The 72089-nt window shown below is 37.5% G+C and overlaps 4 protein-coding genes and 1 long non-coding RNA gene across 7 annotated transcripts; 2 read left to right on the top strand and 3 right to left on the bottom strand.

The window, feature by feature from the left end:
- Positions 1-2557: 2557 nt before the first annotated feature.
- Positions 2558-4756, bottom strand: LOC141282327 (uncharacterized). Its single transcript, XR_012336922.1, has 2 exons — positions 3233-4756; positions 2558-3175 (listed from the first exon to the last, which is right to left on the bottom strand). It is a non-coding gene; the product is annotated as an uncharacterized lncRNA (long non-coding RNA).
- A 9590-nt stretch (positions 4757-14346) lies between these two features.
- lpar5a (lysophosphatidic acid receptor 5a) lies at positions 14347-16525 on the top strand. The gene has a single exon (XM_065262137.2). The coding sequence runs from the start codon at positions 14413-14415 to the stop codon at positions 15388-15390; it is 978 nt and encodes a 325-aa protein (XP_065118209.1). The 5' UTR covers positions 14347-14412; the 3' UTR covers positions 15391-16525.
- Positions 16526-16855: 330 nt separating this feature from the next.
- On the bottom strand, positions 16856-24604 carry itm2cb (integral membrane protein 2Cb). The gene is made up of 6 exons (XM_065262138.2): positions 24409-24604; positions 20905-21045; positions 20573-20761; positions 18937-19047; positions 18645-18795; positions 16856-17929 (listed from the first exon to the last, which is right to left on the bottom strand). Exons 1-6 carry the CDS (start codon positions 24499-24501, stop codon positions 17832-17834), a joined length of 783 nt encoding a protein of 260 aa, XP_065118210.1. The 5' UTR covers positions 24502-24604; the 3' UTR covers positions 16856-17831.
- Positions 24605-27001: 2397 nt separating this feature from the next.
- hes6 (hes family bHLH transcription factor 6) lies at positions 27002-29543 on the top strand. Its single transcript, XM_065262285.2, has 4 exons — positions 27002-27464; positions 27544-27630; positions 27710-27791; positions 27901-29543. Exons 1-4 carry the CDS (start codon positions 27402-27404, stop codon positions 28326-28328), a joined length of 660 nt encoding a protein of 219 aa, XP_065118357.1. The 5' UTR covers positions 27002-27401; the 3' UTR covers positions 28329-29543.
- A 1247-nt stretch (positions 29544-30790) lies between these two features.
- On the bottom strand, positions 30791-66335 carry per2 (period circadian clock 2). 3 transcript variants are annotated; one of them, XM_065262291.1, is made up of 23 exons: positions 66192-66335; positions 59104-59583; positions 53855-53953; positions 53547-53704; positions 52244-52365; positions 51941-52142; positions 51072-51123; positions 49677-49819; positions 48393-48471; positions 46900-47006; positions 46436-46586; positions 46032-46140; positions 45773-45907; positions 45384-45453; positions 45127-45292; positions 43799-43920; positions 43068-43253; positions 41038-41289; positions 38082-39004; positions 35819-35996; positions 35279-35483; positions 33327-33477; positions 30791-32010 (listed from the first exon to the last, which is right to left on the bottom strand). In XM_065262291.1, exons 2-23 carry the CDS (start codon positions 59493-59495, stop codon positions 31855-31857), a joined length of 4158 nt encoding a protein of 1385 aa, XP_065118363.1. In that variant the 5' UTR covers positions 59496-59583; positions 66192-66335; the 3' UTR covers positions 30791-31854. The 3 variants fall into 3 exon arrangements, with proteins under 3 accessions (XP_065118363.1, XP_073671019.1, XP_065118364.2); XM_073814918.1 differs by lacking the exons at positions 53855-53953; positions 59104-59583; positions 66192-66335 and adding an exon at positions 41485-41538; XM_065262292.2 differs by lacking the exons at positions 53855-53953; positions 59104-59583; positions 66192-66335 and adding an exon at positions 41485-41538 and having other exon boundaries at positions 35360-35483; positions 53547-53680.
- Positions 66336-72089: the final 5754 nt, after the last annotated feature.

Raw genomic sequence — 72089 nt, 5'->3', positions numbered from 1 at the left:
CATTGGGAATGACTTACTACTCGTTTTTAAGGAGAGTATTGAGAATGGTCTTTTACCAGTAAGTTTTAGAAGGGCGGTAATCACCTTACTTCCAAAAAAAGGGGATCTAGAGGACATCAAGTGCTGGAGACCGGTTTCGTTACTTGGAACGGATTACAAAATTTTTTCAAAGACCTTAACGAACAGGATTAAACTTTGCATCTCCTCTGTGATCCATGCAGATCAGTCTTATTGTATTCCCAGTCGTACAATTTTTGATAATCTGTTTCTAGCCCGAGACCTGATTTCATACGCCAAAATGCACACCTTGGACGTCGGCCTTGTTTCCTTAGATCAGGAGAAGGCTTTTGACCGTGTGGACCATGGTTTTCTTCTAAAAAGTCTTAAAGCTTTTGGTTTTGGTACTTCTTTCATTAACTATGTTAAGCTGCTGTATACAGACATTTTTAGTATGCTCAAAATCAATGGTTCCCTTACTAAACCCTTTAAAGTGGGTAGGGGTATAAGGCAAGGGTGTGGTCTCTCCGGCATTTTGTATGCTATCACCATTGAACCATTTTTGGTCCGTCTGAGGAACAATCTGAGTGGCCTATCTATAGTATGTCCTCGCAGTGCAGAATCTGTGTCTGTCAAGCTTACTGCTTATGCGGATGACGTTACGGTTCTTATAAGGTCTTCAAAAGATGTGAAAGAACTGGAAAATTCACTTGAGATCTTTCAGAAAGCTTCTTCCTCCCGCATTAATTGGGAGAAGAGTGCAGCCCTCTCACTGGGAGTTTGGGAAGATGGAGGGCCCCCGGCTCTCCCCCAACGCTGTGTATGGAGTCAGGAGGGCCTTAAGATTCTAGGCGTCTTTCTAGGAACAGAGAGGTACATGGGGAAAAATTGGGACGGCGTTTTTGAAAAAGTGACTGGACGCTTACGCAAATGGGAGTGGATTCTACCCAAACTTTCCTTCAGAGGAAGGGTTTTGGTGGTCAATAATCTGGCAGCTTCAATGATGTGGCACAGAGTGAATGTACTTGACCCACCTAAGGATCTGCTTGTTCGTTTACAGAAGGTGTTTGTTAATTTTTTTTGGCATGGGTTTCATTGGGTCCCTCCGGCGACTCTTTATTTGCCAGTGAATGAGGGCGGTCAAGGGTTGATTAATTTGGTTGCTAAAGTTGAAGCCCTGAGACTAAAGGCTGTTCAGAAGCTACTGTACTCACCAGGGTTTACCCCGTGGGTGTCTCTGGGTCTTGCCCTTCTCAGATCTTTTGGTGGGTTGGGGCTGGACAAGCAATTATTTTTAATGTCTGAGTATGGTAAGGTTTTTCCCTTCAATATTAATTTTTATGGCTCAATTTTGGCTTCTTGGTCAGTGTTTAATATCCACAGACGTGACGATTTGCACTTTGGTGTTAATGAACCTCTGTTTTTTAACCCTCTTTTAAGTGGTTTCACATGCAAGTCTAAAACTGTTGTCAGCATCTTTTTGGAAAAAGGGGTATCTACCATAGCTGATCTAATCTGCCTTCCTTTCAAGTCATGGAGGACAGCTGAGTCTATCTGTAGCCAAACAGGCTTTAAATCTGTAAGGATGGTGGAACAGATCCTGGGTGAGCTGAAAACTGCTTTCCCAGCAACCCTTCTCTCTTTTTTAGAGAGTGTATTGTTTAAAGGCTCATATGATAGTTGTTTCCCAATACTGACTGTGTCTCCAAATGTTTCTCTGGATGGTGAGCGGGATACGAAACTGCTCACTTTTAAGTACTTGGAAGGATTTGCCTTTAATGAGGCTGGGAAGGATATACTCTATCAGACTTGTGTCAAAGTCAGGTTTTCCCAAGGAATCATGAACAGAGAGGACTCCAAATGGAGGGCCTATTTGCAGGCTCCCTCTAATTTTTTGCCTTCTTGGAGACTTTTTTATAAAGGCCCTCTGCCTAAGCGTTCTGGGGACTTACAGTGGAGGATTTTACATTGTATCTTACCTACTAACACTCATGTCTCGAAATTTAATTCAAATGTTTTGCCTAAATGCTTGTTCTGTGGTTTTCCTGAAACTGTTTTTCATGTCTTCTCTGAATGCACCAGATTGCTACCACTGTTTTCTGTTCTGGGAAAAATTCTTAATGAGTTGGGTTTTGTTTTTGACATGATGCACTTCATTTTCGGTTGTAAATACTCAAGGGCGCTTATGAAGCAATGTACTGTGGCAAACTTTTTAACGGGTCAAGGGAAGTTAGCAATTTGGAAGTCTCGTAAGCTAGCAAATGATGGAACAAATGTGAACCTTCTTCAGCTGTTTATGGCTTTGGTGGAGTCCAGGGTTGTTGTGGAGCACAAGTTTTTTCAGTTGACAAAAAATCTTCCAGAATTTGAGTTTAAATGGTGTGTAAATGGGGCTTTAACATCCCTTGGTGAGGATGGAACACTAATTTTTAACTGGTAGACTTTGATTGGGTCAATCAATGTGTCATGTACATTTTATTTGTTTTCCAGCTGTGATTTAGTGTGAATGGATATGTTTTTTCTAATGATTAAATAAAGGGAGTTAAAAGTCTAAAAAGTCTCTCTCTCTCTCTCTCTCTCTCTCTCTCTCTCTCTCTCTCTCTCTCTCTCTCTCTCACTCACTCACTCACTCACTCACTCACTCACTCACTCACTCACTCACTCACTCACTCACTCACTCACTCACTCACTCACTCACTCACTCACTCACTCACTCTTTCTATGCACTAAATGACAGTGCTGTGATTGGATAGTGCAGATTAAGGGGTGGTTTTGATAGTCCACTTTAGACATTCTACTAAGTATAAATAACTTTGCAACTACATGTCAACTAACTTTCATTAATTTGCAACCATACGTCAACTAACTGTCATTAGAGTATTAGTAGACTGTAAGGGTTAGGGGCTGTGTACACCAAAACTTTTAAACGCGGCTGAAAACGCCTTGAGGACGCCGAATGCCAGCTGTTTTTCAGCTGAGTGCCAGCTTTCTTCAGCTGAGCGCTTTGGTAGCTGTGATACTTCAGCTGCGAGCCGGTTGGTTGCTGTGGTAATGTCCCACCCCTGCTCCACTGTGATTGGGCGGCCGTGTGAGAACTGACATTGACGAGCGGAGCTTTTCTCCCAAAGTTGAATCTCTTTCAACTCTAGACTCTCAGCGCCGAGCGCGTGAAAACCGCCTAGCGCCGGTTTTCAGCGCGGAAAAAACCCGCTCGCTGCTGGCTTATTTGAAAAACGCCGAGCTTCCATTGGAAACAATTGAAAACATGCGCTGGCCGCGGGCGTAAAAGTTTTGGTGTACAGAGCCCCTTAGGGTTAGGGAAGAGTTTAGGGTAAGTGGAATAAGTTGACATGCACCTGCAAAGATACTTATAGACAACTGAATGTCTGTTGAGATATCATCACAATAAAGTGTTAGCAGATATTAAGCAGTCAGTCTACTAATACTCTAAAGATTAGTTGATAAGTAGTTGCAAAGTAACTTATAATTAGTCTTAAGTGGACTATCGAAACAAAGTGTTACCATAAGTTCCCCTTCTGACATATCAAGGGAGCCAAATTGTAATTACCTATTTTTTTCACATGCTTGCAGTGAATAGTTTACCAAAACTAAGTCACTGCTGGGTTGTTCTTTTTTTACATTTTATAGGTTGATGCTTTAATTGTAAACACCTAAAGAAATTTAAATCTAAAATGACACTTTATTTTCACTTTAGAAGAAAAATTTAAAGTTGAAACAACTTAGTTTTACTTTTTACAGTATATTGTGTTGTTCATACTGCTGTACTTTGAGGTTTTGCATTATTCATTTTTATTTTCATGTTTATTACTGTGAAGCTGCTTTGATACAATCTTTATTGTATAAAGCGGCATATCAGTGGTTCTCAAACTGAGAGTCACAGTTTTGTGTAATGAAACATCAGAGAAAGTACCAACTAACAGAAATTATGTTTTAGATTTGTATGGAGTAAAGTTTTTGGTTTAATAAAAAACTTGTATGTGACATTGTTGTTTTGTGTCATGTATTACATCTCTGTGTTATTATTGCAACAACACATTTTGTATTATTTTTAACACAACTTGTGTTGTCCCTTTCATTATTTTGCACGAAATAACACATAAATGTGTTAAAGGGCGCCTTGCATGTTAACCACCAATGTCGATTAATGCACAGTTTGACCAGTGGGCTGCGGGAACCGGACGCACATCACGCCGCCAGATGGTGTTGCTAATATAACTCGCAATGTATAACTATTATCATCAGACCGGCCCACCGGGAAAGTCACGAATCTCCCGATTGCCACTCCGCAAAATTCTGTAAGGAAGTGAGTGCTTTTTGATCGCTGTTCAAGGTGCTTACCCCGCGACCGGATGTGACGTGCCTCACTCAGCTTCCAGGATTTGAGTCATGCTGCATGAATCCGTTCTATCTAGTCTATCTATATCTATGTATTTGTCTATAATTTGCATTGATATAATCTGAATATTGTACTTTACTCGTCTCTTTAGTCACTCTCAATGCTCTTAAGGCAAATTCTCTCCCCAATGTGACGTAATGCAGTGCGTTGAGGGGGAAAGGAGAATCATTATCACATATTATTTGATAGACTAAGTGTGAACAAATTGCACAAATTCGTTGAAAAATTTACCCTGCAACATGCCCCCGGTCCTGACCCAGTAACGAAGTTTTCGTAAACCATTCTCTGCAATCATGTAAAAAATTAGGTCATTCAGACTTCCCCTGTTTTGTGATGTAGGTAGCAGAGCCCAACCGATATGTCTTTTTTTTGGGGGGGGGGGGGGGGGGGGCGTGATACAGATATCAGGGAGTAAAAAAAGAAAGATAATGTTATATTGGTAATCTTTATTTGTATATTATAGTACAGTACACATATACTACAGTACTGTACATAGAATACAATATACACGTTAACAGAATATACTTTTATAAATTAATAAATTATTTGCAATTATCACTCAAATGTGGTAATCAAACACTTATTTTGACGTGACAAAGATATGTAATACAGACAGGGAGTTTTATCAATTTATCAATAAACTTTATTTTCCAAAATAAGTCTCACATCAGGGCGCTAAACAGTAAACTTGACTTATTATAAACACTTTAAAACACAAATAGAACAATATATATAAGAACTTGTGTTATATATGTAACTCGTTTTGCAACAAAACTCTTCATATGTGTACATATTTTTGTTGAAATTAAAATGTGTTGAAATTAAAAATGGACAATGGAGCGCGCTCTGCTGGACAATCAAGTATTACACCATTTATAAGCATCTGTATTCTGTAAAAAGTTGCGACAGGCTCATATCGGCCGAGAAAATCGGCAAAACGTTTAATCGGTCGGCCTCTGTTACAATAATACCTCCCCATAATCTGCATTATCCAACCACAGCACTGCCATTTAGTGCAGAGAGAAAGACAGAGAGAGAAAATTGGCCACACAATTGAGTTTCAATTTCAACAATCCACCATTATGGTGATCAGTGTTTGCATTTCATCAGCTCATTTGCATTTTAAAGGACACACAATAATGGTGATTTTAACTATATCTATAGCTATAATAAATTATATGTGGGGTAATTTGAGCTAAAATTTCACATACATACTCTGGGGACACCAAAGTCTTGTTTTACATCTTTAAAAAAATCTCATAACATGACACCTTTAAGTCAAGTTATTTTAATTATACATGACAGATTGCTTCAAAGCATGCTTTACAGAAATAAACAGGAAAATTAAAACTAATCCAGTTTTCAAAGCACAGCAGTACATATGATATAGAAAAGCAGTCCACTTTAAAAACTCGCTGAGAGTTTTGTGATCTCTCGTTTTAAACCTCGTATTCCTACTGGGAATCCCAGCTATCAGGACAGGTGGCCAGTCCATACAAAAGTTGTATTTTTGGTATATGTACTGAACTTTATATTTTGTTTCTATTAACAGCAGATGGCAGTGAATCATTAACAATGCAAAGGAATGGAAGCAAATGGGCTAAACAACTAAACGAGAACATGATTAGCTTGTAGCAATACAACTTACCTAAACCAGTACCGCCTCCTGACTAGCCCTCAGCCTGATGCTGGAGATTACATGAAGATTGATAGATTAATTTAATGCCTTTTCAGAGAAGTGTTTTATCAAACATCTACCTGTCTGCCTTTCAAAGAAGAACTAAAAATCGAGCATGGAAAACAAAAAAACTTTTTCCAACTTAGCAGAATTAGCACAGCCAGTTACGCATATGCACTTGACGCAGAATGATATAAAATTATCCGATGCTACGCTCAGGTAACGTAAAACCGGAAGGTTGCAGCCTGCGGAGGTCGCATAAGCAGGATCCATACGTCATCAAGCCTTGTTTATTTCAGTTAACTGAACATTACATTCGAAAGTCATAAGCATATTACAACAATTTATGATTAACTAAGAATAATAATTAACATTCTAATTGATAAAATTCTGAAATAAACCGTTTTGATGACGTATGAAGGCGCATCATAGATATGCGACCTCAGGAGGCTGAAACGGCCGCAGATTCATATCTGCCCGTATAGGGCTCGCTGCATCTCCATGGCTTATTTTGATTTTCCATACTGTTTTTGAATCTAATAAAGTGAGATGAATGTTTTAAAGCGGACGTCTTGGATATTTTTTGATATATTTGTTAAATAGGACCTTTGTTTTAGAGGTCCACAACTATGGAGTGAATTAAGTTTTTCCTTAAGATCCATGTCTTCACTGTTTCTCTTTAAAAAACTCTTGAAAGAACTTTTGATGTTACAATGACAGTTTTTCTTTCATTATCCCAAAGTACACTAAAGTCTACTTATTCTTATATGCTGTTCTTTATTTTCTTTTTTTTTTCTTTTTTTATGCTTTAACTTTACATTTACTTTCAACTTTATCCTTTTACATCTCTAAGTTTAAGTTAATTATATTAGGTGAATTATGCTTTTGAATTCATGTTCTTTTCTCTCATCATTATTTATCTAATTTGTCTGTGTGTCACCTTGTTCTTTAATTATTTTTTTTATCATTGCATGTAAGTGGAGTGGAACTCTGTATAAACCCAATTGGGTTTCGTTCCCCTCCATGTACTGTATCCTATGTGATATTTGTGCAGAACAATTAAACTAAAACTAAAAAAATAATGTAGACAACTTAATGAGTCAATTTATGTTTCAGTTTAGTTGTAAGTTTTCAAGTGGATTTTGATAGCGCTGACCGGGGCATTGTCCCACCTGTCCATAGACGAGCCGCTGCTTAAAACACGATTTAAAGTTGTAAATTAAGGTATATTATCGTGTTACAATACTTAAAATATTGCTTTGCTTCTGTATATTCATTTATGGCTGTAGAACGAATTGTTGTTCCCTTATATGACCAAGAGATGGCGCCACACGAGTATTTTTTCTATAAATATTTAAAGTTGATTTTAAAAATTATTTATTTATATTTTATGTTTTAATAATAATCAAATGATTACGCCGCTATTTCAAGGTTTATTATAAACAACGCACAGACGGAGTAAATAAAAACTAATGTTATTTGAGTTTTACAGTCAGAGAGTTTACTCAAGAACATGATTATGAATACATTTTTTCCTTAACTCTTAAACAGGCAATGCACTCTTTTCTTGTTTGGGTCATAAATAAACTTTTTCATCAAACCCTTATATCATTTATCATAGCTTGGTCTGTCTTGTATGTGTGGGTCAAGTTTTTTATTTTTATTATTAAGTCATATGCCTGACTTAAATTTAACACGGCCTTGTTGGTGCAGGACAGTCAGATTTTGTGGTAAGTATATTAATCTTACTTTTCTTCTTCTTAAAAAAAAAAAAAAAAATTACTTGTGAACATTGTCTTAAGGTGCTGAAGAAGAACAATATTTATATATTGTTCATAATGTTATTTAGCAAATTTTAAAATAGATGTATTCCCTTAGATACATTGCCAGATTAGGTAAAAAGGGATTAACACAATATTGACTATCTTTATATTTTGAGTTGAAAAATTTAATAAATGATACATTTTGCAGGTTACATTGATAGTAGTATATTTAGGTGACTGCATCTTTGCATTTTAACTGGATATTTTCTTTCACCGCTTCACAACGAACTAATTTTATGACAGAAGGAATGAAAGGGTATGTTATTTATAGAGTTGATACCAATGAATTCTTCAGTTTCTGAGAAAAGTGATGAAGATGAAGATTTTGTGACAGTGCAGCAGTGTAATAGAACCAAGAAATGTAAGTACTTTTCCTCATGCCAGGCATGCATTCTTCTGAATTGCAGCAGATGAGAGGCCTCTGCATGAATCAGATATAGTTTGCATTGAGGGGAAGTCATGGTAATATACAAAATGAATCAATTGTTTAATAATTTAACAAATTTTTATTATCTAAAAAGATTATTTTTTGCAGGTGAAGGAGGAAAAGCACCAATGAAGACATTCAGAACTGCCCATTTTAGTCCTATTCTTATTTAGTTAATTAACATTTATTGTTACTTGTAAACCAGTTGTTTACACTGTTTAAAATGGATAAGAAAATATGTATGGCATGTTTCAGAACAAGAGAGGAATTCAGAATTACATAATGTTTGCTACAAATAAAAAAATAAATATTGATGACTTTGTCATTTTTTATACCTTAATAGGGCAATGTATCCTGGGAGATACAACGGTAACACTTTACTTGAAGAGGTGTTCATAAGACGTTCCTTATTTCAAAATATGTGTTCTGCGCATTGAGTGCGTGTATGTGCATCACATGCCTTGTCAAAACAAGTGCCTGCTGCAGATGCGTCTAAAGGGTTTATGATAAAAGAGATGCTTGCGTAATCTCATGTGTAATCACAGTTTACTGTAAAGGGAGTGTCTTGCGTGTATTTTGTGTCTTTTATCATAAACTGTTTTGATGCGTGTGCACCAGGCACTTATTTTGACAAAACATGTGATGCACATAGGATCACATGATGCAACAAACACATACAGTATTTTGAAAACGCAAGCAACACACATGACACTCTGAACACTTATTTTGAATCTGCGCCCCTTGGATGAGCAGTCACGAGCCGCCACTGCTTTTACATAAGCCCAGATGATACAAAAAATGACATGAAATGATTTTTTTACTCATTGTTTTCCACTCTTGCCTGTTTAAGGGTTAAAGGGATAGTTCACCCAAATTGAAACATTTTGTCATCATTTACTCACTCTCTTGATGTTACAAACCTGTATAAATGTCTTTTTTCTGATGAACACAAAGGAAGATATTTTAAGAAATGTTTGTAACCAAAGCATTCATGAGACCCATATGCAATGGAAGTGAACATTTCTTAAAATATCTGTCTTTGTGTTCATCAGAACAAAGAAATTTATACAGGTTTTTAACATTATGAGAGTGAGTAAATGATGACAGAATTTTCATTTTTGGGTGAACTATCCCTTTAAGTGTGTATGATTAGGCTATTATTTAATCAATAAAATATAAGTCAACAATAACTATAATATTATAAGTGATGATGCTCCTAACTTCATCACTGGATAAGTTTACAGACTTGTAATATGATGGTTTGATATTGATAGACAAAACACTGCACTTTAGATGAAACCACACCAACCCTACACAAGTTTTAATGCTTGATAAATGGTATGGTTGCAACCAAATGTGGTTTGCTGTGTAAAATGTTCATCCTGTTTACTTTCATTGCCCGCCCACACAAAAGTCCTATGTAGCTTTTGCAACTTTCTTTGTTTACTGACCTTTACATATGGAAACTATACCAGAAACATTTGGGGTAAAGAACTTAAATAACCAAGAGTGTAACTTTGCATTGTACACAATCAACTCAAAAACGTGCAGAACACTGCAGGTCTGTTTAAAATAAATTTGATCTGAACATTGATTCGTCGATGTTAATCCCATTGAATCAATTTCACGTATGCACCCTCCATTGATATGAATTTTTTTTAAATTTCAACAAACCGTCGGAGCCGATGGTGTAGTGGGCAAGTGCTCCGACATATGGTGCAGTCGCACTTTCGGCGACCCGAGTTCGAGTCCCGGCTCGAGGTCCTTTGCCGATCCCCTACCCCTCTCTCTCCACCCTGTACTTTCCTGTCCTCTCCTACACTACTATATCTAATAAAGGCATAAAATGGCCCAAAAACATAACTAAAAAAAAAAAAAAAAAAAAATTTCAACAAACCATCACTGTGGTGATCAGCGTTTGCTTTAGTTGGGCCTCTGACTCTTGTGTTTTAATGTTAAATTTTGTTTGGTTGTTGAAGCAGTGTTTTAAAATATATTGCAAAGAAAACTTAGATCTAATGTGATCAAGTAATTTACTTGTACCTAAATAATATTTCTTGTGTGTGCGTGCGGTGTTAATGATGTGTAAAAAATGGGAGATATTACAGTGCTAGTTGGAAGCATTGTCACGTTTGTAATTTTCTGAATAATAAAAACATACTTAGAAGGTAAAACTACTGAATCAATCTCTGACATCATGAATAAGTCTATGAAACTCATCAATGGTGACGATCAACAAAAGAAAGCTTTATGTTGCTGGATATCAACCTAGTAGGTGTGTCCAAGTTCATGCAGCGCTACACAGGCCGATCGGTTAGGTTTGCCGCTTGCAGTCAAGGGAGGAGTTGAAGACGGAGCCGTCAAGTCTTACACCTGCTGCTCGCCGTAGTGATGTGTGTGCTGTGTTTCCTTTTTTTATCAAGAATTAAGTAAATTAGATGGTGAATTTGTTAAAAACAAACCTTTTTACAAAAATTTGCAACCAGAAACCCTTTATATTGAATATTTTAATTGCTTATACTTAATGCCGAAAACATTAGCCTACATTATTAAAATACCAATAGAGTTTGGCCTTTCGCTTCTTTTAATTTTTACATGACACATTTATTCAGGTATATTAACCAGTTCTACCAGTTATAAAACATGAATTTATAAACTTTATTAGTGGAACTGAAGGTTGGATTAAACATGAAACGCACGTGATCGTTATCATCAATGAGCAGATCATGTCATGACCGGCAGATCATCAATGACCACTCCACTCCCAGGCATATTGGTCAAAGAACCAAGCTGAATGGAAAGGTTGTGATGAATCTTAGGGTCAGACGCTATGGCGAGCAGCTCCGTCTTTGCAAGGTTCAGCTGCAGATGGTGATCCTTCATCCAAAGTTAGATGTCCCTCATGCATGCTAAGATGCTAGCAGAAATTGTGGGATGTTTGGGGTGGAACGACAAGGGGAGTTGTGTGTCATCTGCATAGCAGTGGTATGTAAAGCTATGTTTCCGAATGACAGAACCCAGGGATGTCATGTATATCGAAAAGAGCAGTGGTCCAAGGACTGAGCCTTAAGGTACCCCTGTATTAAAATGGGGTTTGAAGATGTCACCTCCCCAGGATACCCTAAATGACCTACCTGAGACTTGAACCACAGTAGCCCTGTACTGGAGACACCCTTAGCCTTGAGGGTCGAAAGGAGGATGTGGTGATTAACAGTGTCAAAAGCGGCGGATAGATCCAGTAGGATCAGTACAGATGATTTGGAGGTTGCCCTTGCCTGCAGCACAGTAGCAGCACAGTCTCGGTGGAGTGATTGCTTTTGAAGTCACATGCCTTCAGCACCAACTCGAGTCGGACAAAATTTCTGAAATACCAAATACCATAGTTTTAAGTGTATCAAAATAAAATACAGCAGCCACAACATGTATCAAAACAAACTACTATATTTTTGAATTTTGAAAATACTAAAAGATTTTTACAAGGGAGCATGACATTTTTGTGCAAACCTTCCATCATCTGGACTATTTGATCTATTGCTTCACCATTACATTGACTCTGAGCCATGCAAAAATCTGACATATAACCGGTTTCAAAGGGCCTACTTTGCATTAGCAACACTAAAAAACAAGTTATTCATAAGAAGACAACTGATGGCACCTGTATTCATAGCAACTAGTTTCTAACTAATTTATCAAGGATTGTTATCATAATATAATAATATATTGTATGTCAGGCAGCCACTCATACAATGGTAGGCAACCCAAAATATTATGATCCTACTAAATAGCTACTTCAACAAATGAGTATGGTTTGAAACAGGCTTTACAATACACACGTGCTACTGTGAGCAGCTCTGCTGTGCTCTTTCATACGCGATCATATTCATATCCGTTTCAAAGAGTGGCTTACAGTAAAAGCTGCTGCTACATGTAACTTTAGACCACTACACCAATATTGTGGCATTAAAATCCCAGTTGTTGTTGCTCAACACTGAAACGCTTTTTTGGTTGTGCACAACCAACATATGCTGAAAGTAGCAAGCTAAACTATTTAGCCTAGGCTACTAAAACAAACACCAAAACTTAACATGAACTGTTAAAAATTATAGCAAATTATGCAAAAAATTGATGAAAAGCTGGCAGCCTGCCCTGCACGTTTGACCGCCACCTTTCATATGGATCAATTTTCTGGTCTGGGGCTCTTTCAAATACAAATAAAAAATACTATTTTGATATATGTATTTGAAATACAGTGCGCAGCTCCGGATTAAGTCGAACACACCTAGTACTAATCTAATCCATGACTCCCAGCATGCATTGCAGTTGATCATTTTATCTGAAATAGTTTAATGATTGTCACTATTGTTGAGATTTGTAGGATGAGTGATGATGTCTGAATGATTCAGTATTATTTCTCTTTACCTTGTCACAGTGCATTTACAAACCAGTACAAACCAAAACAATGGTCATTCATGAGTTTGCATTAACATGTAATCGATAGGGAATTAAATAAAGCATATTTGGCATACTGTCCGAGGAGAGGGCTCCGAGCTCAGAATTTTAGCCCAAACCCAGAGTACTCCCCCATCTTTAACTGCAATAAATGTAACTAGATGAGAGTGAGGTGATGGGGTGGAGGGGGGATGCTGCAAAAATCAGTCACGGGATAGAGGTGGGGGACTGCTATTTATAGGCACCTCTTCGCGTTGATTGGTTGGATCACATGACCATGCTCCTCCCGAATTTAGTTCAAAAAACTTTATTAAAAGACTCAACATCATCATGTAAATCAGCTTTATAAAAAGCAACCAATATCAACGTAACTTTGAAACATCTTTCTTTTCCAATGCACATGTGTTTACACTCTAAGAAAGGATGTGTTCATTTTAACACATTGGTTTGTGTTATCCTATTTAACACATTATGTGTTATTTTATCACATTATGTGTCATTTCGTGTTGATTTTGAGTTCAATTAAAAGGGACAACATAAGATTTGTTTAAACAGAACAAAATGCGTCCTTCCAAAAATAACACAGAGATGGACAAAACATTAGATGTTATTTTAACACATTCATTTTAAGAGTGTACATAAACACATGAAAACACTGAGAAAAGAAATATTTAACTTAGAGAAAGGGTTTAACTAAAGCAAACACTGATCACCATAATGGTGGTTTATTGAAATTTCTATATTTTTTTCAATAATAATGGAGGGTTTAAGCCTGATATTGATTCAATGGGATGACCATTGACATATCAACCATTTTTTAACATTGTTTCAATGGTTGCTTACTATCTGGGTTAGAATATACTGGAAAAATAACAGCATTTTTGTCAAATCAACATAAATTTTAACAAATTAAGTTAAACAATTTCAAAGTGTTTTTATAAGTTATGTTAACTTATCACAGGTCAAAACTTAAAATACTAGGTTGAATTGACTTCCAAAACCAAGTTGTTTTGACTTTTTTATAGTGTAGTATTGTGAAAGGACATTGTATGAAACAAAAATTGCAGCAATACCATGTAATAGCATTTATTACAAAATATTTTCATAATGTCTTTCTCAAATGTTTACTGTAAAGCTGTTTTGCAACAATACATAATTGTAAAATGCATAATAAAAAATATTTTAAAATACTTAGTAAATATATAATAATAATAAACTGCAAGCCTATTACTGTATTTTTTTATGCACAGGGTAACATTGCACTGCATTAATCTTTAATAGTCCATCAATATTTGTGAAAAATACTTTAAGATTTTGTTCTTGTTACACACAAAAAAATTGGTGAATTGTGTAACTGAAAGTCTTGAAAACAACAGCAACATTTATACGGTCTGGTCTGGTGGTAAGACCTCATTTGAACTGGTTGCAGCTGAGTATAATGTCAAAGCATCTTAACCAAAGTTTGCTTGGTAAACTTTTGCATTTACAGTCTAAAAGCTAAGACCTCCCACTGTTTCCTGTTACCAACAAGTGGAACATGTGAAAACACCGCCACCCATACAGAACCACTGCACATTTCACCTCTGCACTTCTCTCATGTCTACATTAGTCTCTTTGAAAAATGCAGCAGAACTATACAGAAAACTGTAGCATGTCACACTTCAGATATCCACTTTTTACTTCCACATACAGCGTTATACTTCTCTTCGGCTTGCCTTTAAATTCGATCTCTCTTTGGATTTTGGTTTGTCGAAATGGCTTGAGACAATCCGTTCCTGTGATCTACATGGCCAACCTGGCATTATCAGACCTTCTTTTCATCCTTTCCCTGCCCTTTCGGATTATCTACTTCGCCACGGGCCGATGGACTCTGGGAAATAAGCTGTGCATGATTTCTGGGACTCTCTTTGCTGTCAACCTGTACTCCAGCTCTTTGTTCATCACCCTCATCAGTGTGGACCGAATGTTGGCTGTGGTGTACCCGCTGAGATCCCGCCCTCTCCGAACAGCACCTGTAGCCTGGGGGCTTTGTGCGACCGTTTGGGTGCTCATCGCTGCATTAGCAGTGCCGACAGCTATAAATCACCCTGAAAATGTGGATAAAACCTGTAACAACGTGACACGTTGTTTCGAGAACTACACAGACAGCGAGTGGAAAAGGGGTTTTTACATCCTCTGCTTTGTCACTGTTTTTGGGATTTTGATACCGTTTAGTATCATTCTAGGTTGCACGATTGCAGTCGTGCGGCAGCTTTGTGGCTACAGCATGCCAACTTCATCCAGTAACGCCGAGATGAGCAAAAACAAGGTAGTGAAGCTCTTTCTGTCCAACCTGCTCATCTACACCGTGTGCTTTATTCCCTTTCACGTAGCTTTCATCCTCTTTGCCCTAAACAAAGTTAACTATCTACAAGGAAATACTGAGAAATACTTTCGTTTGCAAACCGTTACAATGTGTATGGCCAGCACAAACAGCTGTCTGGATCCCTTGATCTACTATTTCAGTTTAAAGAAACTTCAAGATCGAACTAGGTGCAATTCGGCAACAAAAAACGTTGGGCTCTGCCTCGTCCAGAGCACGAGTTGGACCGGCCAGTAAAATGCAGAAGACTGCATGTCCAAACCCAAAGGAATGACAGATTTCTTGTATTGTAAATAAGCTATTTGTGGAAAAGTGGTACTCAGGGCAACATTACTGTATGTTGACCCTGGGACAACATTTTAACCAACCAATCAGATTTCAGAAATAACTTTACAGTTTGTTTCAAGTTTAAGCTTACAGCCAGGATAAGGTGCTTCTTGACCATTGTTTTTCACATCCCTCTGACTTTAGGGGTTAGTTATTGTTAGGGTTGGGTTTAAGTTTTATTTACAAAAAATTTGTCCTTGGGTCAACACATTATGTTGCACTGAGGACATCTCTCACTTGGCAAAAACAAGTTGAGTGCAAAAAGCTAAGCTTTATACACTGCAAAATAAAAAAAAACTTTCTTAGTATTTTTTCTTGTTTTCACTCCAAATATATAAAAATCTTAAATTAAGATGCATTTTCTTAATGAGCAAAATTATCTAAGAAAATAAATCTAGTTTTTGGACAAAAAACATGATATTTAATTAAATGTGTGCTTCTTTGAATCTGCAAATGTGGTAAGAACTTTCTTAAACACTTAATTCAAGAAAAAAATTCTTAGCCCATTGGCATTTTTTTTGCTTGTTTTGTCTAAATGTTAGACTTATTTTGCTCATCAAAAAGTATTTTTAAATATTTCTACTGAAAACAAAACAAAAATTCTAAGAAAGTCATTTTTTGCAGTGTATCTGTTGAATAACATGTGAAAAAGTGGATACCCTAAAATGTAAACTTTGGATATCGTTGATGTCCTGACTGTGATCTTTGAAGAGGGACGTTGAGCTGAACATGTGTTAATATTTATCATCTCCCATCCCATCTTGTACTGAGAAACATGAACTCTCATTACTTGTTGTAAATGTTTGCGTCATCAAATCCGCTCGCTTTTGTTATTCCTCCAGCATTACAATTCACATTAAGCAATGCAACCCTTTATTTTGTAATTGTGTTTCAGTAAGTCTTTAAGATTCATACTTGAACTTTTGTATCTCAGGTCACGTGTCATTTACTTAAAATTGCAAATAGGCTTTGCAGAACGCATAGCTTTATTTATTTTAAGCATTGTATTTTTTTGGTAAAAATAAATTTTGCAAGTAAAATGTTATCCCTGAAAAATTACATGTGGTTACTTTGCCTAGCCTGGAGCAGTTTTAAAAGAAAGTAGGTCACAATGTGTAAAAAACACATTATCTGATAAAACTCTTAACTTCACTTCAAATCACACATGAGGCTGTCAAGAGGAAATGAAACTTCAGTTTTAAGTCAACAGTATTGAAGGACACACCCCTGCTGTTGTTCCACATAAGACAAGATGCTGTATTGTGGTATTAAGGGTTTGTGGGCCATATGCAAAGAAATGTCGCTTACGTAATACTATGTACTGTATACATTTGCGTAAAAACCAATGAGACAATAATGACAAATACTACAAGAGTCGAGTTTAAGCGGTTTATTGATGGGTTTTACACAAGAACATTATTTACAAAGCTAGAGCAGCATCATCATATAGTGCATTTATTTAACATCTCATGACTCCAGACTAAACCAGTTCTTGCTACACCGGTGTGTGGAAGAGGAACAAATGCAACTAAATGGTACAATTAGAAAAATGTGCAAGCAAGAAATATGACATAAATCCACCTCGATTCAAGGGCAGATGATGCATAAAAGAATAAAAACAGCAATGAATGATTTATACAAATCTGCTTCCTAAATTCCTCAATACACAAAGTTTCATCTCAATATATGGGCTTTACTAATTGAAAAGAAACCCATCAGCCCATTCTGATCAGTAAAGACTTTACAAAAAAACCAAACATCCTGTGGCTAGATTTTCTGTTTTATTCTACAAACTTTATTCATATGTATAAAGAATAACACACACAACATTATACACTAAACAAGTCTGGAAATCCAAGATAAGAAAACTTATATTGCTTAGATCACGTTCAGAAATCACATACATGACTTTAGTAACTTTAAAGTCATACATTGCTAAAATATGAGGTATACATCATTTGGCATTGAAGACAATTTTCAAATTCCGGATTTCTCACGCAACACATGTAAAAACACCAACACAGATGACAAAAACCAAAAGAAAGGAGTCAACCTCAGGACACACCCTCAACGCTCGGTTAACAAAAAAAAGGCAGAAATAACCTGAGTGTAAAATAAAACTCAAGCACAAACATGTGCATCATACTAAAGACACGACAGGATGAAAAAGAAACATTACAGCTTATACTTGACAAACAAACAAAATGACAAATACACAAAGATGAGTTATTAACATTATGTACAAATTTATCATGACGATAAAGTGCTGCTGTAAAGCTGGACAGGTGGGGAGGTGGGTCACTTTTAGGTTTTGCTCAGTAGATTTGGGGAAGACGGGCAGGGGGAGGAAATTAAAAGTGGAGTCGGTCACAAATCACCGTCTCTACGACAAACGTGTTCTCAAAGTGTCGGATGGTGTGGCAGTTTCGGGTCTCCCTCTTTTCAATGCCTGAGGAGCGAGAGGAAAAGATTCAGGTTAAACAGGAACATGCGTTCAATGCAGAAGTCGTATGAACAATGTTGGCATTGTGTGCCATCTAGATAACATGAGCCTTTTCATACACATCCTAATACAAGAGGTGGCACATGGAAGCCTATCACAAACGAATCATCATTTCCTGTGGCTTCTCAAAGCACAGATGGCATCTAGAGAGTATGAGGAAGTCTGAATGGTGCCAATCGGCAGTTCCCACACTGCAACACTTCCCACACCTCAGCCACGAGAGAGATGCCCTCGCCGCCCAAACGACAACTCCCACAATGCATCAGAGTGCCTGACGTGCATCACATCCCCCTCAAAGTGGTTTCCTAACTGGAGACGTTCTGCGTACTCTACGATACTGAGTCAGGCTTGCAAAACCCACACGTTTATCAGAATAAAGAGAAGCGTCAGCTAGGCACACGTACATGAGGATTAATGTATGCTATGCAATATTTCGTGTTCGATGAACATGCCAAGTTATTTATGCTAAAAAAAAATTAAAAGGGGAAGAGGATGTTCTGAATTGCTATATAGCAGAAACATGTAACACCCCGAGATTTACGCAAGATAACTGTCAGACAGAACGAAAAACAGGAACTAAATGTGCTGTGAACAGATAACGGCAAAAACTGCCTCTGAGTGCAGGTGTCTCCGACTAACAGAAAGTAAAAGATAAACTCACGTTTCTGTCCGCTCCTGCGTCTCAGTCTGTACACGTCTTTTCCATAACACAGCCTGTGGATGAAGGGTCCCAGTTGCCGCACGTTCCTAATTCGGCCCGACACCACCATCTCCTCCTGAACGATGTAGGTCTGGGGCAAGTATGTTCCTCGCTACAAAAACATAAGGATCTATTAAAAACTAGTAAAAATTGGTGTGCCTTTCTCTGATGAATTCTGTTAAGGATGTTGAATTGTGTCACTCACTAAATCTCAATGAGACATTTTATTCATGAAAACGGAGGGATTGGTTACCTTGACATTGACTAGCAGCTCCCACAGGTTCCTGGGTGGCATGACGATAGTGGTGTTGAGCTCGATGACGTAGCATTTATCCAACGCAATGTCGTAGTACGCTGTAAGCCCCTGCGTTAATGAAAAACGACACCTTTGTCAATAGCCACTCCAGAAATGTAAAAATAGCTCAGGTGGGTGGTTGGCTTGGTGGTTGCTAAGGTGTTGTGGATAATATTGTTTTACCGACTCTCAAACCTGGATGGATTTCTTTGTTTTGCTGACCATAAATTCAGATATTTTAAACACGATTGTAACCAAGCAGATCTGGGGCACCATTGACTTATATTCCAAGATAATACTATGGAAGTGAATGGTGCCCCAGATCTGTCTGGTTACAAACATCTCAAAATATCTTCATTTGTGTTCAGCAGAACAATAAAGTCAGACGTCACACGCCACAACTTCCAGGTCCAAGCTCTCCAACAACTACAGAAAAATCTCTCTTAAAGCAACACTATGTAGTTTTTTTTACCTTTAAATAATGTCTCTAAAATTATTTCAGTGATAGAACAACTTTTAACTGGACAAATTGTACTGTTGCTGCAACCTGAGCAACCTCCTAGCTGCTACAAGCACACTCTGAAAGTGGCGGTGGAGGGTAGGAAACACAGCCCCGCCCCTCCCCCTGCCTGCAGAAGAGTGTCTGATACCAGGCACTGTTGCACTTTTCAACCACATGGGGGAGCTGTAAGTCATTTTTACATGGAAACTACATAGTGTTGCTTTAACTTTCATCACCATATGAAAGATGGCCAGAAAGTAACTCATCTTTTATGAATCTTTAAAGTATCAATGTCTGGGACATCGTGAGCTTGGATGTACACCGCAAGTCTATTAAAATATGTCTTAAAAGTGTCATATGAATAAATAGCGCTCATGAAACGAGTGGAGGCTTAGACCTGGAAATGGGATTCTTTACGTCACAACTTAAATGGATTGGACTTTAATAAAAATGTATTGTGCCATGCAGCTAAAATCGTTAAAATCAATAAAAATGGCAAATAAAATCTTTAATATCATGGTAAGACTTTACAGTAAGGTGGTATTTATTAACTATAGTAATTGCATTTACTAACATTAAACAATATCGTTTATTGGCATTTATTAATATGTGTTAATGTTAGTTAGTTAGTTAGTTAATGCCGATACAATTTTTAATGTAAAAATGTATTCATAAATGTGGAAATTTACATGAACTAAGATTAATTAATAAATGCTGTTTATGTCAGCAAATGCATTAACTAATATTAACCAATTCAACCTTATTGTGCTACCAGTATAAAAACCATGATGCTTGGTGCTTAAAAATTCAGACTTTGTGGCTTAGCTTATCTAGACATTTACCAGCCTGATATGCTTATGGGTTTATAGCAGACCAAATCATTTTGCATGTACTTCTGTGCCTGGCACTTTGCGCTGCATATTAAACAATGTCTTCTGCAAACAAAAGCCTTTCATAACAGTGTTCACAGTCCATCTGGGGGAGCCGTGATGACTAACAGCATTTATTGTACCGCCAGAGAACTGAAACAAACTGTGCCACAGATAAATGGGTTGAACTTTTTCTTCACACGTTTCAAGGACAGATCCTCACCCTGTGAAAGTCGTGGATGATGTCTGCTGGGTCGCTGCTCGCGAAATCGGGCACAGGCACGCTGATGTGTTCGTAGTTATCTTCCAGATAGATACCGACGTTCTCCTCCACCTCCTGTCGCCCGAGCAACGGGGCGTACAGGGGGTCGTCGTACATCATCCGGCAATGGAACAAACTATCCTCTGGGACCTGGATATAGAGGAAGCGGAGGGCTTTATGTTACTGGAAGGACGAATGTGTAATAAATCAACCATGTAAAAGGACACCGGCCAGAATGAGCTTACTCGTGAATATTTGAGGATTAACAAATCTAATAAAGTTTAACATCACACCTGAGGGTTGTAATAGTAGTATCGGTAAAGGCAAACAGATGCGATGATTAATCCTGACATAAAGATCACCAGGCCAGGTACGATGCACCATAGGCCGCCCATGGGAGACTTCTTAGACCATACAGGTAGAACCAACTCATCCTGTTGGAGAAATAAACAACTCGGTTAGTTTGCATAACGTCCCCGACTTTAACTAGGACATAAGAAATAAAATATTATTAGATTTTTATTCTCAAACAGCTTTAGCTCTTCTGGTTAGGTTTTTCTCTATTTTGGAGCATGTCTACAGGGATCTGCTCTCATTTTGACATGATAGCATCTTTGAGGTCAGACAGTGCTCTTGGGTAATGGGGCTCGTGCATACTAAACATGCTATTACATTACTCCACATTTATGCATTCGGCAGACACTTTTATCCAAAAACTTGCGGGAATACATTTTCATCAGTATTTGTGTTCCCTAGAATTGGAATCCACAAAAATTAGGATTTAGGCATAAAAATGTGAAAGAGGTTTTTATTTGTAGAGTTTATTTTATAACTCTGACTACAGTTTTGCTGTGGGATACTCCCTGGCTGTGTTGTATCTAGGGGTTCGTTATATGGTGTTCAGGACCATGTTTTAACACCACATCTAGATTTAAATGTTGAGAAAGTGTGCCATGACACAACCCTGATTCAGCAGCACGAAGCAGTGTTGCCAACTTTGCCACTAGAGACATCCTTAACAGAATTATCCAAAAAAGAAACTAGCAGCTTTTCATGACATTGTTGGAGACTTAATGTCAATCAGTATCAGGTTTGAACTCCATTAGCATTGGAAAAATTGAAATTTCAACAAAACACCAGTATGGTGATCAGTGTGTGCTTTAGTTAAGCTAATTTAAGTAAGTTATTAACTTTCACTATGAAAAGAACAGAAAATATTCATGACACATTTAGACATCATCACTCATAACGATCAATCTAATTCAGATAAAATAATTAACTGCAATACATGCTGAGATACATTGATTTGTTTAGTACAGTGTTGATACCCAGCATGCATTGCAGTTGATCGTTTTATCTGAATTAGTTTGATGGTTATGAGTGATGATGTCTGAATGTGTCATGAATATTTTCTGTTTACCTTATCACAGTGCATTTACAAACTAGAACAATTAGGATCAACCTCATTATGTAAAGCAGCTTAATTTTATCTCATCTTGACATCTTCATAAAAAGCAACCAATTTCACCTTCACTTTGAAACATCTTTTTTCAAATGCATGTGTGTTTCTACTTAAACAACTGAAAAAAGAAAATTAAAGGTTTAACATAGTGAAAGTCAATAGTGAAGGGCTTGACTAAAGCACACACTGATCACCATAATGGTGTTTTGTTTTTTCAATGTAAATGGAGTGAAAACGTGATATTTATTGACATTATGTCTCCAAAAGTCTCCTACAATGCTAGGAAAAGCTGCAAGTTCCTTTTTTGAAAAATAAAAAGGTGCCAAAGAGGTCTTGAAAGTCTCTTAATCTAGTGGCAAAGTTGGCAACACTGCTTGATCCTAATTGTTCTAGTTTGTAAATGCACTGTGATAAGGTAAAAAAAATAACAGAAAATATTCATGACACATTCAGACATCATCACCCATAACTATCAAACTAATTCAGATAAAACAATCAACTGCAATGCATGCTGAGATACATTAATTAGTTTAGTACTGTGTTGATATACCCAGCATGCATTGAAGCATGAAGCTTTCTTTTGTTGGGTTAGGGTTAGTTCCATTTTAACTCTAAACAAGTTTTAAAATTAAACTCCAAATGCAGAATAATTTTAACTCAGCACTGCAGTCCATTTGATGGTAATGCATGTACACTCAGATTGAGTTGATTTTTAACTACCAAGGAGTTTATTCCAAAGACCAGAATTTGCTGTGTAAGAACAGGCAGTATGCTTGATTTGTTACTATAAGGAGGTTAATTAGAGGTAAAGACCTAAAAATGGTTATTTTATCATAGGATTACACTACAGAAACGACTAGAGAGAATCTATATTCTTTCAGCACTGGACTCTGCCAAGAAATGAATCAAGGCAGGCTCTCAAGACGTCAGGTGGCGTGAGCAATCCATCCGCCTCCAGTCTCTCGACGATGCTTGTGCCGAGGACACCAGCCCGGATCAACCCACGCAGGCTCTGGATCATCGTGAATCAAACGACACTGCCAAGAGAGCTACTATCTCCGCCTGGCAGTGTGATATTTTAGGCACATACTGTATTTCCACACTCCTTATTTGTACAGGAGTTCCTTTCTACGTAGGAAAGACACGGGTAGGAGACAGTGTGTGGGTACCAGGCTGAAAATAACAGCACTACTATCAGACGAGGTGGATCGACGTCAATTTCACTCATACGCTCATTTACAGGGATGAATACGGGCACATGGGGACACACTGATAGCTTGACGCAATGACGCACCCAAAAGCATGCTGGAAATGCTTTCCCTTCCTATTTCATAATAGATTTAGACATTACCCTGACTCTAACCTCTGACCTGAATTCTGCCAAATCATTTGTGAAACAGGATGTTAGATACAAACCAAACCATACAAAACACTCAAATGTAAGCATTTTCATATATGCTTTTAGTTTATATTTGTGCAACTCAACAAAACCACGAATGTTAGGCATTCAATTTGTAAGACAATGATACTTTATCAAACCAGCTGGAAGGAATTGAGTTTATGTGGGTTGCAAGGAGTACAGGACACTAAAACAAAAGGCTTTAGACATTTGAACTACTTTAGTTCAAGTCAAATGCTAATAAGTGTTTTGTAATATAGTAACTACTGTCGTAGCAACACACAAATTAAACCCAAGCTGTTTTGCTCAACACTAATCTGCAGGGAAAGCTACACACTGAGGGATGATGTAATGACTATACTGGCTCACATACATCAACTCTAATCTAATGCAGAACTGCCATTATGAGTTTTTACAAAGAAAAGCATTAAACTATTAAAGAGTACAGTAATGAATAGACTACTTCACCGTTTTAGCATATTATTTTGCTATAGAAGAACGTAGCAATAATACATATAATAAGTATTATTATGACCAGACTCATTATTATTATTATTATTATTATTATTATTATTCACAATAACAGCATATAACAATTATTATTAATATTTATTGTGAATAATAATGATGATGATAATAATAATAATAATAATAATAGTGATATTTAAAATGCATATTACATTTACTATTGCTGAACAATCAACACACTGTTTTGTATAATTAATGCAGCATTTTAATAAATCAAGTTTTATTTAAGCTTTGTTTATTAAAATGTCGTTTTTTTCTTAAGCCAAAGTAAATTAACACAAATTAAAATAAAAAGGAAATTCACGTGCATTTGTGGTTTTTAACTGCTGGGTCAAAACAAAGGATGCTTTAACAGCAGACAACCAAACAAAGACACTAGTTTGTGCATTTAAATGTAAAGCGACTCACGTGAGTGCAAGGCACATGAATTTCCTCTTTGTTTCCGTCGTTCTCCTTTTCTGCCTTCCGTGCCGAAACTTGTTGAAACGATATCTTCACCATTTTGACGTTTGCTTCCTAGTTTTGTGGTTAGGATGTCCAGTAGTGACTCTTTTGCCGAGGATGCTTCTCGCTCGAACTGTGATCGAAGCGCTCGGTAGAGGGCGAACTTAAAGAGGATTCCCTCGCTTCCGGTACACTTCAAAGTTGAAGTCCACCAATCGGAGCGCGTTATCTAAAATTAGTATCCCTCACAATTTTCACAGTGGGATAAAACTGGATAGATGTGTTAACCTGCTTCCATCTGGATAATCAACGTAAAATTGTTCAAACATTTTTCTACATGATACCATCAGACAGGCGCCGTTTATTTAACGTTAGGTCAAAATAAAAATGCATTATGTATAAGTATAGATGTAGGAAAAGTGGCAAATAAATATAAAAAATAGAAACATAAGCTTCGTTAATTACAGAGCGTAAATGACACAACTAAAGAAACAAAAACAGGTCTAAAACAGTTTAAGTGGAAAATATGCTAAAACAACTAAGTGCGTACTGAGTGCGTACTTCTAATGTGGCATGTTTAAATATTACAATTTAAGAGTTGTATTATTGAACTGATTTGTTTTGCTCATCTGATGGAGGATGACAGTAAAATGGATTTGTGCCACAGGTCACGCACACACTAATCAGATGCATAGCCTTAATGCACTATTGTTTTAGACAAAACCATCTATCAAATGTAAATAAATATACACCTTACGTAATACGAAGTGTTTATAACGCAACGACATTGTTTTTATAATATTTTATTAATACTTTTTTTCTTATTATAATAAAAATCTAAGCTTATATTTCCCCACCAACCAGACATATCTGACTAGTGGCGTCCGGGACTTTTACTATGTAATGTGCCACAAATGGATGTACTTTCCGGTTCTATTTTAGCCGTTTACGGTGATCTACTACGCGTTGTGATTTACATCAGACTGCCGGAAGTTAATAAATAACCTGGCACAGTTTAAGGCTTTTAATGGCCCTGATGCAGGTTATAGTCTATAAGTTATAATTTAATCAAACATATTGACTGATTTGAATGTATTTGTATCTGTCTTGAATGTTTGTAGGCTACATGTGTAAATATATATGTATTTATTCCTTATGTAAAATTATCTTTATATATTTAATTTTTTACTTCTAATTTTCTTATTATATGCCTTTAATACGGTGTATATGATAAATTTCAATATTAATGGAAAAAAATCTTCAGTGAGGCCTCAAAAAAAAAAAAAAAAAAAAACATAGGGCTCCAACTAAGACCAGCATAAACTTGTAAGCTGATTTTAGCTGGTTTTGCTGGTGTAGCAAGCTGGTCTAAGTGTGTTTTGGTCACTTTTTAAGCTGGTCTAGCTGGTCTTAGCTTGTCAGGCTGGACCCTTACGAATATTAACCATGGTTTTACTACAGTTAAAAAAACATGGTTACTGTAGTAAAACCATGGTAACCTCAAAATAACCATGGTTTTGACATTTTCCATGGTTTTTAAATTTTCTTAAGGGGAAGACCAGCTGACCCACCAGGCTGGGAGGACCAGCTTAAATCAGCTAAAACGAGGTACCAGCTTAGGGAAACAATGTTGTGAGAGTGAATTGGATTCCAGTAGGTGGCAAATATTTTGGTTCTGTAAACTTGAACAGCACTTAAAGGAAGATCCAGGGTATACCCTAAATGTCAGTCCATGTCTTATGACAAATTAAAGAATGTCATTGTCTATGTAAGTTGCTTAACTATATTCTATGGGTCTATACAGACAGTTTTAAATATTGAAAGTCTAAAGCAGTGGTCTCCAACATGGTGCCTGCCCGCCAAAACACTTTCTACTAATAGCCTCAGGTTTATTATTTTTTATATAAGCTCTTATTAACATTTTAATGATTAAACATATCAGTACAAGTAAAACAAAAAAGTTTTAAATAGACTATTTAAAAAAGGGTCACGCTTTATTTTACGGTATCACTGTTACAATGTAATTATACATTTAAGTACTAAGTAATAATCATTAACAACATGTACTTACTATAGGGTGGGGGTAGAATTAGGGTTTGGTTTAGTTGCATGTAATTATGCATGATTAACAATTATTGCTATAATAATTACATGTAGCATGTGTAACAAAGACACCGTAAAATAAAGTGTTCCCAAAAAGTAGCCCTCGAAATAGTTTTTTTTTTATTGTGGTAGCCCTTGCCCACAAAAAGGTTGGAGACCCCAGGTATATATGCACAAATAAAGCTATAGTGAAAGATAAAATGTCTAAAAATTACTTGACAAAATGTATGTCTGAAATTCTAAATGTTTTCTAATGAGATTATTTTAATACACTGCATTTTATATATTTATATATATAAAAAAGCTCACAAATACGATGGCATTAAAAAATGCACATGTTATTCTCATACACTGAATAAAATTGCTGTATAAACTGTAATTGTATGACCTATACAGCATGCAGGCCTACAATACATATAAAATATACAAAGGGCTATCTGACTAAATTGAATAAGGCTGATTTATTTGTTTTTTTAAGTATAAACTGTTCTTTGCCTGCATCAGTATACAGTACACAATACAATATGCAAAAAAGGAGTATCTTATATATTGAGTTACACACCCGCTTTATTCACTAAATTCATCTGTTGCTCATCTCCAAGTTTATAATGTGGGGTTGGATTACAGTGTAAAGACAAAAGCATGGCTGTTGATTGGCTGCGGGCCCCTCTATTCACATGTAAATGAGACCTCATAAATGTCCCCCTTCAATTGCCCACTTTGCACGATATATGTAGTGTGTAGTGTGCTTGTTAGCTCAGACTTTTGTCTCAAACTGAACTCGCCGACCATCTGCCCCCCATTCAGGCGTCTCAACGGCACTGCGTCCTCTCAGCGGTCTCCACTGCAGCAATATGGCCCCTGCGTCCCGCAACAGCAAACAGGACGAGGATTATTACGGCATTAAAGACCGAAAGGTATGTTTAACGCGCTTCTTTCACGCAGGGATACGCGTCTGAACGCGACCATGTTTGAAACGCTCTTCTCTTTCTTTAGACGAGGAAACCATTGGTGGAGAAAAAGAGACGCGCCCGCATCAATGAAAGTTTACAGGAACTGAGGCTGCTGCTCGCGGACTCGGACGTAAGTCATTTCATCACTTCTTCTTCTTCATAACCGCGAAACACTTCGAGGCTTAACGTCATACTTTGTGTCATTTTAGGCGCAGGCAAAAATGGAGAACGCCGAGGTGTTGGAAATGACCGTGAAACGCGTGGAAGATATCCTGCAAAACAAAGCCAAGGGTAAGCGTGTGTTTTCAGATGACGCGTGGGCCTCGATCGCTCCCGTTTACAATAATGCTACGTTTTAAAGTCGATTCGCGTTTGTGACGTCACTGTCCCGTTTCCGCAGAGGTTGACAGCGCGAGCCGCGAGGCCAACGAGCGATTCGCCGCGGGCTACATCCAGTGCATGCACGAGGTGCACACGTTCGTGTCCAGCTGCCCGGGCATCGACGCGGCGATCGCCGCCGACCTGCTGAATCATCTTCTGGAATGCATGCCGCTGAACGACGAGCATCGCTTTCAGGATCTCCTGTCGGATTTGATGTCGGACTCGAATCACTGTAGCACTTGGCAGAGCGATGGAACGTACGCGATGTTGTCTCCCGGAGACAAGAGCGCGATGAGCAGTGGCTCCTCTGCCCTGTCCCCGTCTCCATCCACCACCTCCAGCGACGACCTTTGCTCGGACCTGGACGACACAGACACGGAGCACAGTCACATCTCGGTGGAGGCGCCCACTGTGTTCCACTCCAAGTCCATGTGGAGACCATGGTAGACAGACGGTCCTGGTCCTGGAGATGGGCGTCTTTGAATCTCCAAAATCTGATGACTGTAATGATTTAGGTTAGAACAATGAGGTAGAGGTCCAAGATTTTGTGACCCGAAATGGACACAGCTGGAACTTTGTACGTGATTCAATGTTAGTTTACTGAGACACATTTTTTTTACTGAGAAATCACACTGTATGTGCGCAGCTGTTTTCCAGTAACTTACTGTAGAATGTAATTGATGTTATTTACTGGCAACTGTTTGTAAAGGGGACATATTATGAAAATTTGACTTTTTCCATGTTTAACCCCTTCAGACCCTTCGTCCAGTGGAATGGACATCACATTTTTTGTGGTTCAACCAATCAAAATAAGGCACATTGATTAAACACCTGAAAAATCAGGTCTGAAGGGGTTAAGTGCTGTAATTGGGTCCCCGGTGCTTCTATCAACCTAGAAAATGTGAAAAAGATCAACCCAGTAACTTAATTTTTGGTAAACCATTCTCTGCAAGGACATGAACAAGTAGGTCATTGAATTTTGGCTCCCCTTGTGATGTCAGAAGGGGATCTTATTATAATAATACCACCCCTTAATCTGCACTATCCAACCATGGCAAGTTAAATGAAGATTAAACATTAACAAGTCTTTGTCTTTACAGAATAAAACTATAACAGCCTAATCCTTCAGATTTTGGTTCCCAGAATGCTTTGCATGAGGCTATTTAGATAAAGACTTGTTCATGTTTCACTTAACTTTCAACAAACTGTTGCCAGTAAATAACATACATTTTCATTTACAGTAAGTTACTGGCAAACACCTGACATTAATACTGTCATTTCTACAGATTTTTTTTACCTGTTGAAATCCTCCCCAATAAGCTCTTCATGTTGCCACGATGCATTTCGGTCCAATATCAGCTGAACAATTTCTATGCTAGTGTTTTCTTTTATTTAATTGTTTTGTATAAGCTAAGTTAAAACAACACTGTATGGATAAATAATATTAGGGAGCATCTTCCCATGTCTAATTATTAGTGATTAGAATGTAAATATTTGAATGTGATTGTAGATATAGAGACATGTGATCGTTGTATAACGTGAATAAAGGAATTTAAAATAAATGTAAAGGTCTGATTTAAAACTGTAATGTGTTTATGTGTGGTTGAGATTATGATGATAAACCTTGTTCATTGGTTCATGAATAAAGCAGAACTTCACTCACCTTTGGGCTTCATTATTAGCAATGTCATGTTTAGTTTTGTTTGGGTTCACGCAGTCATTTACAAGAATCAAACAAGGCTTTATTTCACATAACTGACACATAAGGGCAGATGTTATCTATGCTGAGGAAGTTGCATGGCTTTGATGAAGTCACTTTTTAATCACACCTCTATTTTTTTCAAAGTGTAAATGTCCCCTGCCTTGACGACTCCTGCACTTCAGACGTGTAAACTCGAACACCTATGACTGCAAAACCGTACATGCTGTCGACCACGTCTACTGTTTTGGAAACCAAACATGCGAGCTACTCTATTGTCGTCTGTTCTGAAAAGTCTCACGCTTTTTTAACCTTTGGTTTAATAATGATTAGTGCGTCCATAAGCACTGCAAAAAATAATTAAACAAACTGCAAATTAATAAATTAAACAAAACGCGTATTACGCGTCATTGCGGCTTGTTTTAATCTATAGCACAACCTTAGACCAATGCATTTATTATTCTTATTATTAATGATTTAGGTTAAAAATTAAAGTTTAGATATCCATTCTAATGTATTTAAAATATTCACTCACAACCAAAATAAAAGCGCGCAATAAAGAAAAGTTTATTAACTCTTTAAATCCACACATTAGGTTCGCAGACTGTTGACAGGCTGTAAGATCATTGCTTTCATCGGATCAAGGGCGGATTCCCGGCGTCTGAAGGTTGTGGTCGTGGTAGGAGGCCGGACTGCGCCATTCGCACCTTGTACTCAAATTGGCGCAGGTGTGAAAGGAACCGACGCGCCTTTCATCTGCGGTGGCGCAAACCCCTGTCCCGTCGCACAGCCAGGGTCTGATCACATGAAGGGAAGTTGTACATCGGATGTGTGTGTTGTATAATAATAAAATAAAAACTCAAAGAGGAACTGTGTTGAACGAAACTGGGTCGTCTGACTGTGAACATATGGCACAGAAAAGGGCCCCTCTGTTCCAACGGTTTGCGCAGCACTCAGAAAAGGGAACATTGAAAACTAAAGGTTACCTTAGCTAAACTAGGTTATATGTAAACATTATATTTCCTCATATTTAAGAAAGAACCCACATATGCCAAAAATGATTCACTTTTTAAATAAACTGAATTTATATCAACTAACAAGATCAATAAATGTATTGTTTATCTTTAGCATGTTGGCATAATGTTAATGAAAATAACCTTATTACAAAGTTTTACCTGTATGGTATATAAACAAAGACTCATCACATTACTTAATTATAAAAAATAGGCTTTATTTAAAATTGACAAAACAAACAGGGCAAGTAACACAATGTTTCAAAAGTCACATTATGCAAGCACACATTTATTTACAATGTGGGCTATACATTGGTGAATTTTTTTTAATACTTTTCAAAATAATAGTACCTGTTTCTCACCATAAAGCCAAATCCGTTTCACATGTGGTATTCGTTATCAGATCTGTTATTTATCTGTGCACAATAAGGGCGTATCTTCTGCTAGTAACATTGGTAATTGTGGTTAGGCAGTTTTTCACAGGTTTAGGTCAGGGTTATTAGACCTTCAAGTTAAATTCAACCTACGCCTGGGCTTATTAAAGAGGACACATTTAACACTGATGTGCTAGAATGAAAGAGACCGCCACACAGGTTCGCTTTGACACAAACAGGTCGGCCTAAATAAGAAAAAAAGTTGCACTTAAATTCTTTAGCCCAACTCCATGAAATACTTTAGAGATAAATTAGCCTAATGCTACATTTCACATAAGCTTAACAAGCTGCAAGTGCTAAAGTCCTGCGACTAAGTCTTCTTTAGTCTGTGCTATTTAGATCGGTCCTATTTCAATAAATAATATTTTAGCTTATAAGCTACAAGTGCTGCATATAAAATTATGAATTGAAAGGATATTAGATAGCCAACACAACTAGCAAGCAGCAGAATATGTGACCTAGTGTTGAAATATAACCTAGCTATCTTTAGTATTGACTGAGTAAGGTCATGTCAAAGACTGATGCTTCAAAGCTCATCATTAGATTATGAAACTTAAACTATAAACAACATATAAAACATTTTGTTAGAAAAAGGAACTGTACAGGTGAAAATAAGTTATTCAGCAGTATATATACATTAACAGAAAGATTTTCCTATGAACACTGAACAGTTATGGTCACTGAACCAGTCCGATACTGTCGAAAAATATTCTCATTGCATCTCTAAGCACATGCAACAAACTACACAAAGTATTCGCCGTCCACTGTCCAGGACCGGTGCACTGTCCAATCAGACAATGTCTGTTCATCTGGGTAGTTTGAGTCTTTTAAGTGACAGGCCCCGGACAAGCATTTGTTGTTAGTTCCTCATTGGTTTTGGTCTGGGATGCGGTGACATCACTGGCTTCGGTTTCTCCCATGTGCAGGTCTGGTGGATCTTCTTCTGTCAGAGGTTCGCAAAGCTCCTCGCAGCCGACGCATGCCTGCAAGCAAACACATCTAAATGAGTACATTTATGTATTGGAGAATGTACAGTATAAGAGGCACGTGTGCTTTTTTTAATAATGTGCAAAGATTATAGCCAAGCCCCAGTCATTATAGGATGGCCATTATTTCACAAAGTAAGATGTGATCCTGAGTCAACGTTTTAAATAATGAAACTCCAAATTAACTTAAACCTTAACCATTTTACCCCTCAAATTAGTGTGAGATAATAATTAGAGAAGAATTTTTAAAAGCCCCTAACCCAATCCTAAATCTATTTCAATTCCTTCAGAAAACAGCGGGAGGCGCACTTGAGAGTTAACATTTATTTCAGACAGAAATCTTTTGGATTGGTTTATTTAGAAATTGGGACAAATAATGGACAAGATCGCTTTGTGGCTGGACAACAGATGAATTTTAAATTAATGCCCCCTAATTTATTTTTATGTGCTTTATAGGAGGTCCCTCAATGCTTATAGGTGGTCCGGGACCTCCCCAGCCCCCCCCCCCCCTTAATTCAAACACTGTGTGCACCTATACGACCAGAAAAATGTTTTATACCGGTATTACAATTTACATTAAGGCATTAAGCAGATGTTTAAATCCAAACATTAAGGAAAGTTAATTTCTTATTTGCCTAAATACAATTAATTTTAATATCTATCTATTTATCATGACTACAGATGAGTTGTTATAACTTATAAAATGAAATTTATTTTTTTAACTATATTTTATAAGTTGTAGCAACTTATCTCTTGTCAAGATAAATAATAGTAAGTTGACATGACTTGTAAATCTGAGTTGATTCAACAAAAAAATTTAAGGCAGAAAAGATTTTTTTTACAGTAATGTATGAAAATGTTGTATTTGCTATTCTTTCATACTGTTTTAAAAATAACATAGTTCATGTAAATACAAACAAATATAAATACTCAGTGAACTCCTATAACATGGATTGTAAGTGACCTGTCCCAGATATTACATCCCTGTTACGAACGCTGTAATCTGAACCGCTGGTTTGTGCCGGTATCTGGGACTGTTGAATATGGAGCAGTGATGCTCTCTTGTAATTTTGTGATGATGTATGGACGTGAATGTCTTTTGTATGCATAGTATTGTTAATATCTTTTATAATATTTTCGGTTTACCAGATGATGTTGGTTTGAGTCTACTCCAAATTTTCCTTCTATTTAATTTCATGGCATGAATCTCAACGTCTTTGGCTAACTGCCTGCTCTCATAATACAATTTCCATCAAATTTCAAATGCACTTCACAAAACTGACTCCAATTTTTAAAAGATCAGTAACACAAACCTTGACATCAATAGCTTTGGGCAGACCGCCTCGTCTCATCCATGGATGAACCTCTGCCAGTTCTCTCTTCTGGTCCTCTGTGAAGCGTGGCTGGTTCTTCTGCATCTGTCTCAACTTCTCTCTGTCCTCTCGCAAAACTTTCTGAATGTCACTGCAAAACGACAGAGAAGCACACAAGCACACACACGTTTAGTGGCCAAGGACTGTAAACAGTGTGCAATAGATTGAAGTAACATCATAGCGCCCCCTAAAGGACATTTTCAGCTAAGACTGTCGCCTCATAATCTATTTTTTTTGTTTTGAGCATCAAAATTTGATTTTAATCTTTGACATGATCTCTTTCCCTCAATATTAAATATATCAAGGTTATATTTTCACATATATGTTCTTTACTTTATGTAGGATGATTTTATATGGTAATAAATCACAAAAAAATGACTTCTGCTGGGTTTTCAGAGACAGCCTCACACTAATGCTTCACTTCACTTCACACTTGTATCAAATCACAGAGTCTGTGAAAATGAAAAGGCAAATGTGTTTCCTCTTGTTTTGCTCTCCAAAAAGACGACAGTACACTTTTGTACCTAAAAGTTATATATTGGTAACTCAAATGTACATATCTGTACCAAAATGGTACATATTAGGACTTTTAGAAAATGTATCATTTCAGGTAAATTTTCTTTATTATTGTTAAGCATTTTAATGAGATGAAAAGAAGCCATCTTCCTTATTGTAATACATCCTGATGATTTACTTTAGATTTTGTATATCTTTATTCTAAAATTTAATATATTAATATATATAAAAATATATATATTTTTTAATCAAATTAATTAAACTAAAAAAGTAACTTGCATTACGTTTTGGAAAAAGTAACTCAAATATTAATGTGTACATTTAGAAAGTAATGCGTTACATTACTTGTTACATCAGAAAAGTAATATTTTTACATAATGCACCTTACTTGTAATGTGTTACACCCAACATTGCTGATCACAAATATTAATCAAATAGTGAACACAGTAATAGGAAAAATAAAAATTTGTTTTTGCATTATGAATTCAGGGAGAAAATGGCTTAATTGTCATTAACCCTCCCATTATGTTTGGGGTCAAATTGACTTTGACATCTCTGAAAAAGATGCTAATTGCATTTTTAAACCTACTTTTTGACTTGAAGTTACTTTAGTCAGTATATAAATGTACATACAGAACACACAGTGTTCCTGTAAAACTGATCTTATGAGTGTCTTTTACTATTAATATGTGGAAAAACTGTTATCAAATAAAATAAATGTTATTTATTATTTTCATTACTACTTTTATTATTTTTACTAAATATACAACAAATGTATGTGCTACAAAAGTTTTCATAGAAATTAATCTATTAAATAAACAATTTATGTATATATAAAAATCTATATTTAATAAATAAATATATAAAAAAAAAAAAAAATATATATATATATATATATATTAAATATATATTTTTATTTTTATTAAGCTATTTGGGGTCAATTTGACCTCAAACATTAAAAGGGTTTCTAAAATTTGAACATAACAGGAGGGTTCAAACAATGTCACAATGCAATGTAGACCCCATCAGATCGGATATATTGGATTTTAACTAACAGGGCTGGAATTGGGTTTAAAAACTAAAGGGGCAGGAAGAGGGTTGTTACTGGTCAGTGGGCATTAGTTGTAGACCAGGAGTGGGGAACCCTGGGTCCTGGAGGGCCACTGTCCTGCATAGTTTAGTTCCAACCCTAATCAAACACACCTGAATTTCATTTCCAAGTGATCCTGAAGAATTTAATTTGATTTTTCAGGTGTGTTTAATTAGGGTTGGAACAAAACTCTGCAGGACAGTGGCCCTCCAGGACCAGGGTTCCCCACCCCTGTTGTAGAGGGATGGTAGGGGTGGGGCTATTTCTACAGTCTCCGCCCACTCACCGAGACGGCAGCTGGTATGACATCATAACAGTTTCATCCACGTTAGCCATGAGCAGCCACAGTGGGTCCTGCAGTACATACTTGATCAGGTTCTCGCTGCCGTCCAGCGCCCCTGATCCCGAACCAGATCCTTGCCCCTTGGCATTATGGGATTTCTGCGAAGAATCCACGCTGCCAAAGTAGTTACTGCTGTTGTTGCTGCTTCCTAAAGAGGAATAAAAAAAGTTTTGATCGATAACAGGATGATCTCAAAGCACTTCTTATAACTAAACATAAACCTAATTCTTCAGATGCTATGGGATAAACATTTCTAGTACAGGGTGCATATGTTTACGTGACGCTACGTCTCATTATCTAGGTCTAATTTTGGAAGAAATTATTTTAGACAAACTTAAAACATGACATGCATTTGCAAATGTTTTTATCCAAAGCAACTCGCAGAACATTATAAGTTTTTATTAAATTAAACTTTTTTATTTTCATTCAAGTTCCCTTGGCCTTTTCACTGTTAATGCAATGCTTTCAAACTCCCGTACTGACCGGTTCCACTGGCAGAGCCGCCACTAGCGGATGTTCTGCGGCCGTTAGAACCCGAACCCATGGAACCCGAGGTGGCAGAACCGGTGCCAGAGTGCGAGTCCTCTGGGAGAATGTCCAAGAGGTCACTTGAAGATGAAAAGGCATCGCTATGTTGACCGTCGACAGGTGAACCTTCATCCTAAAACACAGAAAAGATCATTTAAATTATGCATGCATTTGGGAGTTGAGCAACATGAACACATTACATCTAACAAGAAAAAATTTTCAATAGGTACCAAAGCATAAATTTGGTGAGCTAATGTAACAAACATTTGTGACCGGTGCTCGCAAAATGAGTCGCAATGCGCTCTGTCTAATTTTGAGCTACAGGCAGAAGAAAGTATAAATGTCGATTCTGGTCGACATTGAGGTTTTCATAAAAATAAGTACATTAAGTCCTTGTCTAGCGATTCCAATGCCCTAAAAAGTCATTAAACCTCTAAAATGATCTTTATTTGTGCATTTTATGAGAGGTGTACCTGTCTTATAAATGTTTAAACTAATACAAAGATGCACGTCCATCCACTTGCACGTCCGACATTTTGGTTTCGGTTTTAGAAAATAAAGCGCATGACTTGCTTGATGTTAAAGGGCTCATATTCTGTGGCTAAAAAGCACATTACTTTGTGTATTTGGTGTAATACAATGTGTTCACCTGGTTTATGGTTTAAAAACACATTATTTTCCCAATACCGTACATTATTGTAGCTCCTCTAAGTCCCGCCTTTCTGTAATGCTTAGATCTATACAAAGCTCATCGTTCTCAGAATATTTTATTAGATCCTTGCATTACAGTAGAACTTAAAGCTGTCTGTCTCAATGTCAATCAAAAAAGAAAGAAAAAAGAAACATATATTTTATCTATAGTAATAATAATAATAAACAGTTTTTTCTATAGCGCCTCTAAAATGAGCATCTCAAAGCGCCTCAGTAGTATTTTTTGATATTTGATATTTATATAATTCAGTATATTTTAGTATTGTTTTTAACTTTGTGTGTGCTAAATTTATTAGGGCGCACTCACATTATCCAAACCAAACCGCGCTCGGGCGCGTTTGACCCCCAAAGCCTGGTTTGTTTGACTAGTGTGATCGCTTCGTTCCGCGCCCGGGCGCGGATTGTTTAATCGCGCCGCGGCCGGGTTGCAGAGGTGGGCCGGAGCGCGGTTCACTTGGGCTCAGGCGCGGAAGGCTGTGGTGTGAGCGCAATCGCGCCTGAGCGCGATTCAAAAGGTGAAGACGTCAGTTGCGCGACCACTCACCTTCATCTGCCTCCGTAAAAACCTTTTGATGCGCGCAGCGGGGTTACGTGAATGTCCGAGCTGCGCACGTGACAGATCAACTAAGCAATATGATGACATGTGAGAGGGCTGTCTGTAATCGCGTACCAAACGACTCAGAATAAAAAAACACAGACTTATCATTACGGTGGGTTCCAGTGTTAAGAGAGCGCTTTACTTCCTGCTTTTTCAAAACAATCGCATCTTAATGACGAAAGCGCGCCCGGACTCGGATCGATAAGAAGTACAGTGTGAGTGCGTGCACCTGGGGGAGTAGGGAGGGGTGGCAATCGCGCCCAGGCATGGTTTGGTTTGGTTGGGATAATGTGAGTGCGCCCTTAGTTTATCAGTGATTTTAAGGTATGGATGCTGTGATTTTCTATTTGAACTTTCAAAAATCTTTAACACGATTTTTCTCAAAACTGACTTTGCTTTTTATTTCAGATTCCAACAAATCATACATTGTTTTTTTTTTAAAAAGAGAATGTCAAAATGTAAATGACTAATTTTAAAACATGTTCCCATTCCTACTCATTTTGCCAGCACGTGTCACATTTTTCTTCTAATGTAAGAAAAGCTGTGCTAATAATGTTAATATTTAAAACTGGAACTCTAGTAGACATTATATCCAATTGACCTTTTGGGTTCAGAAGTAATTTAGGATAATTAGGTTCCCTTGTTTGAAATACTGCCACATGTTGGTGCACAAAAAGTTTGCTATCCAGGTCAAAGAGATAAAAGAATTAGAGAAGAAAACGTATTCCTTTAGCTCAATTGTTAAGGTATTCCTCGACTTGATTCCCAGGAATCACACATACTGATAAAAAAGGTAGCTTAGGACAAAAGTGTCTACCAAATGCACAAATATAAATATAAACATAAATGAACACCATGGCACATCTTCAAAACGTTGCTATTGTCATGCTAATGTAAAAACCTCCATACCTGTTGCACAACCGTGTCAATTTTAGCGTGTCCAGCTGCACTCAATGCTTTCTCCACAACACTGCTGTAGCTCCCCTGTGGTACAATAGAGGGCGCTGTGCTCTCCAGTCTCTCAGCACAGCGTTGAGTCTCCTCCAACTGCAGAAGGTTCAGCTGCAATGGCGAACTGCACCGTGATTGAAACAAAGGTGGGGAGGGTGGGCCGCCCCCGCCCACGGACTGAGGGGTTGGGCTCCGCGACTGCTCCTCCCTCAGGTCAGGTTCAGGGGGTTTCGGGGGCTCGTCCGGACACGTAAAGGCGAACGGTTGTGGCTGAAATGCAGTCTGTGGGGTGAAAGGGTTCTGAGGGGTAAATTGAGTCTGTATAGTAAAAGCGGACTGAGGAGGAAACGGCGCCTGGGGAGCGAAAGTGGGCTGTGGAAAGGTAGGCTGGGCGGGGAAACTTCCCTGCTTCGGGTAGAAGGGCTGCCGCGGAGCTCCGCCCATCTGTGGAAACATGTAGTTGGGCAGCACCAGGGCCACCATGGGTGTGACCAGAGAAGCGGAGTATGGAGTCTGGATGGGTTGCATTGGAATGCGTGGATCCTGGCTGCACTGACTGTCCCCAAAACCGGACATAGGAGCATCCACCCTGGGTGGCATGGCACCTGCACCTGGGTACACCTGAAGCGGGTATGCGGGCATCACAGCCGGATAGGCGATTGGGTATGTGGATTGTGACGTGTCTGAAGGAGACCAGGAGGTCTGGTTGAGGCCCTGCAGCTGAGGTCTGGGTGCCGGTCTACGGCCAGATGGAGTGCTATCGGAGGACTCGTTTGGCTTGACGCGCTTGGATTTAGTCTTTTTGTTGCGACCTCTGCGAGTTCCGGTGGTTTCTGGTGCGCCGCCACCCTGCTTACACAAGCGAGCTGGAGCAGGAACAGCTGAAGATACGAGAGTGACAGAGTTAAGCTTGTTGCTTGCAGGACAACACTTTAAAATAGTCCTTTAAACTTATTAAGGTCATAAACTGAAACCTCCGAATCAAGTGAACCGTACCCGAGACCACCTCTGCAAAGTGTACAGTACCTCTGGTACAAACTAAATGATCACACCAGCCAAACAAACTATATTTTGGGGTCAAACGTACTTGGGTATGAGACAGGTCACATAATGTGAGTTAGGGCTGTTTCCCGGACATGGCTTATCTTAGTCCCAGACTAAAATGAATGTTTGAGCTGCCTTAATTTAAAAACATCTTGCCCTGACATATCTTAACATATATCAGTGTCTCAAGGTGCACAGAAGTAATGTTTTTGTAAGTTATGTTCGTAAAACTACTTAAATGTCCTTTATAACTAAGGGCTAGTCCTGGCTTAACCTAAACCCTGTCCGGGAAACCGACCCATAATGTCATGTTTCTTGGTTCTGCTACAGTACAGTACACCGCTCTGGTGTTCCTGTGGCTCGATCGGTAAAGCTTTGTGTTATCAGTGCAAAAGGTCATGGGACGCTTTGCACTAGAGGTCATCTCGGGTCCAAAGAAATGTTCAGACCCAAAATGACCCGAATAACTTTGTACCCAAACCCAACGTGCATGAATCCTTTTTTAAAAGAAAGACCTCATCCGAGACAAACCTGAGAAAATTAAACCCGACCCAGGGGCTATTTTTTTTCTATCGATTTACCGTATTTTCCAGACTATACGTTTTTTTTCCGGACATTTTTCATAGTTTGGCGAGTCCTGGAACTTCTAGTCATGTGCGACTTATACATCAAAATTATTTCATATGAACCAAGAGAAACCATTACCGCGAGAGTCCGCTCTATGCTGCTTCTGTGTTTATTTAATTCAATGGATTCAGTAATGTGGAATGACTTCGGGACCTTTGAACTTCATATGGCATGTCGTGTTAATTTAGCCTATTCAGTCTTCCAGGTATGTTCTGTATGATATTGTGTATTGTGTAAATAACTGATAATGTTACGTTAACATGTATGGACACCTATTCAGCCTGCTGTTCTGTGCTATTGTTTAGTTAAATGGATTTTGTGAGATCATTTTCTAAATAAACGCGACATATAATCCAGTGTGACCTATATACGTTTTTTCCTCTTCAATATGCATTTTTGACTGATTCAATTTATACTCCAGAGCGACTTATAGTCTGGAAAATACCGTATGTTGGACAGATAGAAACCCCGGTGGCCAATTATTTTCAATTGTTATCTGACGACGACACCAAGGTAAAAAGGTCTTTTTCAATGAAAATTAACCTACCGCCAGCCACACGATGTCACAAGCACTCTTCGAAAACAGAGGAGGGGTTGGAAAAGGACTTGATGCACACACACGAGATTGGGTTTTCTCGGGTCCGTTCGGCACAAACACATTCATTTTAAATTACCCGAGACCCGATGCCACTAATATTATACCCGACCCGTGTCCGAGGCACACGTGAAACTTTTAGAACCCGCTCGGGTCTCGGGTCAGACCTCAGGTTTTCAGATCTAAGTGGACCCATGAAGACCTGGGGAAAATGCATAAATGTAAATGCTGTAATTGCTTTAATTATGTTAAAATATTTTTAATAAATCATTCAATAATTACAGCAGGGGTGCCCAAATTCGGTCTTGCTAAGCATATTAGAAACCTCCAGGCAGTTGTGCCGAGGCAAGTTGGAGCCCTCCAGGACCGAGTTTGGGCACCCTTGAATTACAGCAATTACTGGTTCACCTGGTTTGTGATTGATTGCATTAAAAGTCCTCCACAATACACTCCTATTGTTTCATGTGACCCCCAAGCCAACTAAATCGAGTTGTGTAAATCTAACTAACATTGCATTCAATCTATACATTTTCAACCAATGGGCTTTGCACTGCTGACGCAATGGTCCACCAATACAATGGAGATTTTTCATAAAGAAAAGACTGCATTGTGAACATTCAAACGACTGAACAATAAATCCTTGCTTACCCTCGGATGCCACCTGTCCTTTTTGCCTTTCCAGGTAGAGGGAACAGTCTGCTTTAAAAGCGTGCACGCCGCGCAGCTCTCTGAAGCGGCTGAGGAAAGCCTGCTCTTCTTTCTGGGTGTGTGCTGCCAGAACCTGCTTGGTTAGGCCCAGTTTCTTGTAAGCCTCTCGGCCTTGCGGTGAGACTGCGGCCGGTGGTACGGTAAGAACCTGAGCTTCAGTGCCTTCAGCGCTTGGGACGTCCTCTATGATCTCTGCCAAGAACAAGACCAGACATTAAACTTCAAAATCAACGAGAGCAAACACAGGTGGACCAACCATCACACGTTTACTGGTGCTTCAAAGCCCTGCACAAGAATATGCATCTATTCTTGGAAAAGGCTGACTGGCACAGTCAAATCAACTCAATCATCTTTTTGTCCCTGTCATTGTGGGATGTTTTTACTAACTTTGTAAGGTAGAGAACTGTTGCTGTGAAGAGATGTTTCTTGTTGAGGATACGACTATAATGAAAAAAGTGTTTTGCTAAGGAACAGACAAAAGAAAAAGCTCGAACACAAGTAAACTCAATGGCTCTGTTCTGAATGCTCGTCGGCTGACTATGCAGACAGAATTTGAAAGCTTTTGCAGCAGGCAGCAACATTATGTTTTTTTCATTCACTGTCTTAAAGGTGCCAAAGAATGCATTGAAAAAATATGCTTGATTATTATTATTTATTATTATTACCTTATTTGGAAGGGTCATGAATAATAATGTTGAGCTCTGCTCTGATTGGCTATTTCTCCTTTAGTAGCTCTGTGCGCATGTGTAAACAGATCTTATGTTTGAGTCTGTATCAGATGAAGCTACGGATTTGAGGAATAATCAATTATTTGGAGATTGTTAATGGGGTCATAGAGTGAAAATTAGATTTTTTCCATGTTTAAAGGTGCAGTGTGTAATTTTTAGAGAAATCTCTTGACAGAAATGCAAAATAATATACAAAACTATATTGTCAGGGGTGTATAAAGACCTTTCATAATGAACCGTTAATGCTGTTATTACCTTAGAATGAGACGTTTTATCTATACCGAGGGTCCCCTTACATGGAAGCCGCCATTTTGTGCCGCCATGTTTCTACAGATCCCTTAACGGACAAACTTTTTTTAAATAAGTTGTCTCCAACAATGACATGTTTATCTAGTGGCAGCTACCGTAGCTTCTCTATGCGTTTCTAAAGCGAGGGGTGATCAGTGAACTGAGCCATTGGTTGCAATTCGCAACCTCACCACTAGATTCCGCTAAAATTTACACACTGCACCTTTAAGTGCTATTATTGGGTCCCCAGTGCTTCTATCAACCTAGAAAATGTGAATAGTTTTGGTAAACCATTCTCTGCAAGCATGTGAAAAATTAGGTCATTCAGATTTTGCCTGTTTTGCGATGTAGGCCAATTACAAAAACATATGTGACAGCACAATTGAGTTTCAATTTCAACAAACCACCATTATGGTGATCAGAGTTTGCATTTGTATTTTAAAGGAAATTTTTGCACAGGCCTACAAAGTGTAAATTTTAACATTCTATGATAAATTATCTGTGGAGTATTTTGAGGTAAAACTTCACATAAGCACTCTGGGGACATCAAATACTTTTTTTACATCTTAAAAAAATGACCCCTTTAAAGGACGTTTCTGAGTGGCAAGTTTGCGTTTTTCACAGACATCCCGTAAAGATGTGACATGCATTGTATCTGTAATCGTGCAATGTGGATCTGGTATACTCTACAGATTTAAAAACTCTATAAATAAAATATTTGTAATGAAATCAACAGCGAGTCTTCCAGGCAGGTCACAAAGGGAACACTATTTGGTTTGAAGCATAACATTGCTGCCTATGCAAAGCATTTTACAACAATCACTTATGAGGTTTCATGTCATTAGGATGCTGCCTAAGAAAGTCAAGCGCTCTTGTAGACAGCAAAGTTTTGAACAGAGCCATTATAAAATCTGACAGACAGACGGACTGAGAGAGAGGAATGAATATAATTACCTTTTTTGTCTCCCACATGTACAATGGTGCTGCTGTAACTGCACTGGCTGGTGATGGACACAACGCTTTCAGGTTTACTGGGCAGTGGGAGTGGGGCGAGAGATGGGCTCACGACACCAGAGCCAGGGGTCTTCTTAGACACATCTAATGACGAAAGACCCACCTGACCCTTCAGATGACCTGATTCTATAGAGAGAGACAAAACAGAGAAGTGAATTAAAACCAGGGCCCTGTTTACACCTGGTGATAAGGTGAGGATCACAAGTGGAAGACAGAGACGCATGTCCAGTGGTGTTTTAGTTTGTCTCTTTTGTCCACTTTTGACTAATTACTTCCTTAAAACGCGAGCGAAAGAAATGGCAGGTTTAAATTGACGCAAACTAATATTACGTCAGAGTCTGCTGCTTGTGTTGTAAGTAAAAATGCTGCACACAGTTTTGTACAAGTATATGTAAAAGCTTTCTGATATTTCAGAGAAATTGATGAAATAAGCTTGCACGCTCCCAAAATGAAACAAAACTGAAAGAATCAGAGAGACACCTTTTTTCCTGACGGGAAGGTTTCTAGTGGACAAATCACAGCGCTTGCGGTCCATGAAAAACAAACGCATTTATACATTTTTGGCTACGCACAGCCTACGCATAGCCTACGACGGTCCAGAAATTGTAAAAGCTCTTCTGTGTCATGTATAATGCACTCAGGATCATGTTCAAAATTGGATTGTTTAATACCTTCAGCTACTTGAATGGAGTTCTCAGCGGCTCTCTGCTTGTCCTCGTCTGAAGATGTAGTGTTTGAAGATGACTGGCACTTTCTCTTTACTGTGATGGGTATGTTACAGCTCTCCAAATACCTAACAGAGAGATGAAGTAAGGGAATGCAAATGAGTTTTATGAATGATTAGCTAGACCAAATTTAAAATAAAAGCATACAGGACTGGAGTTGTTTGTCTTTATGACAGTAATTTGTATCATTCTGACCCAACAACATTGCAAAAATTAAATTTTTATTGTAAGCCATGGCAGTAGAAATCCTATTACATTCACTTGAATCTCTTATGGTGCGTTCACACCAGAGGCGAATGAAGCGCAAATGATTAACATGTTAAGTCATGTAAATGACGCGGCACGAATTGAGCATTTCGAGCATTTGATGGGCATAACGTGTGATTTATGCGAGGTAAAAAATCTGAACTTTGGTGGATATTTGCGGCGTGTTAACCAATCAGGTGCTTGCTCTAGTAGTAACATGATTACGACGCAGCGAGGGAAGGGAGAAATGCAAAATTACAATGCCAGACAAAATCATAGTCGCTGTAAGTAGACATCCCGAGCTGTACGACACATCTTCGTACTTTTACAGGAACAGGAATAAAAAAGATATTAAAGTGAGTTAGGAGGTCGGACAATCTCACGCGCGATTGACGCAAATTTCACGCGCGATTGACGCAAATTTCACGCGCGATTGACGCAAATTTCACACGCGAATGACGCAAATTTCACGCGCGAATGACGCAAATTTCACATGCGAATGACGCAAATTTCACGCGCGAATGACGCAAATTTCACGCGCGAATGACGCAAATTTCACGCGCGAATGACGCAAATTTCACGCGCGAATGACTTGAGTTAAATAAACATTTTCTAGCGTCCAACTATGTGCAAATAACATGATTTATTCACTTCATTCGCGTCTGGTGTGGACACACAGTTAGCAAACATCAGTGCAGACAGAAACAAGGAACAACCTGTTTAAATGCAAAGTCTCTAAAACACAGCAACATCAACATCAGAGATGCAAACTGCTATAATCTCCCAAAAGTAAAGGGTTTGTTAGATGCACAGTTTTGAATTAGGGTTTTTAGGACAGTGTTCCTGATGTTAAAGAGATAATCAATAAACAAATGTCCACCTGACGCACGAAAAGAAGTTCTTAAGCTCTCGTCGAGCAGACAAAACACATGTGGATCTTTTCTTCGTGACAGACGATCAAGTAAACGATTTAATTTAACAAACCAACAAATCTTTGTTAACCAGGTTGTGACTTTGTGTCTTTGTACCTTATTACGCTGTCCAGACAGCTAATCTGCTGATAGGAGTAGACGGTTTGGTCTTTAAAGGCTAACTCCTCTTGCACCCCTCCTCGCTGGTCCTCAGGGGGATCTTTCCAGTTGACGGGGTATGCCGAGTCTTTGGGTCGAACCGCTGGACTTTTCTGAAGACTCTCTGTGGGAAAGAAGGTGAAGATTTTATTTACGAAATTAATTCATTCAATATTAAAATAGAAAATAAAGCAGGTGCAGACATGTACACATACTTGTAGGGCTTTTCTTCGACTCCTGGCTCTTTTGCATGTGAATGCCTTTGCATATCTCCTGAAAGCTCCTCTGAATTAATGCACAAAAAAACAATAAATCAAACAGAGCCGTATAAGTGCTTTATGCATGAAAAATCAATCCCATTAGAAAATTATGATCATTAACAATCTCATTTGGTATATGCACTTAAAATATCATTAGAAGTGCTGCTCAATTAAATTTCTTTAAGCTGCTTGTTTGAAGAGCCCAAAAGCGGTTGTTTCTCTGATATCACGATAATATATAAATGCACTGAATTTTTTGAATGTCTCATCCATAATTTAAATATTTAAGAAAAGACATCCGGCATCAAACAGCAATGCATGTCTAATTGGGTCATGTCACTCACCGGTTTGACGTGGCTCCCGTCTTCTTCCTCTTGGCGTTGACGTGGTCCATTACTCTCGCTCGATGACGGCAGGCTCAGCAGGTGATCATTACTGCAAAGACTTCCATAACCACTGGAGCCGTTGTTGTGCACCGGCTACACACAAACACACACACATTTATGTTTTTTGTCTTGACTTTCAAAAGTTCTGTTTTGTGCTTTGTTAAACTTTAAACCATAAAACTGCGTTTGGTCATCACACCCGAGTAAATAAAAGCACCTGCAGGAGGAGTCGGTGAATTTGCTCTGTGATTTCCTGAATGTCGGAATCCAGAGTTTTCCCCTCAGCCACGGCCTGAGCTGCAAACACATCTTCATTCACCGGACCCCTGGAAGGATGAACACAAATCACATAAATCACAACTGGATAAAGGAAGAGAAATTGAGTAGCAATAACCCATGCAACCACAATGGATAAGTTGGATGCGTAATATTTGCAATAGCATAAAAACATGCATGTCAATTTTTTATTTTGAGTACATTAGAACCCCTACAAAAATACTGTGATGGTGATACACGTTAGATGTTAAAAAGTTAAACGTAAGCATGTTTGGGCTCTTTTTTAAAAACACATCATCAGCATGTTCACTGGGGAACTTCCTGTTACCCTGCATTTGAACTTACATGCGAACTTTGTGCCGGCCGATGACAAAAGAAACTTTGCGGCTCCAGGGATTGACGAAGCTGGACCAGCTGGTATCTATGGTGATGTATTCTCCATTACGAGCGCAGAAACGAATGGAGTGATCGAATGGTTGACCGGCATACTGCAGGACTGATGGAGAAGGAGAGCTCGGTTAGGTTAATATATGAAAAATTTCATTCACAACTCATCAGCATTGTGCAAAAGTCTTAAGCCGCCACCAGCTTTTTTAAACAAAAAGAGCCAAAGTATGTATACGTACAGAAGGTATTTTAAGTATAAAAAAAAAGACACAAATAACCTTTGAAAAATTAAGTAAGGTCAAGGTTAATTTCATGTTTCTACTTGTATGTAATATTGTCTTGAACAATAAAAAATAGTAGAGGAGGAGTCAAGTTTGACAGACAAATAAAGCAGCCCACCTGTCCAATTCAAAAACACTCACTTTTTCTGTGAATACCAAGCATGATTGGTCGATCACTAGGATGCAGGTGCAGTAGGACAGGTGTGCCAATCAAATCCTGCGGTAGGTATCCTAGCAACGGAACAGCCCTAACAAATAAACAACATAGATTGGATCGTGAGAAATGATTCAAAGCAGGTGTGTTACTTTACATAATAACATTCAGAACAATCCTGTGTGCATGCAAAAAAAAAAAAACGTTGGGTAAAATTTGGTCAAAACCCAGTTGCTAGTTTAAATTAACTTAGGAATGTCCAAATTTGACCTAACCATGGGCGGAAACAACAAAGTATAGGTTAATGTAAACTCAACGGTTGACTTTCTTCATATTTCGCCAAACAATGGTATAAAACAAACCAACATAGCCCCCTATACCCTCATTACCAATATTAGTTTGAATGAAAATAAATTTGGACACTACTCATTGGAAGCACTGTGGGCGCCCTCTTGTGTTGAGACACAGGAGTTTCTTTGGCACGCGCCTCAAAGTAAAGGGGTAGCGGATAACCGGTGCGATGCATTATGGGATTAAATAAGTCCACTGATAATGTCCACTATAATTATTTAATATACAGCCAAATCTTTAGATCAATGTTTCCTGAACCCCTGGTGGGGGGAATTGCAGGGGGTTTGTGAGTTGAAAAAAATATATAAATTATAATGAAATCATAAAATGTAAATAAATAATTTAAAAATTAAAAATCTAAATAAAACACTTACTAACAAAAAAAATTATTTAATTTGTGTAATGTCATGTGACCATTACTTGAGAACTTGTGCAAAATGTACCAATAAATGAAAATTATCAGATTTTACCAGGAATAATCCCACTGAGATAAAAAAATTCTTCTACGAGGGAATCCTGGCCAAAATGGCAGCACACAAAGTTTCACACAAAAAATGAAGGTCTAATAACAGTTAAAAATAACAATAATAATGTAAAATACTGCTAAAAAAATAAATGTTTTTGAAGGTAAACATGCAAATATGCTATTAAATTATTAACTTAAAGGTGCTATGTGTAATTTTTTAGAAGGATCTCTTGACAGAAATGCAAAATAATATACAAAACTATATTATCAGGGGTATATAAAGACCTTTTATAATGAACCGTTATGTGTTTATAACCTTAGAATGAGATGTTTTTATCTACATACACAGAGGGTCCCCTTACATGGAAGTAGCCATTTTGTGCCGCCATGTTTCTACAGAAGCTCTTAACGGACAAACTTTTTTACTAAGTTGTCTCTGGCGATGACATGTTTGTCCGGTGGCGGCTACCATAGCTTCTCTATTTTTTTCAAAAGTAAGAGGTGAGCAGTGGACTGAGCCTTTGGTTGCAATTTGCAACCTTGCCACTAGATGCCGCTAAAATTTACACACTGCACCTTTGAAATCTAATGGGGTACTTTAAGTAAATAATTTAGGTCAAGGGGGTTCGGCTAATAAAAAACTTTAAAAATGATCACTCTTACTTCTCGTCCACATCCTGAAACACACAGCTGGGTGTGTGTGTCGTTGTGAAAATCCTTTTGTCTGTCGGGATTCTTGGAGCTGAGGGGGAAACATGAAGAAAAATGCAACTTAAAATCTAAAGGCATCATAAATTTTGCAATTCTGATGCTTTTCATTGAAAGTTCATCACTAACTAGCACTTCAGGATGCTACTTTAAAGTAGGGCTGGGCAAAAAAATCGATTTTGCGATTAATCGTTTTTTAAAACGTGGTCGATTAAAAATCGATTCTCAAAGAGCAGAATCGGGTTTTTTTTCATATTTATTTCCGCAAACATTGAACGGAGGAATGGAAGCATTTTAGATTTCGCAAGCAAGACGTGTTGTGGCTTTTAATTTCTTTTTATTAATTACCCACTTGTAAACTGCTGTTCACTGTTCTTTTTTATTAATATAGTATGTGTATTTAATCTATATTCATTGAGTTGAATCGAGAATTGAGTATAAAAACCTACCTGAGAACCGGAATCGAAAATTTTATCGAGAATCGGAATCAAATCGATTTGATAGCTTGTGAATCGAAATCGAATCGATCTGGAACATCTGAATCGATACCCAGCCCTACTTTAAAGTGCATATACATTTGCATTTCAAATAAATCAGTGTATGTAAATATACCATATAACTGCCAGGGCCACAGGGTTATGACAAAAACTGTAACTGCTGAATGTTTCCTTTAAAGGGATCATATTATGAGATTTTTTTAAAAAGATGTAAAATAAATATTTGGTGTCCCTAGAGTACATATGTGAGGTTTTAGTCCAAAATACCCCACAGATCATGAATTATAGCATATTAAAATTGTCACTTTGTGAGCCTGAGCAAAAATGTTCAGTTTTTGGATGTGTCCATTAAAATGCAAATGCAAACACTGATCACCATAATAATGGTTTGTTAAAATTTAAACTCAATTGTGCTGTCAATAATTATTTCTCTTTCTCTTTCTATCTGCACTTAATGGCAGTGCCGTGGTTGGATAGTGCAGATGAATAGGGGTTGTTATTGTAATAAGACTGATTGACCTAATTATTCTGATTGACCTAATTATTCATAAAGTTACACGGTTGTTATTTGTCACGTTTTCTAGGTTGATAGAATCACTGGGGACCCAATTATAGCACTTAAAGATGGAAAAAGTCAGATTTTCATACATGCTGTTACTCCTCACCGCTTATATGTACAAGAATAAGCTAAGCTATACGTAAGAGAAACTGCTGCAATAATACAACAAGTGTAAGGCCTGACCTTCATAGCCGGAGTGCACTCTCTCGGCCAGCAGGAGGCAGCAGAACTGATCTTCAGAGTGTTCAGTGTCCTGCACTTTCATCAGGTATGGAGTCATTCGAAACGGTAAATACTGAAGATCTCCCTCACACTCCTTTCCTCCGCTGAAGAGGACCAATAGAGAAAATTAGTTTTATTGTCTTTCTGCCACAAGTAATACAATGTTGTGGCTCACAGATCCATGGTGCAAAACATTTAACACATTGTTACATATAGCTAACCTGCTGAAAAAACCCGAAAGATAATCTAACTATACACTGAATTTTTTTTTATTTAATTAACTCAATTTATTTAAGGTAAGTGGTTGCAATCAATTTATTTAAGCTACATTTAAACAACAGTTTTTTATTTTATATTATTTTATTTTTTGTTTAAATGTAGCTTAAATAAATTAATTGCAACCTCTTACCTTAAAAAAATTGAGTAAATTGAATGAATAATTTTTTTCAGTGTATATATCTATACTTTTTAATAAATACTTTACAATTTCTTTAAACCAAGAGTACAACTAAATTTGAACTTTCAACAAAAAACTTTAAATAAAAAACATCGGCTCTGTTTCTAAATCTGAGAAGCGTTTTACGTAGACAACTTTGGCATGTTTCCAGCACATACGCAGTTACTGAAAGGTATTATGATATCTTATATAATTCAAGACATGTATCATTCACAGAAAATATAATCCCATAATGCAAGACCAGAGGGAAACAATCATGCAAAAAACTATATTTTAACCTGCTTTATTTAATAAAACAATACTTGACTACATAATACTACACTTTAGATTGTCTCTCATTTGTAATTCACTTTGTATAAAGCATATGCTAGATGAATAAATGTAAAATATAATATGTGTGCCATCAATGGATTTTTACTTTCACAGCTTTAGTTTTACAATTGCATGATTAGTTTGAAGAGCACAATTGGTGTGACGCACAATTCAACGATTCAAATATTTCAAATACATCTGAGACTACAAAGTCAACACAACACGTCATCTCATGCAAGATGACTCATTCCTCGTAATGTGTGCACACAAAAATGTTTATTTGGTGATTTAAACGAGCACATGCAATACTGTCTTAAAATTTAACATGCAATGTGGTATTTTAAGAAGCACCATATGTTTCCTATTATGACAAAAGCCCACTTTAAGTTGTTTACTGAATGTTTTCCATGATCAAACCAAGCACATTTCTGAGATTTACATCCTATTCAAAGGTTGAGCGTAATTGATTTCCTCCTGCTGATTTAAAATAGGAAGGTCCATGAATAAAATCAAGTTGAACAGATGGTGTACGAGATGCAAGTCAGCATAAATTTACTCTTAACCCTTAAATCGGTGTGCAGACTCACCTGATGCGACAGAAGAAAGATTTCTCCTGCATGCAATCTGACGGTGATGACTCTGAGAGCAGAAAAACAAGATCGTAATGAGTTAAGGGTTTAATTTAACAGTATGATGTCATTATCAGCTTTTACTCGAAGCTAACACTGGCTGTCGTTTCTCTGTATATTCAATCAACACAGGATTTAGCCACCACAAAGCAGCCTTATAATCCTTACTGGCTGTTCATCAATAAAAATGATGTCTTCTGGTTGCATGTTTTGTCTACTGCTTATTTTATTCCCTCTTTTTTTTTATTCAGATCAGCTTTAAAAGAATTAGGAAGTGGGGCAGACTAAATCTGACATTTGGTTTGGTGTGTCCTGGCACTAAAAAAATGATGTAAATGTATTCATAGTGTGGAAAGATTAAGGGCAGGGCTTTCACCTAAGGCTTTTGACGTCAGAGCTCCATACCAAAAAAGCTCAGAGGATCTGCCCAAAAACAGGCTTCATTTGGGCTGTAGTTTGCCATTGGTTTAAAAGGAATATGAACAAATTAGATGAACCACTATTAAATGTGTGAAACACAATCTAAAGTCTCATAATGATGAAATCTGGAGCCTCAGGGTTTTTTTTAACTAATAATTTCACCTTACTCAGTCAATATTAAAGATATCAAGGTTATAGTTTCATATTATAAATGATGATTTTATGTAAACTAGTCTTTTTCAAGTCAGTGGCATAAAAAGGTATTTGTCTAATCTGAATCTGAAAAGTAAGACTGATTAGCCCTTACCAACTGCTAGTTTGTCAGACTAACATCTTAACAGCTATGTTTATGCAGCCAGCCACAGCGTTAAATGAGTCTCTATCGTGTTTGTCTTTGTGTGTTATACCTGCGCCGGTACACATGCTCCAGGACGGCAGTCTGTATGGTGTAGTAAAGCTGTAAAACACGCTAACATCCTGCGGCGTAAGAAACTCCACAAATTTAGCGTTCTTGAATGCATCCCGTTTACAATTCAAGATGGAGGCCGCCTGGTCTGAAATGTAGACGATCTTTCCGGTGATGAGAGACACAGCGACTGCAAAGATATCCTATACGACAAAGATGCCATGATCAGTGATTATTTCAAAAGATATTAACTGAAATGTGCAACTGCTAACTAGATAAAGTAACAATATAAAGATAAACTTACTGTGTTTTTGAGGGTGTATTCAGAAGTGATGCTGTCTATCTCCTCTATGGTATATGAAGAAACATCAAGGCCGGACGGTTGACTGTCATTAATCATAAGCAGCTGATAATATTCTTCATTTGCTAGAAACAGAAAAAAAAAATATATAAATCAAGCAAGTACTATAATGCCAAACATGACTTAAAGGACCAATATTATGCCCATATATCATGTCCAAAATGCCCCTTTTTGGGCAGGAGCAAAGTGCTGTTTTAGTGCCTGTACCTTTAAATGCAAATGAGCTACAGCCCCTTACTCCCTTACCAACAGACAGTGAACGCTTTTTGGTTAAAATTGATCTTATTTCTGTGAATACAGTTGGAGACAATAGTATCTTTAGCCACATAAGCCCTTCAATGTGCTTATAGACACATTTAAAAAAAGCTTTTTGGTAAAATTAACCAGTCAGTCAGGCTATGGGCAGGGCTTTATCAGTGTGACATCACATTAACAAGAGAATCGAAACAGCATGTCTAATGAGCCTGCTTTGGTTTAATGAGGATTATAAAGGAGAAGTGAGTGATTTTTTTCATCGTAGGGTGGTTCACACACTTCTGTCCAAACACCTTGTAAAAGTGGATTTTGCATAATATGGGCCCTTTAAAAAATAACCTAGGAACACGTTTTAACCAATCAACATATCTAGTATAAGGTATTACAGATGCACGAAACTGAACTAATAATAATAATAGATTTTTTCACAAAAGATGAATATAAGTTTGTTTCATGCAAAATAAAACTGATTATTTTCTATAAATATGCGAGATGAACTTAAATTTTCATTGTTAGGATGATAAGGCTAGATTATATTAACTCTTTCTCCGCCAGCATTTTTTTTTTTAAAGTTGCCATCCAGCGCCAGCATTATTTTTTTTTTTCACAAAAGGTTATTTGGCTTCCAGAAAATGTTCTTTTTTTAAATATATACATTAACAATATATCAAATGAAAGAACAGACCCTCTACTTTCAAAAAAAAAAAACTTTTCATCCTACCTTCATGTTTCTTAAAAAAAATACCAAAGCTGTGATAATTGCATTTTGCGAAGGACTTTTGATAGAGATCAGATTCAGAACCATGATCAAAACATACACAGAGCTTCTACTGTTTTATAAGTTTGGTAAGAGCGCCACCTGGTGGATAATAGCAGAAATACGGATTTCCGTAAAATTCGTCATTGGCAAGGAAGCGTTTTCTCCTAATTGACGAGATAACTCGTCTATGGTGGGGAAAGAGTTAAATAGGTGTGATAAAGTGTTGCTCACCCTCCACTTGTCTGACGCAGCGCAGGGCGTATTTCAGGGTGTTCAGCGTGGTAGACTTGCTGCCCTTGTTCCGCTTCTCTGGAGGCAAATGAAGCTTCAGTTCCTTCAGGGTTTTGATCAACTCTTTCTGCGTCTTGGCCTTGGCAGATTCCTCACTACTGCAGGTGTCCAAAACATACAAATATGGGTCAGAAACAAACTTCTCTTGAAATATGCCAAACATGTGACACCTACTTCTCACCAAATATGAATTTTACATTGCTTGAAAATAATTTGCAGTTCTTATGTCTGGTGTATGTTTGTCGAACCTGCAGCCACTGGTAGATGGGTTATCTTGCTCCGAACTTGCACTAAGGAGACTGAATGCATTCGAGCTGCTGGGTGGTGAAGGACTGTGAGAGTTGGAGCTGTAAAATGAACAAACAACATCATGAGCCATAAACCACAGACAGTTTTTAAATCATGTATGCATTGGACAGATAGTGGGTAGCTTTATTTAATTCACTTTATACATATTTCATGCAAAGGTTGTGGGTTTGAATCCCAAGAAAGACACATGCTGATGAGAAACGGGCACTGTAGGTCGCTTTGGTTAAAAACCTTGACTTTATTTTGTAAATTTTTTTAGCATAAACATGAGTTTGCTACAACATCTTACATGCAAGCTTTCCTGCTTTTTCTAAAATCGACCATTTTGTGTGTTATTTGGAATCGAACCCATGACCTTGCCTTCAGCGCCATGCTCTACCAAGTGAGCTACAGGAACACAAAAAGAAATGATGCATTCAGTAAACCATCTGGAACAAGTCATTACCGCCACATAAAAGCGAAATAAATGGGCAAAATCTCTTTATAACAAGTTAGATTTCCAATTTTTTTGCACAATAAGTGAGAAATAGGTCTTTCGCTCGCACATGAAGGTCACTCTGATGTTGCCCTGCATCTCTGTTACGCAATCTTTACCCGGCTTCACCTGTTCCTCAAAAACAGCATGTGTTATACCCAACAACACCAGCATCAGCAGAATAGCTTCAGAGAATAGCTGGCATTGCAGGCTTCTAGTACAGTAGATCACCAAGACTAATTGGTTTAAACCTCTTAACATAGCCTGCAGATTACTACAGAGTCCTGCATCCAGCCGCAGGTGACAGAATCTGGCGACGAAAATACACAAGGAGTGATTATAAATAGCACCTTAAGTAACTCTGAATAGAAAGTGACTTTACACGTAACACCTATTAGCTGTAGGTGAGTTAATTATATAAATCACATCTGTCTTAATCTAGCAAGGTAACGTGTTTGTGCTATGCATAGAGCGAGGGTAATTCAGGAGGCTAATCGGAGATCCGGGAAAATTATTTATACACACACACATGGAGGGAAGTGTGGCAGTTACTGCATGCAAATTGTATAGACGGGAAGACTTTTAAAATGCACTTTACAGGTGGGTCACAGGTAGGGATGCTTAACGATTAATCGCGATTAATCGTTAGCAGAATAAAAGTTTTTGTTTACATCATATATGTGTGTGAACTGTGTATAATAACTTTGTATAAATAAATGTACACACATGCATGTATATGTTTTAGAAATGTTTACATGTGTATATACATTTGTATATTTATGTATAATTTATATTATATATAAATATAAATACTTAATATATTATTATTTTTTTTCTTAAATTTATACATGAATGTGTTCATATTTATACATATTTATTATACACAGTTTACACACATATGTGATGTAAACAAAAACTTTTATTCTGCTAACGATTAATCGCGATTAATTGTTTAGCATTACTAGTTACAGGGGTTAAGATGTAGACCAAAATCTGAACCGAAATAATGCAACAAATAAATTTTTTTTGTATAAATAATAGATTTTATTATCAACTCACTGTCAAATAAAAATAAGACTTTAAGGCTCACCTTTAATATGACTAAGGTGCACTGAATTTCTTAAGTCACAGTATTGACTTTCATAGTTCCATATTAGTTAATTTGCTATTATAGTAATATGTCTTTTTTTTTGCACAAAAATACATGACTCTGTTCTTCTTTTAAGTATTATATGCTACAGACTCATGGATATAATCTATACCTTTTTAAAACATTTTTATTTCTTCCTAAAGTGTTTATTTATTGTTTCCATGCTTTGGCAATGTAAAGATCCTTTTAGCCATGCCAACAAAGCCATTTTGAATCTTGAATCTAGTAATATGTGGAAAATATTAATAAATGGCCTATAAATGAAAGTGACCCTAAATATTTTGAATGCTAGTAGAAGGCTATTTAATGTTACATAAGTTGGACAGAAAAATCATGTTAAAGCTCAATTTGTAATTTGTATAGCAAGCTATGATATATTACTAGCATACTACTTTATATACATATTATACTCATAACGAGACGAATGTCATGGCTGCATACATACTTTTATCTTTTGCACGTTTCCCAGCTTTCCCCTTTTCTAACCTGGGCACCTGATGGCTTAAGCCTATTTTTCTCATGCATAGTTCAGTTTGTGTTGCATTGCATCTCCTATTCTCCATCACTATCTGATGTGGTCAATGGAAGCCGTCACTTGATGCAAACTAACCCCCCCCCCCTCCTCGTACTTCTGAGTGACAGCTCTTCTCTGGGCAAACACTCCAAAGTCCCAACTAGATTAATTGATCGCATGACGAAAAAGATATGATTTGATGTGAGGTACAGATGAGCTATTTAAATCCGTTCAGGCATTTAGATTTCTATTTTTCGCTTTTTCTATTGCTGTACCGGAGAGCACGGCTCTTGGTTGCTTAGCTACGAAAGACGCCACGAGAGCGCACTTTGGAAGAAAGAAGCGCCTTGACCCGTGTTTTTATACAAGACATACATTGCAGCTTCCTGTGGTCATTTACATATTAAAATATCGGAAATGTGTTTAGAAGAAACCATATCACCATTATTGAAAGAAAAAAAAATATATATATATTCCGCAAAAAACATTGATATTGAATTATTGTCCAGGCAAAAACTCATCATTACAGCAGAACTCTATAGTAGTCTGTTAATAATTATTAATTATATAATGACACACCAATGGTTTAGCGATTTGAACATGATTTATGTTATTTGGATACAAAAGGCACTAAATCAACACAGACAGAACAACTGGATCAGAATATCCTCTCTATGTTCCTCTGGTAAATGCAATGAGAGAAACAGAGATGTGTGGCATGTCTGGTGTCTCAGGGATCTCAGGAAGTGCACATGGCAACGCAAAAAGACAAAAAAAAAAAAAAAGCCATTAACTGAGTGTCTGTAAGTGAATGAGAGAGAGAGAGAGACAGTGAATGAACTTTGTCTGATGTCTCATTTGGATGCACTTGAGTCATGGAGAGAATTACTCTAGGGCGACGCTGACGCTCCTAGACCAGTTTAGACCAGCTTCCTATCTCTTCCTACACACTGTCTCGCAGGGTTCACAGTCTTTTATTGTTTCACTTATAAATGCATCTGTTAGTAGGCAGATGATGCCCAACTTGACTTTACATTAGCGCCACAGGCTCACAACCCCATGATGAGCACTCTGCCGTACTGTGTATTTTGTGGACGTCATGGAACCACTTCAGCTAAATAAAGAGAGGGGGTACTTATCAGAAACTATGCAAAGGAAACTTTATATTTCGTAGGGTTTCGCTTGACTGACCATCGAGCTTGAGTAGACACTTACAATTGGAAAACTGCACGTACAGAAGCAATTACATTACTTCAGCACTTAAATCTCTTCATGAGCTTAAAGTATCTGATTGGAGTGACGGATGACCAATAGACATTTTGTACGTACAATAGAGACACTGTCTCTATAGTGGAGTTTAGTAGTGGAGAAAAGGAAAGGCAAAAAGAGAGAATAAAAGATAATTAAAGATAAAACAAAGGCGCCTCATAAAGAGATAAACCGTGGTGTGCAAACCGTCGATTTGGGCGCACCCGTCCTGTGTATACAAGTACAAATATTAGGTTGTCAATGGTAACCGTCGTTGCCTGAAAATACTGCTGACGTAATAACACTGCAGTGTTTTCCTAAACAAATACCATCATTAAACTTGATCATTCTTCTCAAAAACCATGTTTAGAAATACGAAAGGAAAAATGAAATGTGATGAAATGTGAGGTCGTAATGAGTCAAGATAATGAAGTTCAGCGGTGACGTTGCTAGTCTGAAAGTTTCAAGATGTTTCATCCCTTTCAAACTTGATCTTGATAAAAGCACACACACACACTTTGACTTACGCAATCACACACAAAAAGTTTGCACTGGGGCAGATAACGTCATTTAAATTGTAGAGACGTATTATAAATAAATAATTTTAATTCAATAAAATTCACAATTGAGCTAAAACTCAATAAAATGGGTTATATAATGACATCATTCTGCACCTCTGCTTCTCATCAGATTTCCAGCTGAGGTAAACTAAACACTATTGGCTATTTTAAAGAACTCCATATGTCCCGCCCTAACTTCCTGTTTCAGTGGGAATTATGAGAACACATCAAACAAATCAGCACATTTTAAGGCACTTCAGTGGACATTTAAATGTGTTGTAAAACAATCAATATATGGGCACCTGTAAGGTCACATCATTGCCACATTTAGGGCTGGGTATAGATTCAGATGTTCCGGATCGATTCGATTTCAATTCATAAGCTATCGGACCGATACAATTTCAATTCTCGGGCCAATTTCAACTCAATGAATATACATTTAATACAAATACTTTATTTATTTATTGATGACAGAACTTTTATTTTTTGGGTGAACTATCGCTTTTATGTCTGCTTTGCAACCATAACCTACAAAGCTTGGTTTGGGGAAAAAAGTCTCTATCAGATCTCCACCACTGGTCAAAGTATTAAATGAATGCTTATCAATTTTGGCCCCATTTTAATCACTAGCTGAATGGAAACTTGGACTACAGAGCCGAAATATGACCTGTTATAGCCCTACAAAATACACATGCGGTAAAATAAACTAAAAGTGCGGCTCCGGTCACTGGTTCACATCAAACTTTATACAGTATTTGCCAGTATGAGACATGACTGCTATGGCAACCGCATTCATTGTGCTGCTATTTAAAGGCCTCTTAAAGTCTTCAGAGGAGAACATCACATTAATGCAGGACTGAAGATGGAAAGAAATGGAGAAAAGCACCAACAGATTTCAAATGAGTCAGCAATCAACATGCGGCACAACAGGTGACAGAGCATATATTTAATGCCACTGTCAGCATCTGGCTTCATCGGCCTGTTGCGCTGTTTTAACATTAAAACGCATCACTATGGTTTTAATTTGGATTGTGTTTCATTACACCCGGAACTTCTCTCAATAAGCATATCTGTATTTAGTAAGCTGTTATTATAATGTGTGTATCATCAACATCGCAACCTTGTTGAGGAGAAGTTGTTAAAATTGTACACATAACTCAACTGACACATGCTCAGCAACGACACCTAGAGGTTCTTTAAAAAAGCATTCATTACAAACAAACAGTAAATAATCGAAATACCTTTTATTACTGCCCGATGACTCCATCAGTGCCGAGTCTTTGCTCCGGCCATTGGAACTCCCAGTAGACTCATTGCCGTGGGATTCGTTTCCATGGGAATCGTTACCGTGGGAATCATTACCATGAGATTCCGTTCCACTCCCGCTGGACCCGCTGCTTTTCATCTCCACGTCCTCGTGCAGGGAATGTCCCATCTTCCGGCCGTTGCGCGGCGAGGCGGGTGGATCCTGGCTGCTGCTATCGCTACCTTCCGATGCCAGGCCGAGCTCCGCCCCCTCTGCATAGCTGCCCATACGATGCAGCGCAGCCATGGAACTGCAGCCGGCTGCCTCGTCCTGCCCTCCGGCCAGAGAGGAGAACAGGTACGGTTTGGAATCAGAGTCCTCAGACATCCTTACTCTTCAGATTGGATTGAAGAAATAAAACAAAGACCAAGGAGCTCATCGTATCTTCAGAATGCAGATGCAGAAAGAAAGCTACCTAAGGTATGGGGGGAAAAGATAGATTAAGTCAGTGAAACTTTAGACCTGACACCTGGTATATAATTGTATAAATAAATCTGGATTATATATGGTTTGAGCAAATCTGCATGTCATCCCCAGCACTAGATATACCATCAAATCTGTAGTTGCACGCTATAACACACAATAACCCCATACTGTAAGTATCAGCAGGCCTACTAAAGTACAAATAGAATGGTTAAAGTTAGTAATAAATGTCGGCGGTACATCAAAACAATGCACATAAAACCCTGTCTGATCTATCGCCAAGGTACAATCTATAAACCAGTCAAGCTCGATCTGGAACCCAAAGGTGGTTGACCCTGACTGTCTCTTACTTTGTCTGTGCACTGTCCTTTAGATAAACAGAGGTGGCATTTCAGCATGTGAACACTGTTTCCTTCAAACGCTCCTGTCGAGCCCACATAAAAGGCATCAGACACCTGTCTAGACCAACTACAAGACCAGACAGACTTTCAGCCCTTCATGTTCTGAAGGTCCCGTAAAAACTGCAAGGGATAAAATACACTCTAATCCCTTTGCCCTAAAGAAATAAAGGCATTTAAAATCTGCCCTGAGCTAAAGGTTGAGCAAGAGTTCCTGGTCAGAGCCTGAGATAGGCCATATTAAAGAAGGACAATTTTAGCATCTGGCTTATGTCTCCTTCACCTGCAAGCTAAAAATACATCATTAGAGTAAATTACAGCTATAGTGGATTACCAAGAGTCAAGTCCAACTAAAACAAACACGGATCACCATAATGACTTTAAATGAAACAGCCAGCATCTAATCCTAAATTAAGAACATTACTCTACAAGTAAGGTTTTAAACAGAGACGGTGAAAGAGAGGTAAAGTTAAAGATTATAGCTTTTAACTCTGCTTCAGTGTTACTTTTTAACATTGGCAGTCTATGTATTAGGCATTTGGGTTATACAGTAGTTCGTTACCATAATCCGAAAATCAGTAATTGTATATCAATATATTGTCAGTCACAGTGTTAGGTTAAGGTCCATATAATCATGTGGCAATATCTAATTTTGAATAATCAAGTTTATTAAAAGCTTTAAAAAAGTGATTGCAGCCAATATGCACCTTTGTCCACCACCCAGTGCTACCTAGCTGCATACGTCAATTACTTTTGTCTGATTTTTAAAGCGCCTGGTGTTTCACCCGCAATTCACCTGTCAGACATTTATGAACAGCGGCAATAAAAGGTTTTTCTACTGGCAGAGCGCCAAGTGTAACCTGGTAACCTACAGGGCAATACCACAGCTGCAGTAACCTTTGGATCACCAGACTCACTGTGACATATTTTAAACCGCCGGGTGTAACCATTAACAGAGATCCAGAATGATGATGTTCAAGAAACTAAATGAGTTTAGTATAGGACAATGAACTTATGTAAGTCTTTCTTTAAGAAAAAACTAAGTGCTTCCACAATAAAATATAGATAAAAATTCTGAAAAGCATGTCATTCCTCATACAGCTATAGATCTAAACAGATTAATGTATTAAACTGTGCTGCTAACTCTAAAACCATTTTATAGACTTACACTTAAGGAGGGACCAGGAATGGGCGTTTTTGATTTGGGCCATTATACAACACCTAGCAACTATCCAGAACATCATAGCAACCACCAAGTAATGAGTAATGGCCTTGCATTTCTTGCAAAGTATAAATATGCATTTATAGATAATCTTTAACCCTTGTGAAGAAAAAACATTTTGCATTACATTTCTGGTTTTAGAGCTTTAATTGGTAGATTATTATCCATTATTGTATAAGTAATGAAATCCTTTAGGCATTTTCTGTGATATTTGGCCAGGAGGGCCCATGCAAAAGAACACTGCATTTTAACATCATTATAGGTGACAGAGCAATATTGAATCCACTTTCTAATGCAATCAAAGGTGGAAATGGGAAATATATGGTGGATGGAGAAGTCTTTGCCAGTGTTGTAAGACCACTTAAACCAAATGAGTCTTTGTATTAATTTTGTTGACATATTTATTTTTTGATAGTCCCCCATTTATATTGTACAGGAAAAATAGTAACACAAAAAATCAAATATTAAATAAATCAATGATTGCTTTTAAAGCCAGAAGTTTTACATCTAATCACATGAATGATATTTAGACATAAATCAGACAATGCACCAGCAATTAAGAGTAATTCTTGAAATAAAATCCCAAGACCACTAAGTCTAAGATCAAGAAAAGACAGAGAGAAGACCATCAAAAAAATGACTGAGAATGATCTTGAGACAAAGATCTTGGTCGTAGGTTCTTTGAATGCATAAAATCTGTTTATCCGTATGTATAACATTAAGATACAAATTCAACAACACAATAAAAAATAGTTAGGTAATAAAATGTAGTATTAGATTTTAATAGGGATCTAACTTTATGTGACAAGTTAAATTAGATCTACTTAAACTAAACATAGCCGGTTAGGAATAGACATCTGCTGAGAGATTCAAGTCCATTGCCAGCAGTATTAAACTAAGTCCAAAGTCACAATCTCACTGCTGATTCAGCAAATTTATTTCAGGTCATTGAGCTAAAAGACCTGCGTCTGCTCTATATTGGACAAATAAATGGTGTTTGTTCAGATTAGTTGTGTTTGTACAAGCAAAACGAGCAGATGTCATCAGGAAATAAACATGACAGCTTTTTATAAGATAATTACAAAGGGTTTGCAGTAAGGAGAAATGTCTAGCAGTCTTTCAATGCATGCAGTTTATACACTGCTTCTCAAAATGAAAAGTGTATGCATGCTTAATGCTCAGAATTAATTTGTTAAAATGACAACAAAGCTAGCAATGATTCGGACACACAAACCTATCCTAATGTTATAGAACATAAAGCACATCGAGCAAACCTTACACACAGTTTTATAACATAGTATCATGTTAGACATTTATGTAATTGAATGTGTTTTGCAATGGCACATGGGCAGCAGTTAGCTTTTATATAAAGACTTACATAAGCGTAGATATGCTACACAAATATAACCTTTAAGGACCTACATAACTCATAGTTGGTGATGGCAAAAACACAAAATCCAAATGCAATGTTCAGCCTTATTTGAGAAACATTTGATTTTTAAATCTTTGGCTAGGGGAGTGACTGATGTTGGACTTGTTATCAAACAGTGGACAATGAAAACCCATCGGTGCTTAGTGGATGCTGTTGAAGTGATTCACCACCAGTGTGACTCACCACCACCACCACAATGAAATACTTTGATGTAATAATTTAGTTGCTTGAGTGTCACCTGTAATTACATAATACTGAACTACCCCTCAAGTCCCTCTGGTAGTCGTATTTCAAAGTGCATTCGTAAGCAGCTGTTTGATAATCATTTATGAACCAGCCAGATAGCTATCAAAACTTTTCAAGACGACACATGTTATTGCACTTACACAAAGATTAGATTGTGTAAGGGTCTCTTCATTCTGCTAAACCTAAGCATAGTGCATTTTAGAGTACATTGATTTTACAAATTATCTAAATACTTTCATTCCTCAGTTTACATGCAATAAAAACCGATAACAATCAATGCATTAATTACATTTCTAACGATGCCACACATAAAATATAATTATGAGGTAACTTTATTTTGACACTTTCCGCGTCCTCATTCCTTGTATGCAATGTCCATCTACGCATTTTTGCCAAAGTGCACATTTTCGTTTTAAGTAAATGCAATATCGTCTGTGCGATTCAGAGCTATCGGCTATGTATTATTAGTGTATATCGGCATTTATCGGTGCACCCCTAACATAAACCAAATAAATACTGTAAAACTACTAAGTGGGGCAAGAAGTTAAAAGTTTAGGCTAATAAAAGACTTGGTAGAAAGTTGATGTTGATTCGTGCACTTTTTTCTTCTCTCATTTAAGGCCATGCCAGCTTCTATTGTTCATGACAAGAAGAGAAATCAGAAAGAAATCAAAATGCTTTACTGCATATATGTGCAAAGGCAAAGTTTGACTGTAAAATTAACTTCACCCCAATACCAAATCCAGTTTCCGGCTAGAACTGGTTTTGAGACTGATATCTCACCTGTTTATTGCCTATGTCCTCTCTCCAGAAAGCCTCTACATATCAATTTTTTTCTGCATTTCTCATCGACCTACCGCAGGTTGACAATCATCAGAGATATAAAGTGTACAGTAAGGTTAGTAGGTCTTTCCCTAGAGCACCAATCAAATATTTGTGTTACAGTAGATTGTGTTATCTCAAAGCTCTAAACGGCCTCGCTGCCTGCTGGTGTGAAGAATAAACTTTCATTGAGGGCAGTGTGGGTGTGCAGATCATCTATTGCTGGAACATTAAGGGGGCTGCACAGCTCAAATAACGTACGAGAAAGAGAGAGGAAGTGATTTAATCCCATTTAGTTTTCTTCAAGATGAATTCTTCCATAAAGAAGCGTTAACATTCACATAAACTTTCTGTTGCAAAAAGGTCCTATGTAGTGGTTTAAGGCTCTTCAAACTATGAAAAAAAGAAATGTTTATTTGGGGTTCTCCTATGGCAAACTTTTAGAGAACCCTTAAGACCATGACTAGATTTTTCATTGCACATGATGAGTGTGTGATAGTAAAACCACTGATAAGGGCAAACATTATTGAATGCACCAAACCAAGGCTCAATGAATACAGATAGCACAAAAGTCATTACGATAAATCTGCAGTTCACAACATCACCCTTTGTAATCTAATCTCATGTCTGCTGTTTCCCAGCTTGCCTTTGAAGCATCCGGCGTGCAAAGTAGGGCTTGTTGGAGTGTTCGTGTGGCTCGAAGCCAGAACTGTTCTCTAAATACATAAAAATTTCACTCGTGCGTCATCACTTCCTACCCTCCCACCGCCTACCCAAGTGCTCATTTTAAACTGCTCATTTAAAACTACATTGGCATAATGTTACCAACCACAGTTTGAATCTCTAATAGTTGGTAATAGAATTCTAGTTGGTAATAAATTATTAGTCGGTAAAATAAAAATCAGTATGTTAAACATATAGTCTGACATATAGATAGGATCTCCACCAGTAGATGCAAGGCATGGTCAGTTTCCATTTACGTCAATGCTGCATGTGTGGCAATTATTCTAGCATCTCTCTCTAGCATCACTAAAATAGACACAACAACTGCATATCTCCAGGCTCTCATTTGGATCCAGCAACAACGGCCTCATGAATAAGATTACATACAATAAATGAAAGCAATAAATGAAGCATGAATATGTTTATATTCTTCCTGCTGATTTCATTGAACTTGAATGAGGAGAATATCACAAGACGAAAGTCATTACATTTCATTAAGCAATAGGCTTCAACTGGAAAGCAGCCTGAATGTTAAAGCATGCAAATAAAAATGCTAAAACATATGCAAATTGCCTCATATATTACACCAGCACATGCAAAGATCAAATTTGATTCAGTCTGAATAAAGAGGAAGTTCATCGCCTCATGAAGATCTAAGCAGTATGGCATTTAAACAGCACGTGTAATGTTTATGTGCTCAATACTGTACAGGCACAGTAAGGTATTTGGAACACCTCCAGTAATACTAGGTCAGTTTTAACTAGTTCAAACTCAACCACACAGCTAAAACCGCAACACTGATCCTTTCAAAAACAATTAATCAAACTTAATATCTGTTTACTGACTAAATGAGTGACCATATACTAATTTAGATCTTATGAATGAGACTATAGTAAACTGGCACATCTAAAACATAATAATATAATGATACAAAGTGACCAATGACACAATGATACAAAGTGACCAATGACACAATGTAACAGATAATATAAATGATACATATGATGTGACCAATAATTCATTCAGTGATACAAAGTGACCAATGTCGCAATGATGCAAAGTGACCAATGACACAATGTAACAAATAATATAAATAATAATACAATGTGACCAAAAATTTAGTGATACAATGTAACCACAGGTGTCGCGTCATTCTTTCATTCCGTTTCGCTATCGGTGGCATTTGTTACACTAACACATTATCTAAAGTACATGCCTTTTACTCGTGACTTTTACACACCCCTTATACAACCTTACCTTATAATATTGAGCTTCATTCATTTTAGCCCTGGATACAGTCACCCAAGTCAACTATTAAGGCATAAGCCCTAATACATGTCTTATATCTCACTTTCTCTACAATGTTATTGTTTCAGGAACACACGTGCAACTCTACATTAATAATAAAAATATCTCTGGTAAAATAATAACTCTTTCTCAACGAAATAAATAAAGGGGACAATGCAGAGATATATAGGGCTTTCCTGTAGAGCAGTGACCGAGGATGACCCACTCACTGACACAGTTATGCAACGCACGGTTTAATGGCTTTAATATACACATATGTGTCATATAAAGACTGTTTATGAATGAAAATTCAATGTTTATGTGACACTGTATCTTATTCATGCCGCATCAACAACACACTCGGTCCACTGCCCAAACTTTGGTTCTTGTGATTCGGTCACATTGCAGTCAATGGAAAGAGTTATACAACCCACCCGCCGTACCATAAATTCAAGATTAACGCCTCCTACCTGACAACTCGGATAAATGTTCCTGTCAAACAGCACAAATGTTTGTCCTGTCCGGCTAGATTGACAAAATATTCCTGTAATTTTCGTGTCAGTTTCTCACTGAAACACGGATTCGCATTGACACACTTCGACCACCGCGCCGCTGTCGCGAATGAGCTCGCTGCCCTGGATCGCTGTGTGACCTCAATTCAAACCCCGCCCCCGACTCCTCCCTCCACGCGATTCTATTGGACGAGCGGCGAGGAATTCCATGAAAACAATGCGGAAATGCCGCGTTCGGGCTGTGATTGGATGAAAGGGCCGCCAGTCTTTTTACATAAGGGTGTCAAACGACTCACGTGGACGCCCATGGCCGGTGACGTCGTGAGCTACGTATGGTCAAATCAGTAGTAAGGAGGGAAAGCAGCTGAATGGGACCGAGTGTGGTTGGTCCGAGTATGTCCGAGTTATACAAACTGTTATACAAGTGTGTGTACAGTCAATGTGGCTCTCTCTGTGCGCCAAACACGTAGTTGCTTGTCATGTGATGTTTTTAAATGGATAGGGATCTGACTATTTTCTTGCAGTATTATATAAATGTGCATAGAAACATACATATATAATCTAATGAGCACTTTGATTCTAATGCATTCATTAATGCATACAATACTGAATAAGCATGAGTACAAAACACCATTGCTTTCTCCATTCTGTCATTTTTTCTCTATTTTGAACTTTTCCTATCTCCATCTGATGCGAAGATGTGTCAGATACCTTGCATGTTGCCAATAGTATATTTTTCTTTTTAATTAGATATTTGCATATGTATGACAGTGGTTCTCAAACTGGGGGCTGTGGCCCCCTGGGGAAACCTGAAAAGGTGCCAGGGGGGCCCCAGTTTAATGACATTTTAGAAAAAACATGATTTTATTATCAATTCTGTGTAATAAACCCTCAGAAAAATAAGGCTACTAACATTGTATCATTTAATATGTTTTGTTTAATTCAAATTTTAAGTTTTATGTCATACATTTTCTTTGGGGGGCCACAAAGGGATGCATCGTACAGAAAGTATACCCACTCATGTAGGTTACACTTTGGCCCTTTGGTAAGATATGATTTTTCTGGTGATCCCTATGTGTAGGCTAATACTGAAGTAAAATAGAAATCTTTTACATTTTCATTCAATAGAAATAGGGCATAGCTTATTATGTAAGCAATTAGTACAGCATGAGTAAATATATACTTAAATCATTTAGGCAAATACTTTACAATTTTCTGTTTATTTCAGTCACATTTGTCATTTCATAACACCTCATGTGCTATTTTGACTTACATAAATGTGCTTTATTTAAAAAGTAAATGCTGTAAATTAAAGGGACAGTTCACTGAGCGCTGCCCCTGGAGGACAAATGAATGCAAAGAAATAAATACAGGTTTGTAACAACATGAGGGTGAGTAAATGATTACATAAAATTTTCATTATAGGGTGAACTATTCCTTTAAAGGGGTCATATTATGAGATTTTATTTAAGATGTCAAATAAATCTTTGATGCCCCCAGAGTACGTATGTGAAGTTTTAGCTCTAAATACCCTATAGATAATTTATTATAGCATGTTAAAATTGCCACTTTGTAGGTGCAAGAAAAGATGTGCCATTTTGGGTGTGTCCTGTAAAATGCAAATGAGCTGATGAGATGCAAACACTGATCACCATAATGCTGGTCTGATGAAATCGAAACTGAACTGTGCTGTCAATTTTTCTCTCTCAATTTCTTTTTACACTAAATGGCAGTGCTATGGGGTATTATTGAAAATGGCCTTGCTACCCATGTCACAAAACAGGCAAATCTGTATGAGCAAGTTTTACATGCTTGCAGAGAATGGCTTACTAAAACTAAGTTACTGGGTTGATCTTTTTCATGTTTTCTAGGTTGACAGAAGCACTAGGGACACAACTATAGCACTTAAATATGGAAAACGTCAGATTTTTATGCTATGACCCCTTTAAGTGACCTTAAAATAAACTTTTGCCTTTGCACACGATGACAGTAACACACATATGTTCAGAAAAGGGTTGGAAACCTTTAGACATCATCTGATAAACAACTTTGATGAGAGAGTTTATTTATGCACACAATAATGAATCACCATGACTATAAAAAACCATCGCTCTCTCCATTCATACTTTTTTTCTCTGTGTTGGACTCTTTCCATCTCTCCATCTCCATCTGTTAGTAGATGCGTCAGAGGCGGCTTTCCTTGTGTCAACAGATTTTTATCTTTAATTTATTTATTTGCATTCATACTGCAAGGCATGCTATTCCAAATATATAGGCAACTTCGGAAAAGGATTGTTCAGACCCTCATAAAAAGATTCAGAAACAATTATTGCACAAAAGCAAATTGTTAGTCAAGACAGTTATCTCTGCACTGTCAGAAAAAGGTACAAAAGCTGTTACTGGGACGGTGCCCTTTAAAAAGATCCTAATATGAACATTTAGGTACAATATGTATCTTTGAGGTATTAATATGTACCATTTAGGCCCTAAAGTGTCCTTTTTAAAACAGTGAATGTTACTGTGAATGGCAAGATGTCAAAGGTCATGCATGCACATAAATGTAATCAGAAATTATAGAGACGAATAAATATCTTTTTGTTTCCTTTCACATTTTTAAAATTGTCATTCCAATAACACCAGATGGTGCAGATGACTGCTATCTTCTCCAGTATGGATCTTCAAGGCATCAAATCACATCAGACTATTTCTCATAACCCATTCACAAACACATTCCCTCCTGTCTGTCGCTCTCATTCTCTGTTTCTAGGCAAAAACACAAGCACTGAAATATTGTGTGATTCAGTTTCTCTTTGCTCACCGCTGTGATGAATGAAAGGTTCTAGTTTGAGCTCACACCTTGGTTCTTGTTACATGATGAAGAAACAGATCAAATTATCATTTTATGGAGCGGCTTGGTAAAAAATACAGGTTATGGGTTCATTAGCTGAAACCCACTTTAAAGGTTTAATTGATCCAATAGGGACACGATAAGTGGGTGTTATGCTTACAGTCTAGGTGGAAGCGCTTTCCATCATACCAGAAATGGGCATGAGTCAGTCTTTCGAGGGCGACCATCTTTAAACTGTGTCTATTTACTCGCTCATCAGAGGCAGGCTGTTTATGATTGTCATGTGTTGTGTTGTGTTGTGTTGTGTTGAGTTGTTTTCTCCCTCCGGCTTTGTGAAGTGTGACGCATGTAGGCAAACGAAGGCCAAAACAATGCCATAACCACGCTTGTGAAATACAGTGACGCATTTAGCAGCATTGCAGTATTTTATCAAAAAGTGCACTTTATATTAAACTTGTTTTATAGTACAGTAGTATAGAAATGACATTTCAGTACCATACAGAAATATTTCTGATGTAGAAAGCGTCATAGGGTCTCATTCCCAAATCTTGTGGTGCTGTCTATGTACTGTATAGTATGAGGCAGGGGTCTCCAACCTTTTTGTAAACAAGCGCTACCACAATAGATAAAAACAATCTGGAGGGCTACTTTTTTTATATAGTCTACTCAAAACTTTAAATATAAGTGATTTTATTTTATTTTACTTGCTGAAATGTTTAATCATTGTTTAAAATGTTAACATACATAAAAGAAGCCATGCTACTATAAAAATATGTAATAAATAAATATCAAAATTGAGGCTATTAATAGATGTGCTTTGGCGGGCAACTCACAGAGTCTGTGCGGGCAACCTGGTGCCAGCGGGCACCATGTTGGAGACCACTTGTAAGGCATCAGCAGCACACTAACACCAAGACTGACTAAGTGAGCGTATGTCAATGATCCAAGCTTAAGAATCTAGAACACACAATTCATAACTCTCTCTGTTTCATAACCGCTCTATTTAATGGTAATCTCATCTGTTTGGCCTAATTTGATCAATTTGAACATTTCTCTATGGTGCTTTCCATACACTGGAGTCACATGACTTTATATGCAGTCTATTCTTTTTCATCAAATGAAGTCTCTAGGTTGAGACATCAGCTTCTCCTTCACTGAAATAAATGCACTTGTGAGAATGACTGTACATAAAAAAAGTTTAATTGCAGACTTTGTTAAATAGCACAAGCACATTCTGTACATTCTGTACTCTTTGAGTCATTTGTGTTGTCTGGCACTCATGGTTTTTCCACTGCCCATTGGATCTCGGCCTATCTGAAACATTAAAAGAGGGGAAGCGTTGTTCAGCTCCCATCCTGTTCATTACATCATCCAACATATTTAAAACCCGACAGCAGGCACAAGAATTTGGCATTGAGCCCAGTGAAAGTGTGCTATCTGTCGGTCGACATGACCTCTTCCTCTCAAACGTCCACTCCTTCTTTTCTCCTTACAGTGCAAATTTCCTGTAAGAGCAGACAGCTTTCAGTAAGCTTTAAATAGTCCTAATATACCATTAGGTATGAGAATGTATATATTTGATACCAATATGAACCTCCGAGGGACTAATAAGAACTTTTTTGATGCAAGGGGGTACTTTTTGAAAGGGTACCGCCCCATTAACAGCTGGGGTACATATTTTGATCATTTTTTTCTGACAGTGTAGTTTATACAACTTCACCACAAAGAAGAAACTTTTGTGCAACAGAAACTTCAGCTCTTAAAGGAGTAGTCCACTTTATAGATGGGGCCCATTGACTTCCCATAGTATTTTTTTCCTACTATAAAAAGTCAATGGACCCCATCTTTAAAGTGGACTACTCCTTTAAAGTTTCAGCCAAAAATGGGTTATTGAGAAGAGTATGTGTGCGTGCATTCATGAATGACTGCATGGGTTAAATATAAAGGGCAAAGTCCAAGTAGTGAAGCATTTTTACTTTACAGTACAGTTTTAAGTATCTGTACTTCACTACATTTTGAAGCATGCATACTTTTTACTCCACTTAATGGTTTTGCACATGGAAAACACTCTTAAAAAGCCTTGAGAAAGCGTAGTAAAAATACTTCAGTGTCCACCTCTGTTTAATATTGAGCCTGGTGAAAGTGTGCTACACTTGGCAATCACGTCACTTCACTTCAGGAACTTCCAGGACTTATCAGCACCACTCCCTCTTCTTTTCCTCTTTTCCAGTGGATGTTTCCTCTGAGAGCAGACAGCAAGGCTGTCAGACATGTTTTACTTGAAGCCTTTTGTATGTAATGAATGACTAATGATTTTTAAATTGACTATATGAGGAAAAATTTTACATAAAACATATCATCAATGTCCTCCAAAAAACATAATTTTTTTCTCTTAATAATATACAGTATGAACGTTTTTCCAAAGTCAAACATTAAGAGAGTTCCTGTAAGAGTCGTTTAAAAGAAGGGCTTTCTGTTTTCCAAAACTGAGGTACACATAAACCAGCTTGACCAGATTGGAAGCTTGGCCTGGCTAAACTGGTTGGCTGGTCTTAGATGGTTTTAGATGGAAAATAACTGGTTTAAGATGGTTCTCCCAAGCTGGTGGGTAAGCTGGTCTCCCAACCAAACCAACTAAGACAAGCTAAAAAGTGCCCCAAACCCTTCTAAAACCAGCCTGTTACCACACCAGTTTAACCAGTTAAAACCAGGTTGGGAGAGTCAAGGCTGGTTTTAGCTGGTCTTATATTTAAATATTATATTTATGCATTTATCCAAAGCGACTCAGTGCATTACAAGCTATACATTTTTATCAGTATTTGAGATCCCTGGGTTCACACCCTTGACCTTTTGCACAGTGCTCTACCATCTATTTAGATGTTAAAAAATATAACTATTTGATAAAAGCTGAAAAAATAATGACTTTGGATACAAAAGTACCTGCAATTATAAAATCACCCATATACATAAGGGTTTTAGTCAGTTTTAGATTATATTAATGGTTTCAC

This window comes from Paramisgurnus dabryanus, chromosome 6 (assembly GCF_030506205.2).
Source record: "Paramisgurnus dabryanus chromosome 6, PD_genome_1.1, whole genome shotgun sequence".
Lineage (NCBI taxonomy): Eukaryota > Metazoa > Chordata > Actinopteri > Cypriniformes > Cobitidae > Paramisgurnus > Paramisgurnus dabryanus.
This window is presented reverse-complemented; position numbering and strand designations above follow the sequence as displayed.

Excerpts from the sequence above, each read along its gene's own strand:
- lpar5a (XM_065262137.2), top strand. The coding sequence starts at position 14,413 with ATGCAGCAGAACTATACAGAAAACTGTAGCATGTCACACTTCAGATAT.
- itm2cb (XM_065262138.2), bottom strand. The coding sequence starts at position 24,501 with ATGGTGAAGATATCGTTTCAACAAGTTTCGGCACGGAAGGCAGAAAAG. Across the intron at positions 20,762-20,904 it reads ACTACTATTACAACCCTCAG|GTCCCAGAGGATAGTTTGTT; the intron begins GTGTGATGTTAA and ends CTCTATATCCAG. Across the intron at positions 19,048-20,572 it reads TCATCCACGACTTTCACAGG|GGGCTTACAGCGTACTACGA; the intron begins GTGAGGATCTGT and ends TCATTAACGCAG.
- hes6 (XM_065262285.2), top strand. The coding sequence starts at position 27,402 with ATGGCCCCTGCGTCCCGCAACAGCAAACAGGACGAGGATTATTACGGC. Across the intron at positions 27,631-27,709 it reads TGCTGCTCGCGGACTCGGAC|GCGCAGGCAAAAATGGAGAA; the intron begins GTAAGTCATTTC and ends GTGTCATTTTAG. Across the intron at positions 27,792-27,900 it reads CCTGCAAAACAAAGCCAAGG|AGGTTGACAGCGCGAGCCGC; the intron begins GTAAGCGTGTGT and ends CCGTTTCCGCAG.
- per2 (XM_065262291.1), bottom strand. The coding sequence starts at position 59,495 with ATGTCTGAGGACTCTGATTCCAAACCGTACCTGTTCTCCTCTCTGGCC. Across the intron at positions 47,007-48,392 it reads TTTCAGGATGTGGACGAGAA|GGCTGTTCCGTTGCTAGGAT; the intron begins GTAAGAGTGATC and ends TTTATTTGTTAG. Across the intron at positions 33,478-35,278 it reads TCATACCAGCTGCCGTCTCG|TGACATTCAGAAAGTTTTGC; the intron begins GTGAGTGGGCGG and ends GTCGTTTTGCAG.